At 38.8% G+C, this 71,991-nt stretch overlaps 1 protein-coding gene and 1 non-coding gene across 7 annotated transcripts; one reads left to right on the top strand and one right to left on the bottom strand.

Moving 5' to 3' along the window:
- Positions 1 to 30,777: 30,777 nt before the first annotated feature.
- Positions 30,778 to 54,428, bottom strand: cxxc5a (CXXC finger protein 5a). Of its 6 annotated transcripts, XM_046868252.1 has the most exons (4): positions 53,799 to 54,079; positions 53,436 to 53,530; positions 44,816 to 45,910; positions 30,778 to 32,215 (listed from the first exon to the last, which is right to left on the bottom strand). In XM_046868252.1, exons 3-4 carry the CDS (start codon positions 45,671 to 45,673, stop codon positions 32,171 to 32,173), a joined length of 903 nt encoding a protein of 300 aa, XP_046724208.1. In that variant the 5' UTR covers positions 45,674 to 45,910; positions 53,436 to 53,530; positions 53,799 to 54,079; the 3' UTR covers positions 30,778 to 32,170. The 6 variants fall into 6 exon arrangements, with proteins under 6 accessions (XP_046724208.1, XP_046724207.1, XP_046724205.1 ...); XM_046868251.1 differs by lacking the exons at positions 53,436 to 53,530; positions 53,799 to 54,079 and adding an exon at positions 54,102 to 54,428; XM_046868249.1 differs by lacking the exons at positions 53,436 to 53,530; positions 53,799 to 54,079 and adding an exon at positions 54,106 to 54,428.
- Positions 54,429 to 64,057: 9,629 nt separating this feature from the next.
- trnal-uaa lies at positions 64,058 to 64,140 on the top strand. Its single transcript has one exon. It is a non-coding gene; the product is annotated as a tRNA-Leu (tRNA).
- The last annotated feature ends 7,851 nt before the right edge of the window (positions 64,141 to 71,991 follow it).

Here is a 71,991-nt window from a genome sequence, read left to right as displayed (position 1 = left end):
AATGCTTTTGTACTTTTACTAAAGTGAAAGTTTAAATGGAGCACTTTTTACTGAGGTAATATTTTACATTAATTTTTAATTAATTATTATTTTAACTCAAGTACATGCTTTGTGTACTTTGTCCACCATGAAACTTTACTTACACCCTTGTGGCTGAATGAGCACAAATCTTTAAAACCACACTCTAAAATCTAGTGTAGCATCTTTCCAGAAGAGTAGAGGTTATTATAACTGTACTTTTATTATAATGTTTGCAAACAAATATTTTATTATATATTTTTATATTATATTATAGTGTATGTAAAGTAACTAAGTGGGCCAGAAAGCATGGTGGTGAAGGCCAAAAACACCTGGTGGTGCTGACACTAAAACTCCCTCCATAAATGTTAAATACCTCCTTAGACAAAAATTTACCATATTATTGTTTGTATATGCTTGTTAAAAGAACTTTGTAAATGTATTATAAAACATGTAAAGGAATGTGGCATTTGGATGTATGAATGGATATGATGCATTTCTGAGCCATGACAATACGATCAGTTTATCTCCTGCAAAATGTTTCCAGTAATGTCAGATTAATCATCTCTTCTAATGTCAAAGATATTGAGTCAGAGTTCATCATTTATTAGATTATTTTGTATACGAGTGATCAGCATGATATGTATTCTGGATTCACCGCTCGACATTTGTGCATCTCTCTGTATGTCTGTAGGTTTCGTCACCAGTCTGGCCATGTGCATGTGTATGTCTGGCTGAGTGTTTTTCAGTTGCAGAACTGGCCACTGGTCTGCCAGCCAGCTAACACGCTAGCATGTGATATGGATTTTGATAAGAGGGATTATGGAGGTGGCTGCTGCAGATATGTGGCAAACACACACACACACACACACACACACACACACACACACACACACACACACACACACACACACACACACACCCACACTACCCAGTTCATAATTATGCCACTGCAATTCCAGCATTTATTTTTTATTTTTTGCAATCTGAAATGCAACCAAAGTCTTGCAAAGTTATCTTACACTGTGTGCATTAAATTTTTTTGCAAACATTAATCAATGTTTACTTTTTAATTAGGTCCATTTTGGTTGAGTTTAGATTAATGAGGTTGTCTTAATGACGTTACATCAGATTTATTACAGCATAGTGGATTAAAAATGCCTGTAGTTTACCTTGGGGTTTCTTCAAACGTAATCCAATAATTGCTGAAAAAGCTTTAATTCCAATCATATTTACTTTAAATATTTTAAAAAAAACATTTTTTTAAGTAAGACGCTTTGGCTTGCATAATTTCGTTTAGCTGTTCATTTCATTTCTATTACTTCGAATTGATGCAAATGTGAATTAGCTTTCTGTCCCCAATATGTACAAAGTGGCATTGATATATAACTTGGGTCATGTGACTGTCATGACAGTCACTAAAAACCATCACTGTTTTGGCACTACATTTTCAGTCGATACTACAGTGTGAAATGAGGATATAAAATGATGTCTCAGTGTGGACAAAAGGCAAAAAGTGTAGTGAAATGGAAATTACTGTATATGTGTGTATATGGATTATGTGAACATAAAAAGAATGAGGTGGTATCAAAAAGTTTAGAGACAAATTTGTAACATGGCAACAAATGCCAGCACTGATCTTCAAAAGTCATTGTGCCAAAAGATATCGTCCGGTGTGCACCAGGAGCTGTGCAACTGGTGCTATTCTGACCACTTGCATTACCACGTCTGCTATTCTGACCACATGCGCACTCTGTCACCGAGCTCTGCTTACATGTGCGTTTCTCAATGGAAACAACATGATGTCACTTCCAGACCCATTCAGATTTGGCTACTGTAGACTTTGCCCTCTTCCTGTAGATGAAGTTCCAGCTAAAAGGTTCACCGTTTTGACATCACTGTGGAGATACAGCACGAATCGCAGAAAGTTCTTGACACGCTTCGAAAAGAAGACCTCCAGGGTCCACATTCCAAATGGCAGGAACACTGGGAGCAATGTTTTGCTGTGCTTAGGGACTATTTTGAAGGTGATGGTGTGTAAATGATAAATAAAGTACTTTCATGGAAAAAGAGCTTGTCTCAAAACTTTTTGATACCACCTTGTACTTACTAATCAAAAGGATGTTAGGAAGTTATATTTTTTGTCTAGAAATGAACACTGTCAGAATGCAATTTTACACAAATAAATAGATTGAGAATATAATACACTTATTCCTATTGAGCAAGCCAGTGGCGAAGAAATACCCCCTAAGATGAAAAAAGGAAGAATCCTTGCACACTTCATATGGAACCCATGCTTATCTGGGTAACACTGGATAGTGCCATTAAGTATAAGAAAGAATAAGCAAGCTAGAATGTAGAATCTAGCAAACCTAGCCTAACTGGGATTAGTAGACTGGTATAGTTGAACAATTTCTCTACCATTTCTGTCTCGCTACTATTCTACCATTCGGTTTAATTTTGCCTGGGATGTGTGTTCTACATAAAAAAAAATTATGCCACCAAGACATTTCTCATAGCATTCTGACCAGCACATTTAGCTTTTCCCTTGTATTTCTATTTTATTTTTGTTTTTGTTTGTCTAAAGGTTTTATTTTTATTTTTTTATTCTCCTTACATTCTAGCAGCTTCAATAAAATATCTGCTTAAAGGTAAAACTTCAGTTTCTGTGGCACCCCATGGTCTTTATATAGGCAAAAAAATCAAATTTGGACTTTCAACTTGCATCCAATAAAGAAAAAAGAGAGTCTTTATATACCTGTTAATCAGTTTCTTTGTGATTTCCTGGTGCTTCTTCTGCTGAAATTAATGAGCCGCATTCACAGAGCATCTTTAAAATTATCTTTAAATAAAAGAAATTTAAATTATAAACATAACAAATGAAGGGGCAATACAGTGGACTCCTGAAGCATTACAGTGTACTAAAGTTTAAATATGTATACTGGGGTATTCCTGTTATGATGTATTGTAGGCACTGATTAAGCACATCAAATGTAATACCACTGGAGAAGTGTACACCACTCTCCACTTCCAGGCCACATTAACACTGCAATTACTCTGCAAATACTATCCATGAAGATCTGTCGAACAATAAATGCTCTCGCTGTAGTGCTATTAATAATTCAGTTGTTGCTAATGATGATATTTTCATAAATTAATATGGACAGTTGATTGATTGGTCTGGAGATCTTCATGATGAACATGTAAATAAAAATGTCATTATTAGTATTGCTGTTAATGATAATAATAAAGCAATAGAAATAATTATTATTATAAACATTAATTATGCTTAGTCAGTTTGAGGTCATAGCTTTGGAGTAGAGTATGAAATCTAACCTAACCAAAATCATCTTGAAGTATTCTCTCATACATATACACACACACACACACACACACACACACACACACACACACACACACACACACACACACACACACAATTATTACTATATTGTGCTTTTTCAATCAGTGGCCTTATTCTTTCCAGGGAGCACTGGCATACCTTCATGTGTTTGTGTTGTGTCCTGATCATGTGCTGTTACTGTAACATAGCATCATGGGTCAAGAAAATTGGCAAATCATGAGCTTTTACTTTAAAAAGTTCACTGCAAAACTCTGGCCCAATTACCTGCTCTGCTACAGCAGCCCTGTCACAGACTGTACATACAGTTCGCTATAATTGGAGCAGGAGGGGAGGGGGGGTATATGCAAAGCCAATAAGAGATTGTTGTTCACAAACTAACTTCACTAACTAACATCACAGCGTACAGGCCCGGACACACACACACACACACACACACACACACACACACACACTGACACACTGATATATAGCTGTGTAGGAAATGGATTAGTATGTACATTTTCTGAGAAGTACTGCATGGAAATGGGCAGATCAGCATCCTGTCTGGGGTGTCCAATTCCGAATAATTGTTTGCATTGTCCTTCACCCCAGTGTGGAGACACCTGATGTGCGTGTATGCGTGTGCTCGTGTGTGTGTGTGTGTGTGTGTGTGTGTGTGTGTGTGTGTGTGTGTGTGTAGGTGGACAGAAGGCCATGGCGTGACCTGCCACAGCCTCTGAGAAAGCAGCCTGACATAATGAGGCCGGTAAACAAGTGGCCGTCACCTCGGCCGTGTGGCATGCACGCACACACACACTCACACACATTTCGTTCCTCACCACCCTTATCCACTCTCTCACTAGGGGAGATGTACAAGACAAGCCATGCAGGTCTGGAATTTAAAACCGTTAAGAGCAACGACATGCACAGCTGCCAGTTTAGGGCGGTGCTGCCTCTCCCCTCCCCTTTTCCAGGTGTTACACTGGTGAATGATGTGTGTGTGTGTGTGTGTGTGTGTGTGTGTGTGTGTGTGTGTGTGTGTGTGTGTGTGTGTGTGTGTGTAAGTATGAGAGACAGCTCTTGAGCTCTGTGAGTAGTTGCTTGGTCTTTCTGTCTCGAAGGGAATGCCGTCTTGTGCTGAGAGAGGGTGCAGAAGAAACAAGAGAGCCCAGCTTGAGGTCACTTCCCATGGCTTCTCTGTCAAATACAACATACCACTGCATACTAATGCGAGAAAACATACACACACTTACAGAATATATTTCCACACAAACCAAATATTATTTCGATAATATCCACCAACAATCTCTTAATAATGTCTTGCTCTAAAAACAAAGAAATAAATGGCCTTTCTTTCAATAACAGGTTAAATACAGGTCAAATACAAAAATAGAAATATCTACATGAAAGGTGCAGTTAATGATTCGAGTAAGAAAAATGTTATATTTGGGAAACCAACAATTTCTTGCTGTAAAAAGAATTGTATTTTTGCTGGTCACTACTAAGTTAAATACAGGCCAAATTGAAAAAACAGGAACATTAATGTACAGTCAGTCAGACCAATTTTATGTTTAGCCAACCAACCAACAACCTTGTGTCATGATTTCTATTAACCAATGAATATCTCTGCTGATCACTAATAGGTTGAAGATCCAAAAAAAACACAAAAATCCACATATTTCCTGTGTTTTTGGTGTTTCAAAATCCAAAGCTCCTGTCTTTTCTTTTTATCATCACCGGACACTGAAATAGAGCGGGCCTGGCTTCGCCCTCCACTCACAAACCATTGTCCACGTGCCCTCTGCCACATACATATAAATATATAAATATATATATATATATATATATATATATATATATATATATATATATATATATATATATATATATATATATATATATAACTCGGGTATCTGTCACACACTGTATAAACTGACAAATGTCCTATATCAGTCCTTTTTTTTGTTAGTCATGTTGTTTACCTGTTCAGAAGGTTTTTCTCGCTAGCATTCAGCGGTAGGAACCAAACCATGTGCTTTGGGACGGTTTTTGAAGCAGGTTTGACTCAAATCACTGATAATGTATTAAAAGGTTCATCCTTTACTTACAAAAAGCGACCAATTCATATTTAAATATGCCTGATTTTAAACATTCCACATTATAAATGTTATTCACGAAAAAAAAAAAACATTTTCATTTGCTTGGGTGGGAATACTGTATGTTAATCCTCTAAAGTACTTTGTAAAAGCCATTCAAGACACAAAAATAAAATAAATAAATCAACATTATTGTTAAACGCAAGAAGCTCTATCTGGCGATGACTTCTTTGTGAACTGATTTTGTTGACAGAGAGAAAATACACAGATTATACACCGATCAGACTAACTTTATGACCAACTGAGTAATATTGTGTTGGTCCCCCTTTTGCTTCCAAAACAGTCCTGACCCATCCAGAATTAACAGCATTAACACACTGAGCTACAGGAGCTCATCTGTTGGATCTGACCACAAGGATCAGCCTTTACTCCTCACATGCATCAAAAAGCCTTGCCAGCCCATGACCCTGTCACCGGTTCACCGCTGTTCCTTTCTTGGACCACATTTGATAGATACTGACCACTGCAGACCGGGAACATGCAAGAGCTGCAGTTTTGGAGATGCTCTAATCCAGTTGTCTAGCTATTTGAATTCAGCCATTTTCAAATCCTTTCACTTGCCCATTTTTCCTGCTTCTAACACATCAACTTGAGGTAAAAAAGTTCACTTGCTGCCTAATACTGTATATTCCACCCACTAACAGGCAGAGAAATCATGTTATTCACTTCACGGGTCATAATGTTATAATGTTGTACCTGGTCGGAGTATATACACAGTCAAATTGCTTGTGAAAAGTCAGCTACTTGACAGATAGTAGTTGTATATCATGTAATGAAGCAAGAATTGGAGTCAAAAGCAACTGTTTTAATTAAAGTGTGAAGATATGAAACAAATACCAAATCAAAACCTCAAACCTGAGCTTGCACTACACCATTATCAATATGGAAGTCAAACATGAACCAATTAACACGTGAAGGCTGAAGATATACTGTATGTACAATTGCTAATTGAGGTGAGAAGGAACAGGCGTAAGTGAACAGTTACATGACAAACAAAAATGTGCAGTGGCTGTTGGGTAATGTTTCTAGGCTTAATGCTTACATTGTACAAAGTTGTGTAAAAGTAATATCACAGTCACACTATAAAGCAGCTGATATTCAGGACAACACTTGATTAAAATGCACAGATTTTTGAGTCATTATCTTAACCATACCGTATGCAATTAGTAGTTTAAAAATAAATAAATAATATAATAAATAAAGATTTTTTATGTACAAAGAATTATTGAAGGGTACTCGAATACAGTATTTGCTTTCTATGCTGAAGTAAAATCACCTTGAAAAAATAAATAGTAGTGTACTTTAGAAAAATAAGTAACTCTAACTGTAAGTATGAAAAGGAATTCTGCCAAAATGAACTGAACGATTGAACCTATATATTTGAGGTTTCACCCGTTGAAAAGTATTTATATTATTTATGTATTATCAATCTCATAAATATTGCCTTATGATACTGTGCTATGCACAATCAAAACACTCTAACTAACACGTCACAGTTTTGTCCACAGTGATTTGTCTAAAGATGAAGCTTGTAAACTTTATATCAGTACCTCAGAGTTGAATAGATGAAACCACAGAAGTGAGAGAGAGGAGCAGAGAGATAAAGTGACCCTGATGATCTGCACCTGAACCTTCAGAATGTCCTAAAGCACTTACGTAGAAGCCTGCATGTTAATATGTTTTGTTGATTTACTTATTTAGCCAAGGTTCATACAAAACCTACAGTTTGCAAATGAGCATTACAGACAAAAAGTGGCAAAAAAAAAGGGAAGGTGCAACTAAAAATATTCACTTTTCATTGTTTTCATCAGCAGACTAGTTCTATGTTTATAATGTGTTACCATCACACATTTGTGGCAAATTTAAGGGTTCCAATTCATCTCCTGGTACGCCTTGCGGCAGTACGAGGAAACCAGAGATCTCTGAGGAAACCTATGCAAACAGTGAGAAAATGCAAAGCTCCACGCACCCTGCAGCTGCGAGGCATCAGAATTATCCACTGCACTACCATGGTGCATGGGATGTACATTTAATGGTTTGTATATATATATATATATATATATATATATATATATATATATATATATATATATATATATATATATATATATATATATATGGGTATAATCAAACTAAAAATAGGTTTTGTTTAATAGGGTTAAACCCTATTTCAGCAAAAAAATTAATAAAAACAAGGAAAAATAGATAGAAAGAGGTAAAAATACTAGCAATGTATCTGCTTTTGACTTAGAAGTTCCTCGGCCTCAACATCACTCAATTTCAAAATGTATTTTAACTACAGATATGCAGGATGGCTTATATTTGTTTGTACTTCCCTAAAACATTTTCTTATAAAATTACATGGTTCTATTTTGCAAAATTGAAACAATATAGTAGCCTAACATGTGACATTTTGTCTTGTACGCTTCAAAACTGAACCCTTGTTGCCGAATGGTTTTGACATTTTCAGTGGTTGAGCTTGTTGAAGGTCTTCCTGATCTCTCGTAATTTTCCAGTGATGTTCTTCCACTCTTGAAGTGCAAGTGGCATTCAAATCACCTCGAACGACTCGTTGCAGCATCATCGGCAAATGTATGTCATATCAAATGTCTCTGTAATGTATTTGCCCAGTTTCACACAGAATTTCATGTTTGCTCTATTTTCTCATGATGACATTGCAGACTTGGTAACACATGTGGTCAGAATAGTGCCAGTTACACCATTAGTCTCTTAACTTTTTGATACCCTCGTATATCTGTTCAGAACAATACTTAACCATCACTAGTTAGCCTACCTAGTGTTAGCTACAGTAAACTTACCAAGATTGCATTTGATTCCTAATAATTCATTCAGAAAGCTACAAAAAAGGTCACAACTGAAATGTGTTCTAGCAACTTTTGAAACTCGTAGTAAGTTCCTTCTATATACTGTTATGGAAAATAATGTTTATCTACAGCTCATCAGTTTAATCCACTACAATGCAGTAGAAATCTGGTAGTTATTTAATGTGAAATTCTAATACGGGTTTTTGGCTAGCTAGACATGTTATACCTTCATGTTAAAGTCCTGGCTGTGGGCAAGCGCTGTCCTGTAGCTAGCTTTGTTTAGCTTAGGTTTAATTTGATTCCACGTTTATCAGGGCCTCACCAGAATCAGAGAGGATGGTGGGCCTAGAGGTGAGATCAGGCTTTCCTGAATGGTCACTTACCCGAGAGAAAGAAAGAAAAAAAGGAGAGAGAGAGAGAGAGAGAGAGAGAGAGAGAGAGAGAGAGAGAGAGAGAGGTAGAAAGGCGGCTCGGTCAGGCATAATTGGCAGTATTTGTAGAGAGGGGCCCTTGATTTAATAGGCACGGCTGGTGACTGAGGCAGTGGAGTGCGAACAGTGCGGAAATGTGCTGGAGCCTGGAGCCCTCTGGCCTGTTTCCCCTCCCCCTCCCTTCCTCCATCCATCCCTCCGTCCCCCTCTTCCTCACTAATTCTCTCTGTTTCTCTCTTCTCCTTTCCACCCTCCCTACTAGTCTTAGAGGACAACGGACACGAAAGCTGCTTTTACACACAGTGTACAGCAACAGGAAGTGTGCATTGCGTTATAAAAACATATTCCTAGGTAATTCCTGCAGCGTCTCTAACACATCAAAACTTTTTCATGTCTCAATCGTCTAACATATCTAAGCATCTGTCAGTAACCTGGCAACTTGGTGACGTACGCTACCTTCAGAGCTTGACTCACATCGCTTCTTTATAGTTATCTTTGTAAGTATCAAAGTGTTGACATATGAGACATCTTACGTAAACAGCGAGGCAAAAAAAATAATAAAATGAAACCAACACTTGGTGATTCGTAGTCTGTCCCTGTGTATCATCTTGTTTTATACCACACTTTAATCCCTACTAATGACAGCAACATGTATGTATCTGGAATACGGTAGACTGCACTTTTCTCTAAGTGTCTTATGCTGTCTTGGGACATAGCATTAGTAATAGCTTGAAAAGTCTCAGACGAAGCATGTGTTTTTATATTCTATGGTTGGCAGCTGCCTTGTGATACAACAGTCATCACAGTGACCCTGGATCTTTTAAACAAAATCATAGTTTGGTAATGTTAACTTTCAAGCCTAGTTACTGTTACTAGTGACGGATCGTTCATGAATGATTAGTTCATTTTTAACGAGTCTTTAATGTGACTCAGAGGAACGATTCGTCTCAAAGGGTGATTCGTTAATTTTCTACTGGACCCTCATGAGCAAAGCATCGCAAATTCCATGGGTTATGTACAGGAAACAGAATTGAGTAGTTTACCTCTCGACTCTTCTAGTCCAAGTCGTTCGTGTTTTGTTACGCTATGCTGTGCATTACACAGGAAACAGAATTAATTAGTTCTTCTCATGAGTCCTCTGGTCAGAGTTGTTCGCCCTTTTGTCTTGTGATTCCCATAGACGCTATGAAGGTGATTAAAGGGTAAGAGATTTAAATAACAAAGTCACTAAAATAATCCGATCTTCCCATCAATAACTGATACATCTAAGCTATATGGCGGACTAGCAAGTTGCTACATCTTGGCATCACATAAATCCCAAAACCTGCCTGATTAATGCCATTAAGAGGTTTAAATCTCACAGTGCTGCTGTACTGATTATAGAACAATCCAGCTACAAAATAAACTGAACAAATTTGATGTAAAATTTCATCAGAAATAGGCCAAACTTTTACCATGAATTAAAAGCAAAGAAAATGGAAATCTTATAAAACACTTAAAGATACTCAGCTGCTTCTGTGCATGCTTGTTTATGTGAATGAGTAAGAGCATCTGTACATGTGTGTGTGTGTGTGTGTGTGTGTGTGTGTGTGTGTGTGGGTTCACATCAGCAGCATTTGTAGGGTCCTGACGAGGCTCTAAAAAGGGTGGGCCTTCAGCAGCTGGGCTGTGATTAGACCAGGCCAGGGGGGATGTGGGTATTGATTGGCATGGTGGAGACACTGGGCTGTCTTCCACGGCACTCTAATGAGAAGCCCTGACCTCCTCCAGTCAGCAAGGTCGCCAAACCCTACTGTAATTGCACTCTCTCTAATGGCGTCAGTCACGCACTCGCCCCAGCCCTAGTAATGACAATTACCATAATGTTCCTCCGCTTCGTGGGAGCCTCTCAATCACGCGGCGTTTCAGCCAGGGATCTGGACCGCTGACGTGCGAGACCAGAATACACACCACTCTGTGTGTCGGAGATCAAATCAGCCCTGTGTGGATGTGTTTATGTCGAAATTAAACTCCTTGTTCTCGGACCCAACCTGGCTGCACACCGATAAATCGATACCGCTTGAAGCCTTCCAATTAATCAATAAGCCTATCGATTTTCAGAGCACTATCTCTGTCCTTCACAGATGGCAAAACTAAACCATTGATCTGGCACCCAGGACATTTTAGTCCAAGTCTGTTATGTTCAAAACATCGGTTAGACCAAACCGCCTATCATGTCTACTCTAGGTACGCTAGTCTGCTTATTCATCTTCCAGTCACTATGTTTCAGGCGTTCCAGTTCTGTAAAACAAGCTCCACATTTAAACCATTGATCCATGGTGTCCACACCAAGCGAGTTGTGAAATCTAAGTATGTAGACGAAACCAACTCACGACGGCATGCCTGAGAAAAGTGGACTTTGTCTTCATTCGTTTATCAGGAGACAGATACTGAGCAAAACCAATGCCTTAACACCATTGAACAAAAATCTAATAAGGTCAAAGTTAGCTCGAGTTCTGTGGATCGAAAAAGCTTGTACAAAAGCCACACAATGCGATTTCTGCTCTCTTTTTCCTCTGTCTCACTTTCACACACACACACACACACACACACACACACACACACACACACACACACATGCACTTGAAGTGTGTGTAGCTGCACAGGTGAGGGGGTTTATGGCTGTGTGCCGTGCAAGCTTTATTGTGTTTGGTGAGAGAGAGGCAGAGCAGGAGAGCTGAGAGAGTGTGCTCAGCGCTACGCGTCACAGATTTACTGCTGCGTCTCTAATTTCAGCCGACCGACGTATTTAAGAGGGCTGCTCGTAAAAGACAGCAGAGGGAAGGGTAAAAAAAAAAAAAAAAAATGCAGAGAGCGGGCGAGAGCGGGGGCCCGGCCGGACGCTAGCTAAATCAGAGCAGGCACAAAGAGGCAGGCGTCTGAGAGGTATTGACCCCACATCGATCTGCAGCCTGCACGCTGCTATTGACCACACAGGGGAGAGACAGAGGGAGCCAACACATACTGTGCCTAGCCTTAGTGGAATAAAATCAACCACATACACAGCACGCACCCATTCACACACTCGCTGACCTTGTGTATGATCTGACCTCCTTGATTACAATACCACCAAGAAAAGTAAAAGATATATGCTCGAAGCTAGGGACCATCCTGCTTCAGTGTATGACTTCATGTGCATTAATTCATTGTAAAGATCAACAATTAGTATGTAGACTAAAAAAATATAGTCTCACTTTAAACACAATGAATTTAGACTGTTTAGTTTGTCTAAAGGTTGCTTGTGGACATGGTGTTAGCTGTTTGCAAGTATTTGCCAGTGCTATTAATTAGCATGGAGTAGTTGCTAACTAGCTAACTCTTAAATGGCTAGCAGTGTTCTCATGCCTATTTGTGCACATTTTTTTACATTCCGACTTAATAAACTGCTGACTACATTTAAACATTTCCATAACTAGCATTGAAAAAATATAGCAGTTTAGATTTCTTTTTGTTGAATAAAGACGTGTGTTTACGAATATGGTTGTCGAATAGAGTCGAATGGTCTAAGGAATGAAATAGCAATTTAATGAAACTAAATTGAAACATTTTTTTTTTATTTAAATGAAACCTCAAACTAAACAGCAGGTTTGTAGCTAAAATCAACAAAGATGTGGGTCATCTTGGGTGTGGTGATCTTTGATAATGTTTTTGTTTTGTTTTAAACATGGAAAACTACTTTAAAGAAAGCTGTTTTCCCCAAAGATGAATGTTTGTTTTATACTGTTTAGCATTATTTAAATGTTACATCTGATTATGTAATAGTGTACAAACATGGGACAATTAAAAAAATGTTGATTAGGTTCCTGGTCTGTGTAAGCTTTACACCGGTACCAGTGAGATGTTTGTGGAAAAAGGGTTCTTTCTCACTATCTCTTTCACTCTTGAGTGATTGGGAGCACTTCCTTCCTGCTCATCCTCCACTGATGCAGGTGACAGGAGCCCAGAGACCTGGCAGGGCACACAACACATATACACACCCCTAGTACACACACACAGGCCAGATGGTCCCAGACCCCAGTGACAGTTAAGGTGGGATGAAACCCAAGCGCCACTACCTCATCGTTTCTAGCTTTTATCTCCTTCGTTATCTCTTTTCGCCTGTCTCTTTTTTCCCCCCCTGCTCTCTCTTCCCCGCTACGCTAGACCTTCTAATCACAAATGAGTCATGCAGTTACCAGTCTCTGCGTAAATGCCAGTGAAGGCCAAACCTTAGCAGAAAAAGTCCACTCAGACGAGGCCCGTTCCAACAAGACAACCAAGTGTCATGACAAAAAAAGTCTAATAGGCACATTGCTTCCTAAAACTGGTGCTGCTTCCACGTTTTTTTGGTTTGTGCCGGCGAGGTTGTGATATTAGCTTTCACTTGGTGCTGGTGACAACAGGTGTAGCAGCTCCCAGGGGCAGCGGCATGGATTGTGGATGTGCGGCTGGTAATTGGAGAGCAGAGCGTTGCACGGATCTGCGGCAGCATGAGGTTTGGGGTGTGTGTGTGTATGTGTGCGTATGTGTGTGTGTTCGCCAACGATGGAAGGGTGGTGGTGGTGGGGTAGGCGTTCTCTGAAGACGCTTGAAAGAAGGAACGAAGGGACAAGGAAAGCGAGAGCTCGAAGAGTAGGGAAGACAGTGGGGAGGGTGGCGGAGGAGAGAAGGAGGGGGGTCATTAAACTGGAAACCAGGAACCACACGGGAGGTAGAATTTTAAATGATTCCCCCACAGCTACACCGGCCCAGCAACTCTCTCTCTCTCTCTCTCTCTCTCTCGCTCTCTCTCTCACTCTCTCTCGCACTTTCTCCTGCTCTCTCGGAGATGCAATTAATTCGGATGGATTCTGCCAAGAGCGGAGAGATAGAGGGATGAGGGGTGCTCTGTTGCAAGCGAGCACTCTCTTCCTCCATTACGGCAGTCTGCAGTCCATGTGTTTGTGGCCTTATGTCTCCTTTTAGTAATCACCACCAGAACCCTAAATTAGCCCAACTACAGATTGGCCAGGAGACAAATAATGAAAGGAACCTTCGATCAAGAAAGAAAGCGATCAATACGGCAAAGTTAGCATGTTTCACTCAATATCTTCTCGCCAGTTGTTCCGTGATTACCATCACACCTTTTTAAAGCTACGCCTAGAAAAAAACCCTGACATAGTCAACAAAACATTATCAGCCGGCATCAGACCCAGGGCTGAGTTCACTGCCAATGCACCAGTGCTGGGTTACGGCCAACCCTGACTAGCTGGGCTAGTTTTCTCATGCAGGAGACAGACCAGATGTAGTGTGGGATGACTCATAGACCCTTTCACTCCAGGGGCCATGGGCAAACAATCCCACCAGAGTTCTGACTAGGGTTAGTTCACAGATAGAGCAAAAGAGAGAGAGAGAAAGAGAGAGAGAGAAAGAGGGAGGGAGTGTCATGGTACACAAAGCACGTAGCATGTAAAGTGCAGGAGGGAGTGTTGCTCAGGGCCAGAGAGAGCGTCGATATGGGGGAAATTGATCGTAATCAACAGTGCCTGCAGAGCGAGCGGCCATGTTTGTCAAAGCTCCTTCCTCTCCTGTTCTCCTCTCCTCATCTCGTCTCATCTCTCCTCGTCTCGTCTTCTTCTTCTTTTTCTTCTTCTTCCCTGCACCTTGAATCTATCTCTCAAAACAGCCTCACCGAGCCCCTGGTGGAGCTTTCAAAGCCTATGTAAACAAGCTGAGAAGAAGCAGTAGATACGATAGCTCTGTGTGTGTATGTGTGGGTCTGTGTGCATCCTTTGAACTGGTTCATCTTGTGCTAGTTTTCTACACATTACACATAAAATCTGACTAAACTGGTAATTAGCATTATGAGCATATGCTGCAATGAGCACATGACACCTATTCTGGGTATGTAGTTAAATTAATCCCAGTCTTCTTTGACCCCAGTGCACTGTGGGTAAAACTGCAGCATTTCGTATATCGCTCGATATATAAGTGGACGCACTGAGGAAAACAGTCTACAGCCTTCTCGTCCTCTCTTTCTCCCTCTCTCACTCTCTCTCTCGTTCTCATGCGTGCGTTTTGCACGCCGTGGTATAATTTCTCATTTGAAGACGCCGGCGTACCTGGCTGTGTGGCTGTGCTGTTAAAAGCGCCGGCCCAATTATAGCATAACACCTAGCCTTACGGTTACCATGGCTGCACGATGCATCTGTCCCGCGGGACGCAGCGTGGAGGAACGAGCGTCTTATCAACCATCACCCCGGTAATAACACTCCCCCGAGCCTGAGCGCCTCAGCCAGGCCTTAACGAGAAGCAAGGGTGAAATCTCCCCCGCCTCAGCCGCAGCCATTGATTTGTGCTTAATCTGTTTCTGCGTGTGCACACGCATGTGTGCGCGTGTGTATGTGTGTGTGTCGTGGCAGATTCCGAGGGGGGGTTGAAGGGCGTTGTGAGCGTGAGCAAGCGTGAGAGGTGGCGTTTATTTAACCGTGATTTGGAGGAAGCATTTTTTTCTATTCTTTTCTTTTTTCGCTTTCCCCAAGCCGAATTTTCTTGATGCAAATTGTTAGCAAGTTGTTTTTCCTGTCGTCCTACAAAAGGCTTAATTGCAACAGTGAAATTATATTTCTATGACCTTCAAAAGCTTAATCCTTAATCGTGCCGGTAAATCTGCAACTTTCGAAGCAATCCTCGCTCTATGAGTCAGGACATTGTCAGTTACAAATCAAATTCCATCCTAACACTTTAAACTCTACAATTATGAATCATTGATTCTACATGGATAGTTTTTACTGAAGCTACATGATATGGACAAAATAAAATTTGACATTTCCAGCCATATGTGTTTCAACAAAGTTGAACGCACACAAGTGTATAACATTTCTTTGGATGTGGTAGCATTAAAATTTCTCTTAACTTGAATAGGAGACCCAAACCTGTTCCATCATGACAAGGACCATCTGCACAAAGCCAAGTCCATAAGCATATGCTTTAATTGGTGTAAACTGGAAGGTTTTGAGTGGCCTGAAATAGAGCTCTGACCTCAACCTTACTGAACACCTTTGGGATGATTTGGAACACTGAATGCATTCCACACCTCCTCACCTCACCTACATCAGTAGCTGACTTGTAGTAACACCCTTGTGGCTGAATGAGCACAAATCTCCACAAGCACACTCCAAAATCTAGAAGAACATCTTCTCTGAAAAGTGGAGGTCCAGCAAATAGGGGGACTAAATGTTAATAAACCACATACCAATCTTATGGTCAGGTGTCTACAAACTCTTCTCCATAGTGTCTGTTCACGCTCTAAGGTTTGAATAATCCAAATCTTTTTTTTTTTTGCTTACAATTTTTTTCTGTAAAAAAAGAAAAAATCATATTTTGTGTATCCAAAAGCCACATCCAGGTTCACAAACCTGCTACTGTAATTGTAACCTAAATATTATCTAAAATACAATCATCATATTACAACCAAGCATAATAAATTATCACATTTCTCTGTCTTTTTAAAACATCATTTATACAATACAACTTTCTTTGCTGAATGTAGAAAACAGTATATTAAGCACTATTTGAATCAAGTTTTTCTCAATTTTATGCGAATTATGCATGACACAGTAACATGACACATTCTGAAGTACCGGCTCTGATGGAGCCATCCCATGGTGCCTGTGAACCGCCGTTAATTGAATCGCTCACTCACAACTTTCTTCCTACCTGCAATTACTTTTGATGTACTGTCTTATGTGCACAAAAACCTAGAATTATCTTATATACTTGTATCGAGACATCATGAGGAAAAAGAAAACTCGGAAGAAATGTCGGAATTATGCCGAGAGACAAGACTACACATCCTATCAGCCACTGCACCTCAATGGTCACATCCCATGGTTGTTTGGGCATGTGTTTTGTGTTTTCTACTTAATAGTATTTGTATTTAAATCTTACCTTGAGCTGCACTCATGGTCTCTCAGTGTAGTTATTTCACAGTTCTTGTTTCTTTGTCGGGTTATTTCGCGTTTTGTTTCTTTGTATGAGTGTTTTATGTTTGCAGGCATACGTTTGCAGGTCTCATGAAATGACATAGAGATTGTCAGATTTTACAACCTTGTTAAGGATACATGTAACCTGTAATTTAAACACCAGATTATCAACCTGATTGGTGCTTTACTCAATTTATGTATTATTATCAGCTCATGTTTGATGGTATATTGATTTCCATATTAATCAACAAAACATCAGCGTTAACATCAAGTTACAAGCAATGCAACTGACTTAATTGTATGATAACCGTTTACGCAGCCAAAATGTCTAATGTTTTTATGTGAAGTTCAGGTAAATGCTTTCAGAGACTGATGTGCAAAACAAAAGGAACATGTGAACACTAGTGCATGAAGCTAATAAGCAGAGAAAATTTTGGTGGTACTACAATGGTGGGTTTGTCTCTGAAACACTGCATTGTTTGTTGATGTTTTTACGATCCATGAAAAATGTGGTCATGTAGGTCATTTGAGGGCAGAGTTTTCTTCACATAAAGATTTGTTAATAAAGCTGTTAATTTGAATGTAGCTTGAAATACACTATATAGAGTATTGGGACGCCTGACTTTTCCAGCCAAATGTAGTTCTTCACCAAACTGTTACCACAAAGTTGGAGGCATAATTGTTAAAAAAAATGTCTCTGGATGCAATTGAATAAAAAAATGTCTTCACTTGAACTAGGAGACACAAACCTGTTCCATGTCAATGCCCTCATGCACAAAGCGAGCTCCATGATGATATGGTTTACATGGGTTGGATGGAAAGCTATTGGCCTGCCAAAGAGCGCTGAACTAAGCCCTATTGAGCAACTTTGTAATGAATTATAACTCTGACTGCACCCCAGGCCTCCTCACCTCACCTACATCATTGCCTGTCTTTACTAACACCCTTGTGGCTAAATGAGCACAAATCTCCACAAGCGCACTCCAAAATGTAGTGAAACATCTTCCCAGAAGAGTGGCGGTTATTATAACAGCAAAATGGGAATTAATTGTGGAAAAAAGCACATACCAATCTATTGTTCAGGTGTCCACAAATTTTTTTTTTACAGTGTCATTATTGTCATTAATGTCATTATTGTAACAAGAAGGCATAGCTGAAAATAAATACTCTATACAAATTCTATGTGAGTTGTGCACAAACAATCTGCAAAGCACTTGCTAAACTATGTAACCTGTAAGCTCATATATAGAGATATGAAGAAAATGTTGGTTTCCACCTGAAAGGAGTGCTGAGAAAGCTCAAATAATCACTATATCCACCCATAGTGAGCAGAAAAGCATTGCATCAAACTTTAAGGCAAATAGGTTACAATGGCAGAAGATCACATCATTACTAAGGCTATATAGGCACAGGCTCACTAGGAAAAAAGCATATTTTAACATTTTTTCAATCCATAACTGTCAAGTTTGGGTGAACTTGTATTCACTGTAGCCTCACATTACACTTTTTGGCCAGCATGACTGGAACCTGTTGTTTTATGCTGTCTGCCTCAAGGTTCTACGTGTTTTACATTCTGAGATTCTTTTCTCCCCACCATAGTTGTAAAAGTGTGCTAATTTGAGTTCCCTGTCAGCTAAAACCAGTCTGGTCATTATCTTCTTATAGGTGAAAATTTGGACGCACAGTATTTTTTTTGTTTGTTTTTTGTTTTTTGCACCATTCAGTGTCAATTCTAGAGACAGTTCTCAGAGTCCTCAGCAGATCAGCATTTTTTTTAACCTGACTTTTTGCACTTTTTGCATCAGCATTTCATTCATATACAAATAAATTAAAGCCATAAAAAATGATTGGGAAAGAATAGCAAGAATGTTTCTAATGTCACAAAATTTGGCAGGTTGGCAGTTCCCAAAATAAGAAAATAAGATGCCACAGACAAGGCAGCCTTTCCAATGTATCCTGAAATTCTGGACAGCACCATGATAGTAGAAAAAAAATGGTTGATTAGATGATGAATAATAAAACAAACAAAAAAAAACAAAATGGCTGATAAAGACAATGCATAATGCCACACACTTGTACCAACATCCAAAAGAAACAGTGGAAAGGCCATGTGACATGTATCAAGGAATAAAAATTATTGAGCAGACCAAAAGCAAGTTAAAATGAAAATGAATGTTATAAGATTAATAATTTAAACATCCATTTTTACACTTTAAAAATAAAGCAAAAGTTAAGTACACCATATGGACAAAAGTATTTGGACAACTGGCTTTTTTCCCCACAAAGTTGTTAGGATCATATTCCACACTGTATCCCAATTCCCACAACTCTATAGGATGTCTTTGGATGTGGTAGAATATTATGTTGTCCCTTCATTTGAACTATGAGATGCAAACCTGTTCTCCACAAAGATGTGATTTATATGAGTTGGAATGGAAGATCATGTAACCTGCTATAGAACTCTTACCTCAACCCTATTAAACACCTTTAAGATGATTTGAAAGGATAACTGCACCCCAGGCCTCACCTTACATCATTACCTGATTTTACTAAAGCCCTTGTGTCCAAAAGAGCACAAAACAATACCCCAAATAAAAATCATTGGACATCTTCCCAGAAAAGTGGAGGATATTATAACAGCAAATAAGAACTAAAATGCAGAATTGGGCGTTTAATAAGCACATAAGAATCTTATCTTCAGGTGTCCACAAACTTTTGTCCACATAGTGTACCTTGTTGCTGTAGGTATGTTTTCAAAAGTACATCATTTGTACTGTAGTATGTATCTAATACAATTTTTGGATTATTTCTGTGCAAAGACAACTGAGGTAAAAGTCAGAGGCAGAGGACGACATAATCTCAGTGAGGTAAAATTTATTCACATAACAGGCATACACTGACATGAAAGCAGAAAGTTTTTATTTTTTATTAAATATCGCAGTGTAGACTATGTTTCAAACATCATGACTGTTTGGTGTCTCATTCACACAGAGCTTCAAAATGACTTAATGGTTTGCTAAAACTGCTTACACATACGCTAGCATGCCAAAATTAGAGGAGTACTGGCCCTTATTTTTTCCACTTTAAACCCTGAATTCCAGTTCAGTAATATTTGAAGGAACGCAGTTTAAAATCATCATATCTCATATTTCATACTTTATTCACTTGATGAGTCAGTGACCCTAGTAGCAAATTAGCACCTGGTTGGTGATTTTAGCTACTGAACGAGCCAGCTGGCAAATCATAGGCTAACACAAGCAAGTGAAATTCTTAACACAAAAACAGTGACAAAAATATAATGTTGTTTCCTATTGTAACATTAAAAGGTTGTGATATCAAAAATTCTGAATGTACTGTAGCTATGTGAAATCTCCGACCCCAGTCAATATATAAAGGCTTTCTTTAACCAGATTGGATGAGAGTATGTGTGCTGTGAGTTTGTATTTTTTTACAAAGCTTTTTCCTCAGGTTTGTTTGGATACATGGTAGACATCTTCAAGAGAGGAAATGCCCATTCTCTGTTGCAGAATTGCTTGAGTTCAGTCAAACCACGCAATGTGTGTTGAAGGACATCCCCCTTCAAGTCATTCCAAAAAGTTTTAAATTGGGTTTTTTGGGGGCTTTAATCAGGTAACTAAAGGACATTCTTCTCCGGTCCTTCAGCACTGTACGGTATGGTTGCAGAGACTCTCATGTCATTCTGAAAGGTGAATCATCTTCCCATTTTCGGTTTCCTGGCTGAGAGTTGCAGGGTCTTCACACAAAAGCACCCTGGTTTTGCACCATCCATCTTGCAGTCTATTCTGGCAAATGGGCCTTGTCCCAGGTGAAGAGAAAGAAAGCTGCACATGTGATGCTGTTAGCAATGAGCTTTATTATAGAAATGATGATCTTTGGATGATTAGATGCATTGGGATTTTGACAAACAATCCACTGTTTTTTTTTTTTGTCACTTTCCTGTACAGGCCATATTTGTGAAGAAATTCTAAATACATAAATATTTAAAAAAGGGCTAAATGATTTAAATTTAATCTTGATTGGCTTTAGTAATGTCATACATGGTATTCTGAGCTGCAATCAGGCTGTATAATCAAATAGTGAAACATTGTATTTGTATTTAAACCTCTTAAGACTTAAGACTAATTAATACTAAACTATTTAATTGATTGAGTGTTTACATCAACAAATAAAGCAAATTTAAATAAATTTTTCCATTTCAATTCCTAAAATTCATAATACAACTAAACAATTAGTACAGCATTTAGTAGCTAGCTAACTATTTTGCAAAATGTTTTACTTACAAATATGCCATTGTTTACTATAATAGATAACCTGCTCTCTGTTGTGAGGTTAAATAGCTAATTAACAACATGCAAGCTATCCTTACCAAACCATATCTGATTAAATGCTATCTGTTTATCTGGCTAGCAAAGTAAAATAAAAAGCTAACAAACATTATGCTTCTATTTTCTGCAATGATGCCAAACCACAAATAGCTTGTTTTTTTTCTTTTTTTCTTTATTTTTAATTTTTTGAGACAAGTATAAGCGACATTTTCGGTCTCAGCTTCCTATTAAGTTATTTCCCTGGCAAACCTTCCCACAGAATTCAGTCATATCAAATCGCAACAGGTGCTAAGCAGTGATTGGCCAGCTAGGAAAATAAGGGAGGTTTTAGAATAACAATATTGTATGCTTTGAAAGTTATGATTCATTATCATTCATCATATGTCATTAACATTTTTAGTGCTGGACCCATCCTTTAACAATTACTGTTTAACAATCTATGTGAAATACTACAGCAGTACATCTGTTTATCTAGCTAGCAAATTAACAAGCTAACAAAACATTATGCTTTCACTTTCTGCACTTATGACAAGACACAAATGAAATTTTTTGTAAAGTACATCTTAGACAGGTATATATTTTTTGTTTGTTTCAGCCTCCTATTTGGTTATTGCTTTTATTTACAGATACAATTCTGTATGTATCTGTCTAATGCTTGTTCTATATGCAGGATAGGACTGTTAGCACATTCAGATGAGAGCAGTCCAAATTGTGGTTCATAAGGAGTTATGCTATTTTCTGACTAATCAGATTCAGCCTGGATATAACATAACCAGATTAAATTGCTAGGAATATGTTAGTGGCTAATCATGACCTTGAGAAATACAGTTTGAATTGAGATACTCCTGTCATTTTCATGGCTAAATGTCCCAGGTGAAACTTAAAATGCTAAATATACTAATGATTAGTTGAACATTTTATTTCATCTCACAAAACTGTATCTGTGTTTATCTTACTACAGTGGACAGCAGACTTTTGTGTTTTCCATTACAAGGAGTTGCATGGGTAAGAGCCCCATAGTGACAGTGACACATCAGGCTCTTCCCGCCTGCAGCAGCTCATTGCGTTTGCCCCCTCACGCCTCAGATTCAGCCCTGTACCCTCAGGCACTGTACCTTCTGCTACTGCTGCCCATATCACTGGAGACTCACCATTCCCTATGCCATTCTACTCCTGCCTCTATGGCCTGAGGAGAGGAGCAAGGTCCTAGCCCAGTGCTGCTGGAGGTCAGGCTAGAGCTCTGTCCTTTCTACTTCTGTATGGCTCTAAAACCAGTAGTGAACATCTACCGTTGCCTATCCTTTGGAAACACCACCTTGATTGCGGGCCAAAAAGGTACGGAAGCGGGAGATCAATGGAAAGGCCCGATTGCATGTTGGGTGATGGTGTTGGGTCCTCCTCTTGATTTGCCCTGCAAGTGCCTTGTTTATTTCTGTCAGGTACCACCTTGCCTGTAACCTTTTCTCCACTTCTCTGAAACACTCTCCATTACTTTGCACTCTTGACCCCAGGTACTTTAACTCATCCACCTTTAGCACCTCTTCTTCCTGCAACCGCACCACTCCACTGCCCTTCCTCTCATTCACACACACACATACTCTATCTTACTCCTACTGACTTTCTTTCCCCTTCTCTCCAGCGCGTACCGCCACCTCTCCAGGCTCTTATTAACCTGCTCCCTACTCCCGCCACAAATCACAACATCATAGTCCGTTGAACTGTCCATCACCACTGCAAAAAGGAAAGGGCTCAGTGCCGATCCTTGATGCAGTCCCACCTCCACCTTGAACCAGTCTGCCTTTCCTACTGCACACTTCACTGCTGCCACACTGTCCTCATACATGTCCTGCACCACCCTCACATACTTCTCTGACACACCAGACTTTCTCATACAATATCACAAGTCATCTCTCCACCCTGTCATACACTTTCTCAAAATCCACAGGCACACAATGCAACTCCTTCTGACCTTCTTTATACTAATCAACATTCTTCGTGGTGCTCTTTCTCGGCATGAAACCATACTGTTGCTCACAGACGGTCACCTCTTCTCTCAGCCTGGCTTCCCCTACTCATCCCATAATTTCATGGTGTGACTGATCAACTTTATTCCCCTGTAGTTACTGCAGGTCTGTACATTTCCCTTATTTTTAAGAATTGGTACTAGCTCACTCCTTCTCCATTCCTCAGGCATCCTCCCACCTTCCAAAAGTTTTGTATAACAATCTAGTTAAAAACTCCACTGCCATTTCTCCTAAACATCTCCACGCTTCTACCGGTATGTCAACTGGTCCAACAGAATTTTCACTCTTCACTCTCTTAATAGCTGCTCTCACTTCCTTCTTACTAATACTATCCACTTCCTGCTTCACTATCTTTACATCATCCAACCTTCCATTTCTCTCATTTTTTTCATTCATCAGCTGCTTAAAATGCTTCCTCCACCTTCACAAAATGCTCTCTTCACTAGTAAACACATTTCTATCTATATCCTTTATTGCCCTAACTTGCAGCACATCCTTTCCTGCTCGGTCCCTCTGCCGAACCAATTGGTACAAATCCTTTTCTCCGTCCTTAGTGTTAAACTTCACATACAGCTCCTCATATGCCTTTTCCTTTGCTTTTGCCACATCCCTCTTTACCTGCTGCTGCATCTCCTTGTACTGCTGCCTACTTTTTTCATCTCTCTGCCGATCCCAATTCTGTTTCGCCGACCTCTTTCTCCTTATGTTTTTCTGTACTTCCTCATTCCACGACCACGTCTCTTTGTCTTCCTTTCTCTTTCCAGATGTCACACCAAGTACCTTCCTAGCAGTCTCCCTTACCACTTCTGCAGTAGTTGCCCAATCATTCAACAACTCTTCACCACCACTGAGCCCCACTCTGACCTCTTCCCTGAATCCCACAGTACAGTCTTCCTCCTTCAATTTCCACCACTGTATTCTTTTTTAGGTCCTCACTCTCTTCCTTATCTTCTTCACCTCCAAAACCATCCTACAGACCACTATCCGATGATGTCTAGCTACACTGTCCCCTGCCAACATCTTATAGTCTTCAACCCTTTTCAGGTTGTATCTCCTGCATAGAATATAATCCACCCCGGTGCACTTTCTTCCGCTCCTATACGTCACCCTATGCTCCTTCTTCTTTAAATATGTATTTACCACTTCCATTTCCACCCTTTTAGAAAATCTACCACCATCTGCCCTTTCACATTCCTCCTCTTAAGGCCATACCTACCCCTTTACCTGCTCATCACCTCTGTTCCCTTCACCAACATATCCATTAAAGTCTGCCCCAATCACCAATCTTTCATTTTTAGGTACACTCTCCAACCACATCACCTAATTCACTCCAGAATCTTTCCTTCTCCTCCAACTTACAACCCAATTGTGGAGCATATTTGCCACCTCCAATGTTCTTGGCCCTATTACCTCTCCACTTGGTCTCCTGAACACACAACATATCTACCTTTCATTGCATCAGCGAAACTCTCTCCCTTTACCAGTCATAGTGCCAACATTTAAAGTGCCAACCCTAATATCCACTCTCCTACACTTATCCTTTCTTTGCTGTCTCTGTAGACATCTTCCCCATTTCCTTCTCTTCCAACAGTAGCCCAATTTCCACCGGTACCCTGTTGGCCTACAATACCTGTGGCAGTCGTTGGTAACGCGGGACTCGACTGATCTGGTATGAATTTCTGATTTATTATTCGCATATTTGATTTGGCACATGTTTTACGCTGAATGCCCCCTTCCTAACGTAACCCTCTCAATTTATCCGGGCTTGAGACCAGCACTAAGAGTGCACTGGCTTGTGTAACCCTAATGGCTGGGTTAAACTTTTACCTCGCATATAAATTCTAATCTTTTTTTGTATGTATCTGTCAAATTCTTGTTCTGTATGCAGGATAGGACTGTTAGCACATTTGGATATGAGAAGTCATGGTTCACAAGGAGTTATGCTATTTTCTGGCTAATCAGATTTCTCCTGGATATAACCTAACCAGATTAAATTGCTAGGAATATGTTAGTGGCTAATCATGACCTTGGGAAATACAGTTTGAATTAAGATACTTCTGTCATTGTCATTTTTCATGTCCCAGTTTGAAACTTAAAATGCTAAATATACTAATGATTAGTTGCACATTTCATTTGTATCTCACAAAACTGTATCTGTGTTTAACTTACTACAGTGGACAGCAGACTTTTGTGTTTTCCATTACAAGGAGTTGCATGGGTAAGAGCCCCATAGCCCCATTGAGAATTTTTAATGCTGGACTGAATCAGTTTAACAATCTATGTGAAATCCTACAACTGAAGGTTTTGCTAGCAGAGAGAATTTAAAGTAGAACCTCTTCTGGTAGCACTGAACTATTAACTGTTAATTTTCATCGGGCACCATTCACAACAATTAGATCACAAAGATTTAGAAATGTTTCCTTCATTTATTGTAAGTTGTTCATTCCAGTTATGGTCAAATCATCGTTGGCTGCATGTTACAGTGAATGCTTTTTCTTGGCCTGGTTAAGCAGCAGCATTGGGCTGTGCTGGCTGTGGCCATGGTACTGGCTAGGGTTGGAAAAAGGAGGCGAGCGCGGGGGTGGGGGCAGGGTGCGAGTGTTGGCCGAGAGGACGAGCAGATCAGCACCGCTCCATGTCTGCGAGGTGCTGATAAGATTGCAGGATTCTCTCGCCGTGACAGTCCGCTCAGCGACTCTGACCTTCCTCTTCACTGCTAACCCCGCTAACCCTGCTTCAGCATCCAGCACAGACTCACATTTCCTTCCTGTTCACCATCACACCTATTCTCTCTTTCAATCTCTTTCCGAACCGAAGCTACTTCCTCTTCATGGAATCTACACCATGTCTAACCTTACATCTAAAGAATGGATAATTAAGACATTGAGAAATGTTAGTGAGAATTATTACCTTAATCTAAATATTCAGTAGATCATTCTAACTTATCCACACATGCACACAAGAAACACAGCTATTTCTTCTTATTACACATTTTATTTAAAGCTTTTGAATGTCATTAATCGAGATTCAGCTCAACACACAACACACTAAGTGCAACACACTTAGAGAAGAAACCAGAATTTTCTTTTAACAGTATGTGTGAAATTTGTTTAGAAGTCCAACTGAAATCCAAAACTACTATCAATTTTGATCTCCAACCTAAATTCATTAGTGCCGGCTCTGCTTTCTCAATAAGCACTGATTCCTACATAAAAAACCTTAACAAACACTTTTCCTCTTTTTTTATTATTTTCCTTATTTACATTGTCAAACTATATTTTATGTTAGCTGGATTTCATCTAATCTATAATAGCACCCCAATGATTACTCTTTCCTATCGCTTCAATTATTTCTGTCATTTGTTTACAATTATGTATATCATGCAATACATGTCTGTTCATGTTCAGATCAAACTTTGGAATAGAGAAAAAAGTTATCAGTGAACCATTGACCATCGTTGTGTTTGGTGCCAGTTGGGCCAGTATCAGTATTTCAGAAAAAGTTTATTTCTGAAATTTTCACATGCAGCATTTATTGAGTTTGGTGCAAAAAACAGTAAGTGAACAGCAGTTCTTCTGGTGGAAATAGACAGCTGACAGTTGGAGCAGATAGTAATGCTATAATAGGCTACCAAGAAAACGGTGCTGGGGGAAGTAGTAGCTCAGTGGTTAAAATGGATCTTTTAATTGGAAGGTTGTGAGTTCAAATCCCAGCACCACCAAGCTGCCACTGCTGAGCCCTTGAGCAAAGCCCTTAACCACATAACTGCTTAATTGGTGACAGTGGCAAGGAAAAGCTCCCTGAGATAACATGAGGAAGGAATCTTGAGAGGTGGCAGGGAATCCATCCTCATCTGGGTGGCACTAAATGTCCATTTATTGTTTTTCTATTGTTGAGATGTGTAGTAATAGGTGTTTAAATGCAGAACTGTTCATGTGGTCCTGAGCCATTTTAGAAGAATGGTGATGTTAATTACAGTCCAAATCCATCCACGAAGTTCTTGAGTGGTCTCCACTTGAAGAGAACTTCATCCAGCGGTAGTGCATCAGTATATACCGGGCAGATCAAGTTGTGAGTTTACACTTAAAATTCTGCATAAAAGGAGATATAAAGTACAAATTTCGGGTTTCTAGTTAACAGAAACTGCAAAAAAACAGAAACTAGCTGTGTTGTGTTTGTAGCTCTATGTTGTGCGATGTAGCTCTATGCTGTTTTATGTAGCACCAGGGTTATGGAAAAACATTGTCTCATTTTACTCTTTACTGCATCAGTATGGTTGAAATGACAATAAAAGATTCTTGACTTTTCTTGACTCTTGAAGGAAGGTGTTGTTAACACAAAATCAACACTCTTTATGACCGTGGTGAGCAGAAAAGCATGTCACAATGCAAAACATAGTGATTGCAATTGGTGGATGGGCAACAACAACAGAATGTCACATCGAGTTCCAGCCTTTTCATCCAAGAACAGGAATCTAAGGCCACAGCAGGCACAGGCTCACCAAAACTGGACAAATGGTGATATATGTCATTCTGGACACATCCTGGCCATCTCCTGTATGTCTAACTAATAAAAAAATATTTTTTTCAGAGTATTTACAATGATCTAAAGAGACAAAAAAAACAAATGTTCACACTCTTTCATGCCAGCACGTGTGCTCACAAAGACGCACTGATAGAAAACACTAATGAGCATCACTACACTCTGTCCCTGCTTCCTCTTTTAATTCTTTCTTTATCTCGCCCTGCTCTCCCTCTCTCTTTCTCTCTCTCCCTCTCTCTCTCTTCCTCTTTCACTCCCTGTGTGAAGGCAGACTGGGCAGTAGGCAGTGTGGTTGGGAGGAGCGAGGACGCCGCGGTGCACATTAATAATGCAGAGCCTCAGCTTCCTCCCAGCACCGTGGCCATGGCACCGGCCCATCGCTGTCACCAGGGGGGAGCTGGGAACGCTCCCTTACTCACTCTTGCTTTATCTTTCTCTCTCTCTCTCTCTCTGTCTCTCTCTCTCTCTCTCTCTCACAGTCACACACACACTCACATTCTCTCACACATCTGAACCCCAACAAACTGGGCCCCCACCAGAGATTTCAATTCATTACCAATCCCCCTGCGTTGGTTGCACCACAAACCTGTACTCATTACAGTATGAGGACTCAATCCAGGACAGAGCAGCACAGGCCTACACTGTCACTCTCACTATACTAACGCATGACCCCCTTTATCCCATGTTCTCCCCGCACAACCCTGTTCCTTAGCTTTTCCTTTTGGAAAAAAGTGTAATACATCTCACGTGACCAAGGTTTTTTTATGTAATGAGTAATGTGTAGGTAGCACATGGCCTTTGCAACAAGACATGTGCAAACTCAAGTAAACATGTGACATCTTGAGAATGTTTGAATGGGGAAAAAACATCCTACATGTGAAAAAACTAATCATGTGAACAAATCACATGACAGTAAACCATGTGGGGAAGAAATCATGTGATAAAATAACTGGGAGTGGTTGGAGTACATGTTAAACAAATCCTGAAAAGGAATCACATTACAATAAATTATTCATGGGGAGGATTACATGTTAAATGAATCCTGATTATAGTAAATGCATCATGTGAGGGTAATTGCTGTATGTTAAATGAATCCTGTGAAGTGTTTGCAATTACTTCTGCTAACTTTTCCTACTTATTGCTGACTGTCAGGATTGCATGCTGGCTTGACCCTTTGGCCTTACTATTCTTCTTCTTTGAACATTATCCCACTTGACATGTCATCATTCATAAACACCATGTCTTGCACCCTACAGGGATTGCAAGTAATGCTTGTGTTCATTCATAATACATAATACATATTAAAACATAATTGAAGCTGTTACTGGAATTTCCAGGCAATTACATGTTATTGCCTGAAAACCTTATTTCAACTCTGTAAGTCTGCTTGTCTTATGCAGGACTTATGCATTAATCAGAAATCAAGTGTTTTGTACATAACCAATATTTTCCAATACTTAGAATTTGGTTTTCTGTCTTGCTAGCTCCTAAAACTTAAGCTTGTCCAAGCAACTATTAGCAAATAAATCAGACTAACTAAGATAAATATAGCCAGACAATGTTAGCAAATGTAGCCAAACTTACCTCGGCGTGCTTTTCCTAATTAGTTAGTGTTTGGGAGTTCAAAGGAGCTTGATCCTTGTTTTATAATAGCCTTTGCTTACTCCAGCATGTTAAAAAGGTATTGCCAGGGTCAATCAAGCTCAACACTGTAGTCCGGTGGTCCAGTGGCATCAGTAGCATAACAAGATCACAGAATATTACACATTTGTACATTCTATTCAATACAATTTTATTTGTGTAGCGCTTTTAACAATGGACATTGTCCCAAAGCAGCTTCACAGTGCCTATAGGTTTATCCCTAATGCGAAAATCTGTGGTGACAGTGGCAAAGAAAAACTCCCTGAGATGGCACGAGGAAGAAACCTTGAGAGAAAACAAACCCAAAATTAAACCCATCCTCATCTGGGTAACACTGAATATTAATTTATTGTAGTTTTATAATAATTAAGGTGTGCTCTTCACTGATGGGTGCTTAAATGCAGAACTGTTCATGCAAATTGAAGTTCGGAGCAAACTGTTTGTCAGAGTTCTCGAGTTGTTCAGTAACTTCATGGACTGTTCGTGTGGCTGTTCATGTGTACATTTCTTGGTGAACTTGATTCAGTGCTAAACTGAATTGGATGAAGATTTGTACTTTAAACGTCTAAATAAAAAAATGTCCACATGCATGGCAAATATCCATGTTTAAAAGGTGAAGCTTTATGCAAGGACCCAAATTAGGGTTTTACCTGCTTATGTACTTTTATTTCTACCACCTTATTTGTGCAAATCAACAGCCAGCTAGGTGTTTAAAATTCTTTGTTTTTGTATTAATGGATAATAAAGATCTCTTACGTTTAATCACCATATGTATACTCCAGGGAAACAGGACAGTAGGAAAAAACAACAGTTGCTGGTGTATGAGAGCACAATATATATATATATATATATATATATATATATATATATATATATATATATATATATATATATATATATATATATATGCCATTCTCAAGAATTTCAATTGTTTCACATTTACATTAACATTTTCGAGGAATCAATATGACCATATGTAAAACTATAAAATGTGAATAATTCTCTGTTAAAGTTTCTGATAGTTTGAGCAGAATTTCTTTAATAATTACTTGTTCGAATTAGGTTTTCCGATGGTACTTGGAGTAAGAAGATGAACAGAAAAGTGGCTCTTCACTGTCTCTCCTTACGTTCTACTGAAGATCTCAAACCCTTCCAGCATGCTCTCCTAAAATCCCCTTCACAGTCCTGCTCAGAAAACCCCGGCTGTGGATCGGAGATACTGGCTCAGTATCAATTATTCATCCGTTTCTAATTGTGTTTTTTACCTGTAAATGTCAGACTGTGTCACAGAAAGAGATTTATTCGGTAATGCAGGAGCATCTCTTTGGGTCTGCTCTGCATATCTGTCCTCGGTTAACAGCACTCTGCTTTATTTAATGCGATATACGCTATACGATTTTATACGTCTAGGTCAATATGCTCTAAGCAACTATAACCTCCCGTTCCCGAAATAACATCACAGGCCTTGGTTGCATTTCAAAATGACAGTTCTTGTCGAATCGTTTTTTTATTATAATTTTTTTTTATACCTTTTTGAAAACTGAACAACCTATAAGATTTGTAAACATTTCCATACTCTTGGGGTATTTTTTTTAAGCATTTGTGATTGTTTCTTTAAAAAAACAAAAAAAAAAAAAAAAAAAAAAAAACCCATGCAAGTAGACAGAGCTGTAAATTCTTGACACAAATACATGCATTTGTTTTTATTCACAAAAAAAACAGCCCATACTTCTAATTCCATTACAAACATCGCTGTTCATTTTAAAAGATGTAGCTACTGGCAATGTCATGAAAAAAAGTAACCAAGAAACAAAACAAAACAAAAAAAAAAAAAATAAAAATAATTTTCAGTGCGTTTAATTGGGCAGAGAAAGAAGTGCTGTCTCCAAGTGCTTAGGAGGATGAATTCACACCTGCACACTGGCGACGTTGTAACAAAAAGTATGGCCACGGTCGTACAGCAAAACAGTGCAGACTTCAATGTTAGGACAGATGGATGGTTTGGCGGTCAAGGAGCTTCCATTAGTAGCAACCCCACATGTACAACAGTCATCTATCCTGACTATACACTACTGTGGGGTCTCAACATATATTTGTTCTTTCTTTCCATTTAGAAAAATGGGATATTTTTACATCTTGAAATAGTTTCTTTCTTTTTTTTTTCATAAATGACAAACATTGATCAGTTTTTCCAAACAATAAATTTCAAATCAACTTAAAAAAAAATCAATAAAATACAGAGGTTGAAGTAAGAACAACGGTGCTAAAATTACAATAGTGCTTGCCATGAGCCACTAGTTTTAAAATATAGCTGTAAAATTTACATTCTCTACACAAGTACTGTATCTTTCCACACGTGAACGACATTAACACCAAACACAGAAATTTTTGTTGATTGTCCACACTCAAGTCTGTCATTTCTGTTTGGCAATGAACTGTTCCAATGTTTTAAGCGAGAGAAAAAACCTGCTGGAAAAAGGACAAAAAGGTACCAAAATGGAAACATAGAAAAGGGAATGAAAGTTGCCATAATTTTTTTTTTCATTATGTTTAATTTTTGGTTCAAGGAATAAGTAGGTGCATCCATTATTCGATTGATTACGTTTTTAGTGTTTCTGCTTTCTTGTACTGTGTGTGTGTGTGTGTGTGTGTGTGTGTGTGTGTGTGTGTGTGTGTGTGTGTGTGTGTGTGTGTGTTCGTGTTCGTGTTTGTGTGTTTATATTAAGTTTCTGGTGGTTGTTTCCTCTTTTTTTGATGTAGTTTGTATGCTTGTTAGCCAGTGTTGGTGTTGGAATCGGTCCAAGCAAGAGTTAGCATTGCACTTGATGGCAGAGCTTTGGGTGAAGGTCAGAGTTCGCAGCCCTACTGGAACCACCGGAACGCCGCGCCTGTCGGCAGCATCACCTTCTTAGAGAAAGAAGAGACCAGAAGGGAAGAAAAAAAGACAGGAAATTACAATTAAGACATCATACTTTAAGAAGGTGCTATAGCATTTAGTCTTTTATGCGAGCAGAAAGTTGGCTTTATTTCCTGTCTGCCTGTGTTCCACTTTCCAGTTCTTTTTTTTCCTGCTGAAAACCTCTGCATCTCATATGTGCTGTCCCTCCTGTCCTTCCTCCCTTCCCCCAGCCACAGGCCATGGCCTTGGCTCCACGTGAAACCTGATATGGCACATTTATTATTTAGTCACCACGCAGTCACGTCGAGCTCTCACCCCACTACTCACACTCATGACACTCCCTCACGTTATCTGTGTCTCTTTGTCTCGCTTCTACTTTCCCCTCCGTACCCGCCTTGTTTACCAGAGCCTGCTTCTGAATCCCAGACAGACTGGGACAAGGCTGTGGTCAGCTAAATGAGTGCAGCAGCACTGTGTGTAGGTGTGTATTGAGTATAGAGGCTGTGTGAACACTAGGTGCTGTATAGTTTTTTTGTAGCCGTAGGTACGTGTTGTATTGAGCCTAGCACAGCGCATTTTGGACATTCTGTCAGCCTAAAAATTTAACAGGCAAATATCAGGAAGTACTTCAATTCCCATTTAGTCCAATATCTAGTTGAATATTTTGGTGTTCAAAAATGTATAGTATCTGTATTGACTAATCAGATATAAGGGCTTTTCATTTTCTGGACTTTTCCTTCTGGTATTAATCATGTATTCTGCTCTATCAATACTGACAAGGTCTTTAAAAAATGCCTATATCACTTCTTGTGCAAAAAAAAAATACTGTGTTTTTAAATCAAGATTAATTTATGTCCAATTATTAATTACAAATAATACTGAAAAACATTTGGTCAACATATCCTTTACCAAGTTATATATTATTATTAATCAATGCACTTTCAGCCCTCAGTTTCTTTTCAGGTCACGTGTGTGACAGAGATGGGAGTAAGGAAAATGTACGGCTCACAGTTTCTAAATGTATTCAATGAAAAAATTTAGTTGTACACTTTAGGCAAACAGAAAAAGTGTGTGTAGATGTAGACTGACTATTGTGCCTGCAGGCAAGTGCAGCATTGAATACTGGGGTTGTATGTAGGTGTAGTATTGAGTATTTTGCCTGTGCAAAATTGCAGTAGTGTAGTAACGCTGCATAAAGGCGTAATGGGGATCTGTGTGGGTGTAGTATTAAGTATTTAGGTGTAGCCTGGTGCATAGATTTAGTATGGAGTATTAAGGCTGTGTATGCCTGCAGCACTGAGTATTAAGGCTTTCTGTAAGTGCAATATTAAGTATTTATGCGGTGTGTAGGTGAGGTAATGAGTATTGAGGCTGAAAGAAGGTGAAGTGTGGTGTATTAAAGTTTTTGTAGCTGTAGTAAGCTGTATTAAGGCTGTGTGTAGATGTAGTAGGCTGTATTGAGGCTGTGTGTACATGTATTGGAATGTATGGATTCTGTGAGAAAGTGAAATGCGGCGTATTAAAGTTGTTTGCAGCTGTAATAGGCTGTTTTGAGGCGCTGAATAGATTTACTGGTGTATGGAAGCTGTGAGGAGGTAAAGTGTGGTGTATTACAGTTGTGTGCAGCTGTAGTAAGCTGTATTGTGGATGTGTGTAGATGAATTGGGATGTATGGAAGTTGTGAGAAAGTGAAGTCTGGTGTATTAAAGCTGTGTCTAAGTGTAGAAGGTTGTCCTGAAGCTAAGTAAAGGTGTATTAGGCTGTGTAAAAGTGTGTATTATTGGAGCATGTTGCATTAAAGATGTAGTATTGAGTGTTTGAGCAGAAAAAGGTGTAGTAGGCTGTACTAGGGCAGTGTAAAGTTGTAGTACTGAGTATAGAGAAAGACTGCTTGTGGGTGTACCCAGGTACATTGAGGCTGTTAATGGATGCAGTATGGAGAACTGAGGGTCTGTAATCATGTAGTACTGAGTACTAATGAGTACTCAAGTAGTAAATATTAACGCTGTGTGGAGGTGCAGTATTTGTGTGCTGAGACTGGCTATAACTGTAGTATTGAGTATTTATGCTGTGTATAGGTGTAATATTGATTATTGATGCTGTGTGTGTGTGTGTGTGCAGTATTTGTGTGCTGAGACTGGCTATAACTGTAGTATTAAGTATTTATGCTGTGTATAGGGTAATATTGATTATTAATGCTGTGTGTGCAGTATTTGTGTGCTGAGACTGGCTATAACTGTAGTATTGAGTATTTATGCTGTGTATAGGGTAATATTGATTATTGATGCTGTGTGTGCAGTATTTGTGTGCTGAGACTGGCTATAACTGTAGTATTGAGTATTTATGCTGTGTATAGGTGTAATATTGATTATTGATGCTGTGTGTGTGTGCAGTATTTGTGTGCTGAGACTGGCTATAACTGTAGTATTAAGTATTTATGCTGTGTATAGGTGTAATATTGATTATTAATGCTGTGTGTGTGCAGTATTTGTGTGCTGAGACTGGCTATAACTGTAGTATTGAGTATTTATGCTGTGTATAGGTGTAATATTGATTATTAATGCTGTGTGTGTGTGCTGTATCTGTGTGCTGAGACTGGCTATAACTGTAGTATTGAGTATTTATGCTGTGTATAGGTGTAATATTGACTATTGGTGCTGTGTGTTGGTGCATTTGAGTACTAAGACTGGCAGTAACTGTAGCATTGAGGCTGTGTGTAGGTGCCATATTAAGTATTTGTGCTGTCTGTTTACTGCAGTATTGGGTATTTATGCTTTGTGTAGATGCAGTATTGAGAAATTATGCTGTGTGTACGTGCAGTGTTGAGTACAGATTTGTATTGAGGTGTATCCATTTGAAATGTGGCTGTGTGAAGGTATACTATAGAGTATTGATGCGTGCAAAGTTGCAGTAAGTTGTATATACTAGTAATGGTAGGCTGTATTGAGATTGTGTGTAGGGTGCAGTAGGCTGAATTGAAGTTGGCACAGATGCAGTATTGAGTTTTGATGATGTATTCTTATGTTGTATTGAGTGTTAAAGCTGTTTCAATGTAGAGTATAATGTACTAAGGGTGTGTGTAGGTATACTGCGTAACGGGGCTATGCAAAGATGTTGTAAGGTGCACTGAAGCTGGTAAAAGGTGTAGTGGGGAGTATTGAGGATGTGTTTGTGTACTAGTACATACTGAGACTGTGTGGTGCATGTAGTAGACTGTATTGAGGCTACGTCTGGATGTAGTAGGCTATATCGAGGGTTTATGTAGGTGCGGTAGTTGGTATTGAGACTAGGGCAGGGCTTGTGTGTACTGAGGCATGGCTGTGGAGATGAGCTGTCGCCTCCCTCCCAAAGGCAACACTACTGCGGCAGAGAATCTCACACATTCACTAACACTGCCCCAAGCCAAGAGTAGCTCACATGTCTCCTCTTGCATACACACACACACACAGAGTCAAACACACACTAGCCCACACAATCTCACTCAGTCAGAGTAACCCACATTCACAAATAAATACACAAACAGACACAAGCACTATAAACTTTACTCATGTTAAATCTGACTACACTTTCCAGAATAATCAACAGGCAACAGAAATTTTTACACTGTTCTGATTTGACACTTTGAGAATAAAAGGAATACATCTAATTTTCAAAACAAAACAAGAACAACCTCCATGATTTATAGGAAACAATGACAAGGAACAACAGGAAATCAGAAAACACACCATTTATATCGATAGCTTACTTTGCCAAGTATGAATTTCAAAATTGTTATGTTGTGAATTATGAATTTGATATCTAAATTTGTCCATCACTATAAAGTTTTTGTCAGTTCGTTTTAATCCAGAGTTACCATTTGTTTTCTCACTTCACAACTTTTTTCCTTTTTACTACAATTCAGCATGTGATCGAAGATTCAAATTCCTCATCTCAAACCATTTTTGGAGGTGACAAATAAAGAAAAAGAAACAAGAAACATTAGAAATCATTACTAGAATGGCTGGAAAACAAGTGTCCTCGTGTAGTTCTGATCTCATTCTGATTTCATAAAACTAAAATAATGTGGAGAAAAATGTCCATCTCATGTTATGATGTCATGATGTCACGTCTGAGACATCTTAAACTGCTTGTCATCAGCATGTTACACATAAACTACTGGCGCTATGTCAATAGTGACCTACGAACCAGCGGCTGCTTAAGAAGTCAGCATAAAAATGCCTTACCCTCTCACAAGACTCACTCACTAGTGAAGACCCATGACCCATGATCTTTGACCCATGCTTTGTGTAAATAGTGGAGGCTGTCACGTGGTCTTGGAGAGGAGCAGTTGGATACTCCTAGCCCAGTGACCCTCCCACGTTTGTCCCTATTGAAATCAGATTTTGATCTCAGCTCATTGATTTTTACAATAAAAGTAGCAGCGCTCCACCTGCTGTGGGTGGTCTCCTACTCTTCATCCCGCTTGCACCTCACTATAGAGACTCTATAGAGCATGAAATAAACGGTGAATCCTCTTCATTCACACACAGACAAGAGCATGTCAGACGGTCTAAACACACTTTGGGTTGTTTTATACATGTGGCTAAGAGATTCCTTACCCTGTGGTCTTAATACAGCCTAATATTACATCAATCACCCTTTCAAATGACGCAAAGACACAAAGCAAGTTGTGTAAACAGAGCACCCGTTCCTTATTATCTACACTTGGAATGGAGTCGGGAAAGTGAGCACCCATCGTGACGTTAATGTACAGTAAATGTAAACAAACAACCCATTAAGAACACAATACACTTAAACACACAGAGGAAGTGTCTGTATAACCAAGGACTAGAAGAAATTCTGAGATCTGATCTAAGCATTAGGGTCAGCATTGGAATAAATGTAGGTGTGAATATTGGGTCAAGCATTTGGGTAAATTTGGAACCAGTGCTTTGGATAGGCATTGAATTACTTGCTGTAATACGCACTGGGTCAAGCATTAGGTCGGGAGTTAGTAAATGTAAGAAAAGCATTGGTGGTGTAAATGGTGGCGTCAATAAAGCGGAATGTGTTGGGAGTGAAGGAGTCATGGGGTAGGTGTCACATTGAGTTTTGAATCAAAGCACCAGGATAAATGGTGAAGCAAGCATTTGATTAAGCATTAGGATAAACACTGTTACACATACTGAGTAAGCAATGAGATAAAAGTGTTATGATATATATTCAGAGGAACTAAGTATTGTGGTAGGTCTTGAGATAAGTGTTGGGGTAAGCTAATATTAGAATAATATGTAAGGGCACAAGCATGACAAGTGTTGTAATTAGTTTTGATATTAGCAGTGTGATAAGTTTTAGGATAAGTGCTGGTATAATAATCAAGAAAAGCGTCGGCGTTAGCACTGGGTCAGGTGTCAGAATACATTTTGGGGTGTTTTAAAGTAGGTCCCAGAAAAGGTGTTGGGGTAAGTCAGGATTTTAAGTATTGATGGAAGTCTTGGTTTAAGGGTGTGTCAAGCCATTCTGGCCAGTTCTTATTCTCCTGTGCTTCTCCTATTGCTGTTTAAACTGAGTGATCCCAAAATAAATTCAGACACATCAGAGAGGTGTGAGGTGGCGCACTGCACACCACCCCCTCCTCTCTCTATCACTATCTCTCACTCACATGCTCTCTCTCTCTCTCTTTCTCTCTCTCTCTCTCTACTGGTTTTATACGGCCTTCACTCAGGCAACAATACACACGATGAAACCTGGAGATCCACCAACCCCACAAAGATTGCAGCAATACCCACATACTCCCTCTGTCTATTCTGTCTGTTTCTCTCCTAACCCCACCAACACCTTTACAAACACACACTCACACCCATACCTACACCTATATACGTTGCTATACACAGGCCACAAATGTCACTAGCCCACACTCTTAGATGGTTTCACAAACACAAGAATCCATATGGATCCATGCAGGTGAGGAACTATAGTGTGATTCACAAACAGGCTCCATGGTCTAACTAGAGCGCTTTCAAATATGCAGCATTTACACTGTCTGAGTCAAACCCTTGTGCAGTCCAACCCTTGGTGCGGTTCGTTCGGACAGGTGACAACACAGCAATCACACTCAGGTGGGGACTAAAACAACCGGTCCGAGACCATCTGAGCAAAGTGGTCTCAGGCCACTGTGTTTGATTGCAGTGAGAAAGCGATTTGACCCTGAATTGACCCAAGTGCAGGAAGTGAGCAAACAAGTTCTGTATTATGGGTTGCAGGACAGACTTTTTTTTACTAAAATAAGACATGAGGCACAAACAACAGAACTGCAAAACTGGAAAGATTTTTGTAAAAGTAAATGAAATGCTGGATTTAATTCACAAAATTATATAAGAAAATAAAATTTTAAAAATGTTCATTTTATTATTGTATTTATTTAGCACTGACTCCGTATTGAGGGCCTTTGAAATATTTTGCTATTTCTATCTCTTTGCTTATTTTAACACAGTGATTATATTTCTGACCCATAAATCCTGTTTTTTATTTACTTTTTTTTTTTGGTCCCCCTAACTATCTTTAGAAAACCCTCAGCAAACCAGACTGAAAACAAAACAAAGCATCAACCGATAAAGTGCCAATTTCGCTCTGATCCAACATTATACTCAAAAATGTAAACATCCATTCTGTCACATTCAAATATTTGCACATTCACATCTATACAACGTGCTATGTTTATGTGCTCACTAATTTCAGCTTCAAATGATCTTAATTAGAGTCGGCATGTATGCCAACTGTATCACTCTGGGCTTGTGCCAGGAATTAGTATTTGTTTAGAAAGAAATGGCCGTTTTGCAAGCCAACCAATTGTGCATCTTGTCAAAACACATGCTCAGTCTGTACAGTTTAATAATGGAATTACTCTAACAGGTAACACGTCTGATGAGCTGTGGGGAAAAAAACCTGGAGTCATGAGAGCGATAGAACAGACACAAAACCTTCGTAGAGACGTTGAGGAAGGCGACTGAAATGCTTCCGCCACCTGTTTTACAAAAGGCTCGTTGCGCGAGTTTAATTACTGTAATGTAAGATGGCACTTTGATCCCATTGCACACCATGACCTTGTTTGACTCCACACACACAGACAAAGTGGCCCCTAAAGCAGTGCTTCAGCTTCACGCTGTACCCAATTTTCCAGCTATTATAGCAGCTTAGGAAATGAAAGCGATATTACACTGGTAAGTCTGTATGTCTTTGGTACGTCCAGGCACCATCCTATTCTCTGTCATGTCTGAAGACTGGCGAACGACTCAAGTGCATCTAAAGTTTCTAACTTGCTTAATGGATGTCATCAACAGCAAATAAATCAAAGTTAATGAAGCTCATGCACCAAAAGTTAAAAGTAAAAAATAAATAAAAATAAAAATTGGCAGGGTGTGATAAAAAAAAAAAAAAAAGTCTTGCATGCACAAAGCATTTTCAATTCCAAACCTTTTGTTATTCACAAGGCTTTGTATCAGTGTATCAGAACATCTCCAGAGACACATTATTTTATCAGGATCCTGCAGAGCAATCCTCTCTTGACACAAGATCACGAAAGTGATGCATATTTAGAAGTTTGGTGGCAGGCAGAATTACAATGTAAAGTGCTGAGACAGCCTTATCGCCCCACGTTTGGACATCAGACGAGTCGTGCATCACTGACATAACATTTAACAAAAAAGTATGTAAAGTTAAAAGATATTTTGAACATTTTTAGCTAGTGTCCTTCACAACAAACGGTGTTTGCATGGTTCAGGTAAATAACCTGCAACGCTAATAACACCTCCCAAATCTACTTTCGCTTAAAAACCAACCAAATATTTTTTCCTGTACAGATCACACTTTACCTTGGAATGCAATCGTTACAATTTTTTAAAAATCATGAATAAATGTGCAAAGCACATCCAAGAGATATCCTTTTTAATGATTCGTCCTTTATAGCCTATGAAAAATATGAAATAATATTCAATAAAAGGTTCGAGGTAGACATTTACCCCCATAGAAATATTCAGAATATTTCACATGTGACATTTTCAACAGTTGCATCATCCAAGTATGCTGAACGTCACAGAGAGAAAAACAAGTCATTTTTCTCATACTTTCCTATGATATTGTGGTTGATTTTTACTCTTTGAAAATGTAAAACCTGTTACACAAATTATATGTTGAGTGTAAGTTAGTCATTTACACTTAATTTGAAGTAAATTATGTCAGCATGTCCTTATGCCATTACAGTGGATGATACCATTGTGTGCTAATTCTAGGCAAAAAAAAACAAACTCTAATTATTCTAGAACGCAATTTTGCAGCACCTTGGGGGAAAATCTGATGTTGTCTGAGACAGGTTAGGGCAGAAACGTTTAAATGGCTCAATGCATGCTTTATTATCTTCAATGTTGAAAGGATGATTAAATAATTAGTAAGTAATAAGTAGTTCATTGTGTTTCAAAATCCTCAATACCAAAGCTGAGTGAGAGAGGAAAGAGATAAGGCAGAGAGAAAGAAAGAGGGGAAAAGAGACAGAAAGAGATATTATAATGCTGGAAACAATGAGAATAAAGTACTTCAAAATCATAAAGAGTAATAAAGAGTCCATATGAAAATACATAAAACTCAAAGTGGACTTACTAAACTGTTCCCTAAAACAATGAAAACGACATTTGGGATATTTTACCTCTATTGATCTAAACTAATCCATTTCTCAACATATGAACTCCAGAACCAAAGGCATTATTAGTTTTCAACCAAAGATGCAAGCCTTTCCTAGACAGAGGGACGGACAGACGGACAGACGGACAGACAGCCAGTCAGCGAGACAGACAGACAGACAGACAGACAGACAGACAGACAGACAGACAGACAGACAGACAGACAGACAGATAGATAGATAGATAGATAGATAGATTCTTTATTCATCCCAATGGGAAATAAATCTATCTATCTATCTATCTATCTATCTATCTATCTATCTATCTATCTATCTATCTATCTATCTATCTATCTATCTATCTATCTATCTATCTATCTATCTATCTATCTATCTATCAAATATATAAGAATGTAAGAACTATTACATTTTTAATAATAATAATAATTGTGCAAATTGTACAAACCAGTCAAATGTAAATTATACTCTATAAACACACTGTATTTTACACAGATTACAAACGTCTAATGCACTTGTAATAATGTCATTATAAAAACGATATTAAGTCACTCTCTGACTGACACAGGGCCTTTTAATACATTTTGAAGGAGGATAATCCCAGAAGGCAAGTTAATACACCAGCATCCCATATGTATCGGCACGTAATTGTTGAAAACCATTAATTAGTGCCAAAATGATGACGCATTACATAGCTCATGTTCTGGATGAGAAGGTACGCTCGCTTTAGTGCCTTCGCGTATTCATCACCTATTTAATACTACCTCAACTTGAGTTAATTCACAGAGAGGAGGTAATGCATAATCTGCATATTAACACTCTTGAACCGGTTCCATTTGGATATCATTCATTTACACATTCAATACATTGTTATCCATTTACATGTAATTACAAAAATCTGAATTTATTGCTTTCCAACAATGGCAAAAGAAATATAATAATACTACAACACAAGTAATACTATATTAAGCATGAGATAAGAGCTATAATGTAGAAAGCCAGCATGCTAATTTAATCATTCAGCCTTTTTCCCAGTATAATTGTTTTGTTAGCTCTACAATTTAATTCTACTTTTAAATACAAATGGTTACTTATACTCCACTAAATAGCTCAATGTACTTTCATTATTACTGCAGAAGAGGACAAATCACTAAGCTCATTTTGTATCCGGGCTATAAATTTTTAATTCATACCTGCCAAATGGATAAGCATTTTCAACATATGTCGTTTCTAAAGTCCATGAAACGGTTATATTTGTATCTTTGTATTTGCACGCTTCACCTCGATACTGTAATAAAATTGTACCGACTGCACCACACACATAATGTAATGCGTGATGTGGCTGACTACATTGGACTAAGTTATAACGACATTTTTGCTTTTGCTTACGACATTCAGTCACTTTGCAATTACATTTCAGACAAGATTACATAACTGCACATGCTTTTGTTTCTCTTTGAGAACTACTATTTTATAGTCAGTTTTCAGGCAACAAAAACATGAGACTTAGCAGCATGTGTGAATATGAACTGTGGGCTAGCTAATAAATATAATTATATTTGTCCACCCTGGCTCTGAAATGCTTATCATCACACTTAACTGATGTCACTTAACATCATTCAGCGGTATTAAGTAATTGCCAGAAGGAATGAGAAAGATAGCAGTTAGCATATACAGAAGCTAGTTGGAATAATGATATTTTTTTTAACTCATACTGATGTATCTTCCCTTTAAAATGTCTTCAGAAATTGTGTTTACCGTTATGTTATTTGTGTAATGTGTGCTGCCTTAAAGGCCAGGTGCATGCTATTCAGCCTTTGAAACAGATCCTCAGATGAACAAGCTGTAAGGCATTTATTACTCATTACACACGTTCTATATGGAAAACATCTGGCCACCTGATCAGCCTGAAATAATTATGGTATTTTCTATCACTCTTAAAAGCGTTAGTGACATTAATCTTACCTGTCTATTAGTATCTCTGTCAAATGTTATTTAGCCTTTTAACCTGTCTTAGAGGGCTAAATGCATTCATTTTTAAATAAACACAAGCAGTAAAGCATGCATTATGCGAAATGGCAAATGAATCCCTGATCAGCCTAATATTGATCCCAGTTATATTTAATGAGTTTTTGGATGATGTTAATATATACATTAGGCAGAAAGCCATTCAACATTCCTCTTTTTGCTATCTTACATGCTAGCCTAAATTACCATGACCTATGAACATACAAACAAACAAAAAGGACAGACCTTTTTTCAAATACTCATCCAATGTTAAGTGGTTCACTACTAAAAGAAAAATAAACCATGCCAAGATACATGCTATTCACAGCAAGCTAATATTTAAATGTCTATTTTAGACATAGTGGCCTATAGAATACACATTATTAGCATTTAGTTAATGTTCAAATGGCTACGTTTTGCTCTTTTGAGTACCATTTTTTCTGGACAAGCATATCATATAGGATCCTAGTATTCCATTTAACCCATGACTAGCCACAAAACCAAATAGACTATCTAGCTAATAACGGTATTATTTTTAAGTTTCCAGCATGTACGAAATGTCAGTCTGTCGATCTCTATGACATTTACACTTCACTTTTATGTAGCTGAATAGAAAAAAGCCAAGAAGCACAGGTAACAAAGTCTCACAGCATGGAAAGATACATTTGTAAAATTGACGCTAATTGTCACGAATGCTTTATAAAAAATATGGGGTGTGAATTAACCTGAAAGGAGCAAAAACTTACATAAGACCACCTCAATAAGAGTGAGTATAATTCTCAAAGATACACACAATTCACAGAGTTAGCTAACTTTCTAAAAAAAATGTTTGAACAGATTTTTAAAACATTTGTAGTTTAGTGTTTTGTTTACTGCTTCAAAATAAGGTTACCTAATGGCTTGCTAAAACCAATAACACATACTATGAATGTGTGCCTTACGACTGGCTGTGCCTTTACCCAGAAATATTCTATTGTTCTTTATTTAAAGTGTTAACAGAGAATCAAACTTTATACTGATTTGTTATGATTAAAGCAAGTTCCACTTAATCAAACGAACAACTAAATGACACATGTCATAGTCTGAGAAATAAAACCATATCAACTTTAGGTGACCTTAGCAAAAAGTTTGGAGGGCAAAAGAGACTGGAGACTTAGAAACAGAGGGCATCTGTAGCACCTGGTGCTCCAGATGACAGTTTTTTGGCCAGATGGACCATGTCAAACACAACTTACAAATGTGCAATTTACTCTTCCTACTTCAAACATACATACTTACTATATATTATTATACTCATGCATAAGCACATGCTTTCCAGGAGTCCATCTCATATGCACCAGCCTTTTTTTATGACTTTACACACAAACACCTTCCAAACTTATCATTTCTATAGTCTTGAAATTGCGCTGGGCTTAATTGTATACTCAAGAAGTCTACCAAAAAGCTCTCCAGCAAGCATTGTCAGTGAGGCAGGCTGTGTGGAGAGAGACGTGAGGCACAGTGGGTGGACAGATTAGAGCAGTCCCCATGGTGCATGTCTGTCCTTCCACCCACTCCCCCAATCCTGCCACTGCCACCTGCCACCCCAAAGCCTCATCACCTGCCTCTTTAACCCCACCAATCTGGACCTCCAGGAAGGGAATAGGCTCTCTGCAAAGTTCAGTTACCTTTACCGTGTAAAGCCCTTCCTCTGAAAAAGTGGATGAGCTGTCTATTAGAACTCATTGCACCAAAAAATATTGGTATCATGCACAAGATAAAGCATTCACAAAAAAGATACACTAGCAGGATTACTTTGGCATATAGCAAATTGTTTGAAGATTTCACAGAATAGTCATTCTGTATCTGTCTTATAACAAAAATACCACTAATTTCTACTAAGAATACATTTGCCCTACTGCCCTCCAGAACAAAGCAGTGTTTTTCTTCTTACCTCCAGTGCAGCAGATGGTTTCTTCTTTAGCTCCTCACACTTGCGAAATTTGCAGATCTGGTGACCCGTCTTGCGGTTGCGGCAGCTGCTGCATTGCTCACAGTTGATCCTGCGCCGACAGGGCGCACACATGCCGCAGCGTTTACGCTTCTTTTTGCCGGCATTTATGGCCGAGGCCAGCTCACTATGTGCTGGATACTCAGCCAGGCTAGCCATGTGCAGGGCACTGTCAGCAAGGAACACACCGGCCGGCGTCATGATGAAAAGCCCGGCCGGGTTGAAAGGAAAGCCGCCACTTATGCCGTACGGGAAGTCCGTAAGGCTCCCCACAGTGTCGCCTGCTGATGCACCCTCCAGGTCACCTGAGCCTGCTTCATTGCCCACTCCACCCACTCCCGCCCCTGCACCCATGCCTCCAGGGAGCAGCATGTGCTCCATGCCTGCACGCTTAAGCAACGCTGCTGCCTGGGCAAAGTGTAGTAGGCCGTTGTGTCCTTCAAGTGCCTGTTCCAGGCTCCGGTCCGCTTTGGCAGGGACCAGAGCTGAAGCCGTGGACGATGGATGCTGCTGCTGTTGCTGTTGCTGCTGATTTTGCTGGCCAGGCTGGACCTTGGGTTTGGCCTGGCCATTATGACTCAGTCCGTTGGTGTTTTGTGGGCAAGCGGCGGTGTACTGGGAAAGAGTGCGAGACCGTTTCAGACTTTTGCTGAGCGGCTCGCTAATGATGCCGCTGCGATTGCGGCGCTCAATGACAGGGCTGTTCTCTCTGCAGCTGTTCTGCTCCCGTTCCTTGTCCTTATCTTTGTCCTTGTCCTGGGCCTCGGGTGTCCGGCTGCCCTCCGGCCGTCCGCCAGACATGGTCCAGCCCCAGGGTGTGAGTGTATGTGTGTTTGTGGGTGGGTAGGGGTAGGGTTGGGGAGGGGACAGAAGATTAGCAAAGGTGGAGCCAGATAGTACACTCAGTCCACTAGATACCCAGATGAGGGAGAAGCCTCTTCTTCGACAAAATGGCCAGCCAATGGCAGCCAGGCCCTGGCACCACTTTACAACCAGCTTTAGACCTCAGCCGTCATCTTCTTACTGGCAACTGGTAAACTACCACGAAGAAGTGAAAAAGGAGGAAAAAGAAAACATATATTAGTTTATCTACATTAAACCTCCTGAAACAAAGACAAATGTTTCCCTTTGGAAACTTTTAGAGAATCTTTTTTGCATATAAAATATTTAGCAGTTAACCAAAGGCTTTGTTAAAAAGTTTGAGAGTCCTTTAGAATCATTTGTCAGCATTTACATTAGTTTAGCCTAATAGATAGAACCTATTTGTAAGGCAATATTGAATAGGAAGATTCATAGCAATACAGCTCTTCAGTCAGATCTATTTTGCCACCTCTGAGATGAGGTATACCTTCATCATTCGAAGTTAAGCTAAACAAAGATATTGAGTACAACTGATAGAGTCAGACTTTAACAGACATGATTCAGGACCTGGGTTTTTAAAAGCAGTGTAGATCAATGCAATGTAGTGAAGCAGGTATAATTTTTTATACTTTGGCAGTGCTTTTGGGAAAGCAGACACAAAGTTTTAAGAACAAATAAGCCTTTGCTAACTACCAATGCTAACATTAGAAACAAGTTGACATAAATTTGAAGGTAACAGTAAGAGAATTTCATAATTTAGCTCAGATTTAGTCACACAGTGTATTTTAACTGACAATTAATATTTCATACTAATTATTAAATAAGTGACAGTTATTATTTAATGCAGTTTGTAACTTAAATAAAATGGAAGTTTGTCCACATTCATATTTAATATACAGTACATTTTTAAAAAATGGGTGCCGTAATTTGTTCAGGTTCTCATAAATGCACGTTCACACACATTAGAGCACACAGTCTATAAACTCTTTCCTAATAATATGCCATGTTTTCATCTCTGTAGTCACGTACTAGGACTCAGTTTCATGACTTCTCCAGAGTGAAACGTCACGTCTTGCTTGTCACATTCCTCCGTCGTGTTAGAATCTGCACCTCTAATGAGGTCTATCAGGCAGTGGATCGGTCAGTCACATTGCTGGCTAAAATACTTAACAGCTGAGCTAAGAGTTATAATATAAAACATACACAAATCTGTGCAACAAGTTATCTGCAGACATTAGCAACACCTGTGAAGTGAATGACACTGGAGACATCTTTTGCGAATTGTTTGCGAATTTAAATGCGAATTGTTTGATCGCAAACATTTTCATTAAAAAAAGAGTTGTTATTGTTTTTCATCAGTTTTACTGCCATAAACAATGACCACGGACACGCATACATGTACAATCCCGCTGAGGAAATGGCCAGGCCTGGCCTTATAAGGGAAACAAAAGAGAAGGGGAGGGAGGGCTAAGCGGGTGGATGGGGGGGGTGTCTACGCAGTGTGTGGAAATTGGAAGGCCAGAATTAGTGGGAGGTAAAGCTTCAAAGGCAGGAGCGCAGCCCCCGCATTCTCCCCAGCTCAGGGGTCTGTGGCGCCAGTGGACCACAGCCAGTCCATCTCTCGCTCGCTCTCTCTCTTTCGTTCTGTTCCTGACCAGTGGCCACGCTGAGCCAGGCAGCTTCGCCTCCCGCCTGCCAAGCCAACCCCATCACACACAGATCTCACGGGTCCATGGCACAACCCCACCGCCACATTTCTTATCCGTTCAACTCGCTCTGTGCGCCAACACTTTCATTTGGATGCTCAAAACTTCAGAAAAATCACGTCTTACCAAGACCTTGCTAGCTCATCGCTGGCAGCCTTTGAGTTCTTTTGCATTCTGATTTCTGGCGGAGAACAACAACATGGCACGTTTAAAATCCTTTCCACTCGCATAGATGTTGCATGGAGCCAACAATTGGCCACACACCATCAGTGACCAACCATCCCCCCCAAACACCATTCTTACCATCTAGAATAGGGCTCTTATCTGGGTCAGTCTTGCTATAAATTTGAAAACCTTGGTTTGTTTATAACTTCGTTAGAAAGCACATTAATCTGTTAATAGGCTATGTTTCACCTCTCCAGGCTTCGAACAACATGACAAACATATGCTCTTCTCTTTTTGGATTGATTGGTCATCAACTGTACTTATAGTTCAATCTTTTAACATCACAGGTGTAATGTAAGGTAAAGGCCAAACATGATGCTGTGCAATGTGCAATGCTGTCATTTGAAGTATTTAAAGTAATGGCATTTGGCAGATGCCCTTAATCCAAACCTCATCTGACTGAGCAGTTGAGGGCCTTGCTAAAGGGCCCAGGAGTGGCAGCTTGGTGGTGATGGGATTTGATCTCACAACTTTTCTTATCAAAAGTCCAAGAGCTTCTTCTTCCCTAATTAACTTCCCCAACTAACTTCCCAAGTACACTTAATTTTGAGGTGAAAACAAAAACCATTAGAAGACAATGAAAATGGACTAGAATGATTAGATCAATTTAAATAAAGTAATTGTTTTAAAATGTACACACAATAGTATATAAAGTGTCTGGTTGTAAAAGTTTTATTGATTATTTCTTAAACCCTGATAGCATTTTAGAGTAAAACATCAGTCAGACTAAAAAAAAACAACCTCTTTTTATATATTAATGACTACTAAGATATTCAGTATCTTAAAACTAATATGGAAGTGTTCTTATTTTAATAACAAATGGTTAAAACTAATAAATAATTGCATAGCAATTGCTGGCACCATTAAAAATTAGAAAAAAATAGACTATCTATAAACACTAGCTGTTTACTGAACCATCAGTTATAAAGAGCCACACTCAGCAGCAAGTAATTTTTGATTTCCCTCTGTCCATTAACACATCTTTTGGAACCAATTCACGCATTGAAAGAGAATATGAGACAGCAAAGTATCTCTCGATCTTCTTTCAGTATTACTTCTTTCAGTATAAATTTGTAGTATTTGAACTACAAATTTATCAGCCACTTTATTAATTACACCCAATAGACCTGTTGATTTTTCCAATTACTTGAAAGCCACACAAAGCATACACTGATGCTGATACAGTTCAATATCTCCAGCTAATATTTAAACCTCTTTGGGGAAATTGGGAAAATATGGTCTCAGTCACTTTAACTATGGTATGGTTGTTGGTTCCAGACAGACTAGTTACAAAAGTGTTAATCTTCCAAAAAGTGTCTACACAAAAGATGCCTGGCAGAAATGTTATGTTAACTCAAAGAACCACTCTTTACCAGTCTGGTGAACAGAAAAACATCTCAGAATGCACATTTGCTTTGAATCTTAAGTAGGATGGGTTTCAACATTAGCAGGCCACATCAGGTTCCACTATTCTCAGTCACCATAAGGAAATTTGATGCTACAGTAGGCACAAAGATTTAGCCAATGAATTAAGCAATGTTTTCCCAATCTTCAACTGTCCAAAAAAAATAAATAAACCCTTCCATCTCGTACACTGTTCCCCCAAATCTGTGAACCAGGCTACATCCTACACAATATCGGAGTAAGAGTACAGTACATGTGATAGTGTTAGTGCCTTTCAGAGCCTCGAGTTCCTCAGCCCACCTGTGTTCAGAAATTCAGCGTGAGCTGAATAAATGCCTTTTAGCAGTTATTAACTGTGCAGTCATGTGGACAACCATGTGACTCATAGCAAGAGGTCGAAGAAAGGTCAAAGACAAAGACAAGACTTTTGCACAGAAAAAGAATATATCAGTTTGACCTGGGAGAATATTCAGCCATACATAACCATACCAGCATATGGATTTGAGGATGAATGTATCGCTGAATAAATGAGCATAAAAGACAAAATTGTAAATAAAAATAAACTGACAAACAGGATGCCTGGATAGTGACATAGTTTCATGTGGTGTGAGTTCATTAAAGCAATAGATCTGCATATGGTGCTGTCAGAAACTAATTGAATCATTAGTATTGAAGCAGTCAGACACGAACATGATTCATTTAAATCCAAAAATTGGAATAAAATTGGTTTGTTGTTGCCATTGCGTCGCCATTGAGTATCCAGTTTCCGATAGAAAAGGGTTTTCAAAGAGATGTAATTAGCAAAAAAGACATATCCAAAAAATAAATCTGAGGGTGAGTTGAATGACAAAGGATAAGTATATCCTGTTATCAGAAGCAACATAATAAGCCAATTGCACCTCAGTTTTGTCATCATATGTTGAGGCAAAACACAATAAAAGAAAGTCTGGTTTAGTGTTGTGTTACCTCCAGCGGTGAGTTTGGGGAACTGTCCTAGCCTTGCTTCCTGTTTACAGTCTAAATTAAATCAGTCTTATGAGGATATACTGAGTTTTCAGTTGCTGAGTAAACATGCTGTTAAATTTCTTTCTTCTTCAGACAGCTGTAATTCTACGATGAATAACAGCTTTGTGACAATATGATTCACCACACCATTTGTACAGCTCCAATGATGACAGATGACAAAGCACTATGGTTTTTTCTAACCTTTGCATTACACCTTTTCCTTAATGTGTTAAACGTTTTACTTTTAAACAGCTGCTTATTGGTGTTTCTCAATTTGTTAATGTTTATACAGATATAAGATAAGCTAGTTCCTGGGCACTGGACTACAAACTCTATTATAGATTATGTGAACGTGTACAACAATGGTATAGTGTGAGTACAGCACTTTCTCATTCCCTAATTATGAGGAACTTCCTGATAGCTGTTTTACTTATAGCATTCGGTCTCACAAACACACTGAATATTACACATGACCCCAAGAGCGAATGAATAAAGGTATTTACGGCATTAGTCTACGTCTTCCTTCCTAAATACTCTGAATTATTCGGTTGAAAAGACAAGGAAAAATTACACGGTTAATACAACACTATCATCACAAAGCAATTTATAATTACACGGGTATTTCCTTGAATGTGCACTAGTTAAATCACGTCTCTTCAAATCACTATGGTTTATGCTTTTACAATACATATAAACAATCATGTGTCTTGTTGGTTAGTTCAAGGATATATGGTTCCCTTAAACAACATTAATTAACAGCAATTAAACATGAGGTTAATTGCATTAACTGAGGTCACAGCTACAAAGGAAGTATATTTACCTACTGTACTAGCACCTAAACAGCACTGTACATTTATATAAAGTAAATGAACTGAAACTGAATCATTACTAGGAAAGCCCTCAGACTTAGCATCCATTGTAATGGCCATGAAATTATCAATTTAAATGCAAAAGAATTCAGAGAAAATCCACCGATTCCTTGTTAAAGGCCATCAGGAAGCCATTGGGAATCCGGTTTTGCCATAGTTTTGCTGTAAGTTTTAAAAAAAAGACGGAAAGATTATATTTGTGAGGTTTACATTACATTATTCGTGTCGAAAGGAAACTGGGTGTAAAAGGGTTCATTAAAACCAGAAAGCTGTTATATTCTTATGTTTTACCATATAAAGTATGTAAGTATTAATCTAAGCAGGCTGGGCACATCATTACCAATATTATTTGGCTATATAAGAGTCTGGCAAAACCAGGTGAAGCGGGCTGAGGTACTCAGGTAACAGGTCATTATGCCACAAGCCCTTCAGGCCAAAACCCAATTAAGCAGTGTCCAATGAAACCTTGAAGCATAAACTGTGAAACAGACTGAAGTTTTCTAGAACTGTCTTGGGAGGAACTTTGGTAAAAGTGCTTTAGACAAAAAATGATGACAAGGCAAAAATAAGTAAATAAATAAATAAATAAAGTGCTCAACTGCAAATCAATCAAAGTTAGTTCGGTATTGATTCCATTCCAAATAAATCCTAAAGATTTTAAATACTTCCATGAAATAATGTTTGTATAGAAAGTCTTTCAAAGGTACTGGCTATGGTTTACATGGTCTATATCGTATCTTCACTGGTAGCCTGTTAAAGAGAAAAACAAACTAAACCATGATGTAATATCCCATTGTGAGAGGCAAATATCCACATTCTAAGAATTGAACCCTGACTGAAAGCTAACAAAATGTTTAGGGCTAAGCTGATTTTTAAAAGGAGTTGGATAAGTTAAGATAAGGCATAAAAATTTTTTGCCTTTTTTTAAATAAAAACTGAGCATATCAAAAAGATCTGCAGACATGTCACCAGCATCCCTGGTGTAAGCCATACTTAAAAAGTTATATGGAAGCTTCGGGAACTGTCACTGCTCTCAGTTCAATTCTTAAATAGACGTTTTGTCTTAATTAAATACTTCATTTACCTGATTAATATTCAACTAGAAAGGAAATCCTCATACTACATATATATACTTGCTGTATATATTTCTTCTAAAACATGAGCACACACACGTTGTACACATGTAATAAGCGTGTAATAACACATGTTCTAGCCTTCCACCTACGGTGTCGAGTTATTACATGCTTACAAAGTGTGTACAAGACTATAAAAAGCAGCCAGCACCCTTGCGCAGAAACATTCCCCTTGTTTACTGTAGCAGTTTTTCAGCACTACACCGATCCCGTCAGAAGAAGCTGTTCGTAACCACAGCTCGCGCTTCCTCCCTGGAGGTGTGTGTGTGTGTTTGTGTGTGTGTGTGTGTGTGTGTGTGTGTGTGTGTGTGTGTGTGTGTGTGTGTGTCGGTAATTGGTCTTCCTCTGCAGGAGAGCCAACCCATCAGAACCGGCTCCTCTGCACGCCCCATGCCGTCCACGTACACGCGCCACATTAATCCCAACATCTCCAGCTTTGAGACGGAAATCAATAACAGGATGATTTGGATTTGAGTGTGTTTTTTGTTGTTGTTGTTGTTTGTTGTTTGTGTGCTGTTTATCAATTTCTCAATTTGTAGCCTATTTATAATTAGACAGTGTGTGTTTCCAATAGTGTAAGTATTTTTAAGGAGAAAATTCAGTTCACTTGCACAATAAAATGACCCAAAACAAAAAAAAAAAAAGAGTGTTGAGACGCCCTCTTGCCTGCGAGCCTGACAGCACAAGCAGGAGGAAAAATCTACTTGAGGTTGCCTCGAGACGTCACGCAGGCAGATGCTTATTAGTCCAGGTAATGCGGAATCTAACGCATCACTCCCCTAAAGACGGGCGGTCACACACTCTCTCTCTCTCTCACACACACACACACACACACACACACACTCCTGCCCCCCTTCTCTCACTCCCTCACGCTCTCAATTTCACACACGCACACACACACACACACACACACCTCCCCAGCCACCACCACCACCACCCTCACTCCCTCACACTCTCAATTTAACACACGCACGCACACACAAGCGCGCTCACACACACACACACGCTGATGTGAAGGAGCAATTGACGCGCGTTCAGGCGTCAGCAACATCCACACTTTCAGCATCGAGTTGAAATGAAATGAAAACTTGTCCAGTTAATGACCAAAGTTGAATGAGTGATGGCGAGATGAGCGGCGATCAAGGCACACACACACACACACACGCGCGCGAGCGGGCACTCATCATATATCCTCAACTCGCTCAGCAACACGTTTCCTGTGCGCTTTAAGGCTTAGTTGCACGGCTTTCCGCGTTATTCGAGATTGATCTAGAGAAGGTCTCCATGCTGCACAGGTGCGCTGCTCTTAGAAAGTTCCGCTGCCGTACAGCGGCGCATCATCGCACACCCCGGAGCCCACCTGTCCTCCTAAACACGCAGGGTTCCTCCGCGCGCTTCCGGTGCCAAATATTTTTTCCCCCGGCACGGTGAGACGGCAATAACGCCCAGTGTCCTCTGGAAAAAACAATAATCCAACCAGGCAATTAAAACCTCGTGATAATCTTTTAGGGAGGGAGGGGGGAAAAACACCCCCACGCACAGACACACAACAACCCGGTAAATATCAAACGCAGGGTTTTAAAGCGTTCGGTACAGATCTTATACTTGAAACAGCCAAAAAAAACAGGAAGGAAACGGGTGTTTTACGCGCAGCCAGGAATGCATCAGGTACAAAAAAAGCCAGGTAGCGAAATCCGAGTGACATTCGAATATAAATATATACCTTTTGTCTGGGCTCGGCGGCGTAAAAGCGCAGTGCCGGCGGTCGGGGTACGGCGGCGTGAGCGCACGGCGGAACCATTCCTCTCTCCCTCTCAGTCTATTTCTTACTGTCTGTCCCTCTCTCCCTCTCTCCTTCACCCCAGACCAGTTGATCATCAGTAAAGATGACACGCCAACTTTTGAGACTTCACCAAACTATGATCCCCTCTACTCCCTGTCCACCCGCCCCTTCTACAAATCTGCATATTCGCATAAACGCGTCCCCTGTTTCCTTTCCTTCTTCTTTTTTTTTTATTATTCGCACCTACCGAGACGGCTTCGAGCTAATGGGGGGGAGGGCTCCGAGTGTCCGTCCGAGCGAGCGGTGCGTCTCCGATCCGATCCGATCCACCGCCGCGCCGATCCACGTCACGCACGATCCGTGCGCTCCCAGGGAAAAAAGCGCCGAGCTCCTGAGCCAGGCGAGAGCGCGCCGAAGCAGGTCGGCGAATCACGTCCAAACGCACTTTTTTTCCCCCTTTCCTGGACGCCTGAACGCGTGGGCTCTCGAACCCTCTCCGCTCTCGCAATCCCACCTCTACATCCCCGCTCACGGAGACGAGCATGCAAACACATTTCATAGATTTTTGGAGCTTCACGTAAAAACCGAACTGGAGTTTTTCCCACGCGATGCGCGAGGGCGGAAAACGGGGGGGGCAAACACACACACACACACACACACACACACACACGGAGAGAACACGAACAAACCGTGACAAAGACCCCACTATTTCTTACACGGTGTTATTTTATTTTTTTTGCGTGGGGGAAAAAACGTAACACTTTTCGCAGTGATGTTTATTTTTCTGTCGTTAGGTGCACGTGAACGCGTTGGCACGCTATTGTTCCGGCTGCGCGTGATCAGGAGCCGTTCCTCGCGCCTGGCGTTGCAGTTGCGCACAGCCTATGGACTCGAGCTGCACGGCGAGCAAAAAGTTGATATGGTCCTCATACCTCTTTAAGACCGAACTTTCTTTGAACACATTCATGTTTACAGTCAAACAATGTCAAACACACACGCACGTGGTTCCCCGGTGGCGCTATTAAAGCGCCCGGCTTTGCGGATTGCTCCGGTTTTGCGGGAAAATAAATCACCGAGCAACGTGCAATTAGAATGACGCATTTTATTATAATTATTATTAATTATTCTACCGTGGTTTTATTTATTTTTTTTATAAAAAATATGATTTACCAATATACGCAACCTGTTTGCATAATACGATAATTATGACGTAACAAAATTATGCAGATTTTAAAATATACATATGAAATATTTAAAATTAATTCTTTTTATTTTACGGTTTAATATTAGCGCTACTTGCAATAGATGATTTTCAAGAAGGTGCCCAAAGAGTTGGATAGTGTGTGTGTGTGTGTGTGTGAGGTGTTGCGTGATTGCACGAACGTGTCCACGCACACACAAGGGGTTTGGTTGATGATGTGCCGTTGTCCGTGCACTCTTTTCTCTCTCTCTCTCTCTCTCTCTGTCTCTCTCTCTCTCTCTCTCTCTGGTCTGTCTCCTCGGGTTGTCCTCTCCGCGCTGAGCTGGAGTCCACTCCGTCTCTTTGGAGTGGCCGCTCGGCTGGCAGGCGGCCAAGTCGAGTGTGGAAATGACACCGCCAGGGCGGCAGAGATTTTCCTTCATTTCTCTCCTTCCCGATCGCAGACGGGCTGACATTGGCTAGAAAGTGGAGCAGCTCGTCAGGGACAATCGATGCGAATCGATCGAGCCGCGCGGCTCGAGGCTTTCCGAGCTGGAAAATTACGAGAGAGAGAGGGAGAGAGAGAGAGAGAGAGAGAGAGAGAGAGCGAGAGAGAGAGAGGATGTTCTACCGAAAGCGGTGCATGCAACCTTTTTTTGCGCACAAACACCCGCCGCTCACAGCGCGTTTAAAGCCTGCGTTAATCTTCCATTGAATGCCTTCCGTTTCGTCTCACTGAACCGACACACACACACACACACACGCACACACTCTCGCACGCACACGCTCACACGCACACGCACAAACTTAAACGCGTCGGGATTTTTTTCTTTTGAAGAAAACATTTTGTTCCAGAAAAAAGGTTTAAGAATGCGTTAGTACTTCATATATTTCTAATAATATTTGTTCAGCTCATCAGTCCCTCTTGGTCTCTCACTCGTCCAACCTTCTATAGATAAAGTTTTGTCCTTGAGTATAGATCTCTTTCTGTAGTGTATCCTTGCTGTTTTACACACAGGTGCATTAGTGAGCACAGGTGAGGTGTAGTTTAATGTCATATGTCATAATCTCATATACATACAGTTTTGGGACACCTGCCTTTTCCTGCCATATATGGTTCTTTAAACTGTTACCACAAAGCTGGAGGCACACAATTGTATAGGATGTCTTTGGATGCTGTATAATAAAATTGTGTTCACTTTGGACCCCAAACCTGTTCCATCATGGTAATGCCCCTGTGCACAAAGCGAGCTCCATGATGATATGTTTTACATGGTTTGTAGAAGAGGATCTTGAGTGGCCTGCTATGGAGCTCTGATCTAAAACCAACTGAAAACCTGAAAAAAGAAAACATGAAAACACAAATGTCCGCAAGCACACACTAAAATCTAGTGAAAGCATTTTCCTAGAAGAGTGGGGGGAATTAGAAGAACAAGTTGGTAGTAAACGTGAAATGCGATGCTCAAAAAACACTTACTGTACTCATGACCAGGTGTCCGCAAACTTTTGGCAATATAGTGTGTGTCTCAGGTAGGCTACAGTAAGGGTTTTACAGTATCAGGTATGCTCAATCACTCAGGTGCTCTTGTATAGCACTTTGGCTTCCAGCGATGTGTTTTACGTAAAAGATTAGATTTTAGATTAGGATTAACGAAAAATATAGACAGGAGGTATAACATTAACCCTTAAAGTGTCCTTGACCTTTAATAAATAAGTTCTTTTATAATATAAAAAAAAAATGATGCTTCGTAAAACCATTTCTTTATTGAAAAATAAACTTTCAATTCAGTTTATTTTTATTTGTAGAGTGTTTTCAACAATAGACATAGTCTCAAAGCAGCTTTACAGAGATCAAGTGGTAATAAAAGAAATTTGTCCCTAATGAGTGAGCCAGTTACGACTGTGGCAAGGAAAAAGTCCCTGAGATGCATGAGAAAGGAACCTTCAGAGGCACCGGACTCAACAGGGAACACATCCTCATCTGAGTGGCACCGAATGTAAATTCATTACAGTTCCATCATTGTTAAGGTGTGCAGTGATAGATGATTCAATGCAACCTGTGTTCCTGAGCCATTGTAAATTATATATAAGAGCATAATGTAGTCTATAAAAGATTCCGTTTGGAGCTACTGGGATACTAAAAGAAAAGTTTTCTTACTTTTTTCTAGTTCTAAATGAATTTCCTTTTCGATATATTATACCATCATGCTATTATGATATAATTTTAGTTTTAAGGGATGATTATGTCTCAACAGTGGAATTATATTAATTATGTAAGTCTCTCTCTCTCTCTCTCTCTCTCTCTCTCTCTCTCTCTCTCTCTCTCTCTCTTTCACACATGCACACACATGATTAAAGACAGAAACACAGCAGCATTTATGATTTCTAATTTTTCTAATTAACTGTTTTAAACCCCTAAAGCCTAACTGGCTTCATGCTGTGTTTATTACACCCACGACTGTATTTCACATGTGCTGATGACGTTATAAGGATGTGTCAGCCAAGTGGGCTCAAATACAGAGCCAGATCCACGGGGTGTTTCACTCTGTGCGAAAAACTGACTTTGACCGAATCTACAGCTTGAGCTAGAAATAAATCAGCCTCAGCTTCTCACCTTCAAACCGTGTCTGAGGCCTACACGTTCTCACTCCCAACTCGTCACATATGGACGCGTTCATCAGGATCCCTCGGCGTCATTTATTGACGCTTTGGGTACCCTTTTGGCATCATTTTCCAACGTTCAGGGTTAGGGTTAGAGTTAGTGAGAACGGAAATCAGTGGGAGAGCTCGATAAATATGACCTCTGGGCAGTCTGCTTACCTAACACGTCAAATTTCAAAGCCTCAGAGTTCTATAGAAGTTTATGGGAATTCTTGCAGGTTTAAAAATGATGCCAAAGGGGTTAAAGTCTGTGGAAATCCCTGTAAAAGAATGACGTCGAAGGGGTACCCAGTGCGTCAAAAAGTGACGCCAAGGGATCCTGACAAACGCGTCCATGTGAAGAGTTGGAAGTGAGAACGTGTTTTATTCCACTTCCCAGGGCGGCTGCACTTAATTGAACTGGGAATAAGCTGATGTGGATGGCATAAATGAAATATGGCATATGATATCCTTCCTCTTTTTAACAACAATCGGGGGGCACTTAAATCTGTTAACCCATTTACATCAGCCTCTCTAGAAACATATTTACATTTTTTTCAAATGTTTGGTTTAAAACAGGTTTTAAAAAAGCTCAGTGTCAGCACCTCCTGTTATGTCATTGCATGTAAGAGGGATTATTTACTCTGAACCATTAATAATAAAATAACGTTTCTTTTTAGAATCATTCTACTTTTTCCCATTACCACCTAACCTAAACAAAACCTTATTTTTTTTTCTCATCAAACTCAAAGCAATACAGGTAGACCATACAGAGGCATCATTTTATATAAGTTTTATGTTTTATAAAAATAAAGTAAAAATAAAAAGAATAATAAAAAGAATAAAGTTGCATTGAGCTATGAATCATTTACATATAAGGCAGACGACCCTTGTCCAGACCAACTTAGAATTATTTAATTTATACAAACTGAGCAATTGCGGATTAGGTGCCTTGCCCAAGGGCTCACTAGTGGCAGCTTGGTGGTGCTGGGATTTGATCTTACAACCTTCCAACACATTAACCACAGAGTTACCACTTCCCGCAACCTATCTTCAAATAAATCAATCATAATGTAAGTCAAACTAAATTAAATGAAGGCATTAGGACAAGTGTGTGTGTGTGTGTGTGTGTGTGTGTGTGTGTGTGTGTGTGTGTGTGTGTGGTGGGGGTGGGGGTTAGGTCATGGGAACCAATTTGCAGACAAAGTAATATCTATGTCAATCTTCAATCTTAAAATCTAGTATTTTTAAGGTGTTATTTTAATAAATTTTCAGTTTTGATGTGTTGAGTTGAGAAAGCAAAGGTCATGAGTTTGCATTTCTTTCCAAATATTAGGCATGACAAGTGTTCACACATGGAGTAAGTGGCATTTGTTTGAATAGCATGTCACTGAAACAAACTGAAATCATTGAAACATTCTGAAATCATTTTCATGGCTGGATCAGGAAGCTGCTACAAGGTTAGGATAGACTTCCAAGGGAACATGGTGCACATCATACATGCCATTGATACCATCATTATTAACAATTTCACAAATACTGAAAGTGTGTTGCAGAGAGTGTTTTCCAGTCAGAAAAAGAAGCTGAGAAGCCTTAATCAATCACAAATCTTGACAAAAATCAGTTTAAATGATATCTAGCCATCTATGGTCCTCTGGAAGTCCTATTTGTTTTTGTTTGTATAGTACAAACTTAGTGACCTGTATCATGGACGCTCAACATAATCAAATGACAAATGGATTACAAACTTTTACTATTTAACAAAGACCAATATTCTTTTCACATAAGCTTTATTTAACAGAAGGTTAAATAACAGGCTGTCGTCTGGTGGATGTTTCATATTATGCAACTGTAAATTGTAAACTATAATACTTTGTTCTTTAATTAAATTTGTTTTCTTTTAACTTAATAATGGTAATTGTACCATTACATCTATATTAATAAAAGGAAGACTTATACTGGAAAATGTTTAGGTTTGGGCTAGTAACCATCCAGTTATCGATTATTTTCCTGTAACATTGTGTGTCATGTTTTATTCATTAAGTAAAATATACTGAAACTAAAAAAACACTGTAACCTTTCATAATTCCCAGTAGCTTTAAATTGGTTTCACTAAGGATACTTTTGGAAAGAATGATTTTGACAATAGATCTTTTATAATATGTATGTCATCCGTGCAGAACATGGCAGGATGCTAAATCCACTAAATCTCCATACAGAGAAGGTTTCTATTTACATGCGATTTCTGTATATTGTCCAATTACAATGTATGGAGAATAGGTTTTTAGGAATGATCACAGCAGATAACTTTCACATAAGATGCTTGGAAGGGAAAGAGAAAAAGGAAGGGAAGAGAATCAATGAAAAATTGGGTGCCCAAGGTTACACAAATCTATCAACGGTGAGATTTGATTATTCCTAGCAAATTAAAGGCCGCACAAATAGATACTAAAACTCTACATCATAAAGTTGACAGAGTTTGTTTCACAGCTGACGCTTTTTTTTTTGTGCTTTCTCACCAATGGAAGCTAGATGCAGCCTCTCATGAGGGGAAAACATTGGACACGCATTGCTTGCTAAAATCCCCGGAGCGTCTCCATTTCCCGGCCAGGCCTCACCGTGTCTTACATTAAGCAGACGTCCGTCTGCGCGTCCTCTTTTAGCTTTTCAAAATCACTTCCATGCCTAAGTGGCCGGCCGCTCTCTGTGCTCTCCGGGAGGGGGGGAGGGAGGCAGAAAAACAGTTGGCGTGGACTGCTGCACTGTTGACGCCATTTTTAGTCACTGTTTACCGTAGACCTGAACGGCCTGAATGGTTACCACGGCCTGCTTCAATAGAACACATCAAGTGACTCTATAAATGGTCACACTGATTGTGGATACTCGCCCTGTTTCATGACCTCAGTCGCCTTTTTGTGTCTTTCTCTTTTGTTCCCTTTACTTATCTATCTATCTATCTATCTATCTATCTATCTATCTATCTATCTATCTATCTATCTATCTATCTATCTATCTATCTATCTATCTATCTATCTATCTATGTCTGTCTGTTATACTTTTCACTCCAACAAAATACTGATGGCACAAAGCCAAGAACCGCTGACGTCAGCAGCTCAGAGAAGGAAATTACCACTTCGTAGGCAATTACGACTGAGCTCTATCGCTAATGCTAATGGGTTTAGCCTGTAAACCCCCAGGACTCACTGGTGTGTTGACACGTTATTCTCACTTTCATATCTAAACCTACCTTTTAACTTCCTTTCCAGTAGTTAGAGGATAATTCATGGTAGCAAATAAGAATATGTTCTTCTTGTACATAATCAATGTCTATGACTGGGCCTTTATCCTGTGTACAGATGCAAACTGATTTAAAAGCAGGACTATTTAGTCAGGGGAGAAAAAGTACTGAATAATACGATGAGCTGCAGTGAATCATCCTGACAATCCTGTAATAGTAATTCACAGCCAGGGGTGTCGGGTCGGAATTGGCGGGTAATCAAAAGTCATCATGGTCTAAGTTTATACATGAAAGAAGTCCATTGCTTCGTGACTGGTAGAAGCCAGCAGCCAATTAGATGTGAGAGAGGGTATGAAAGTGCAAAGAAAGCAAACTGAAGTGTGAAAGGTCAATAGTATGCTGTTAGAGCAGAAAAAAAGATTCAGAATTGATAGAGTCTAAGCATTTTTTTATCCTCAATTTGGTGGGAAGCTAAAACTTATTAATCAATAAGAAATATAAAAAATTATTGATGCTAATTACTATTTACACTGTATTTAAGCTGCCTAGCTATAGTAAGCTTTGTCTAACATTGCCAAAGATGCACCGAGCCTCAAAGAATGACCCTACATTCAAATTCCTGTCCAATGTGTTCAATAAAGAGACATTAATTTAGTGTTTTTGGCAAAGTATTCAGAATCCATGCTTAATAACAGAGGAAAGGCTTTAGCTTTTTGGTTATTTTTTAATTTTCAGAAACCCAAAAAGCATTTTTTTTTTTAATGACATGAAGTTTTTTTGTTTGTGAGGGAAAGACTGCTAATGGTATAAGTGAAACTTGTTTCATGGAAATTCAGTTCTTTAAGAAATATAAAATGCTTGCATTAGCAGGGGGAATAAAAATACTGTTAGGACTTTGGTTTGCCTCTGATTCCCATCACTCTGTCACTCACTGTTGATTGTTTTCCTAATCCCCTTATAATTCCATAATTCCACTTTATAATACTAAACCTGTCTAAAATCTTTTATTTGAGGTAATTTTATCTGTAGAATTTTATGCCAGCTATGACATGTGTCTTGTTCATAATGACAAAATTCACTAATAAAGCAGCAATAAGGAACGTGAGTCCGAGACCTTCAGGTTTAAACAACCCTTTAAATTATTTTTGACTTTACTCAGCCGCTTTACCCTTAGATTAAGGCAAGTGTTGAAGTTATAGTGGAAACATCTTATATTACATATAAGGTCTCATTAATGATCTCTGTTTAGATGAGGGAATCATTTAGAATGATTGGCTGAAAATGATTCCACCTGAAGCATAAGTCTGAGCGTGTCTAATTGTGACTCCCTCCAAAAACTTATTAGTTTTTTTTTTTTTTTTTTGCTGGTTTAAATGCTGATGACTAATCTTGAACCATTACACACTTTACCCCTATAAAAAAACATGACAAAATACTCCTGGCCCAGAGCCAAAACTGATGACATCAGCAGTTTGGAGAAGGAAATTACCACTTTCCTGGCAATTACAACTAAGCTATATCTATAATGCTAATGGAATTACTTTTTAAACTCGCAGGATTAGTGGCACAGTTACACTTTAATCTCACCTTTGTAACTCGTTTTTTCTTTTACTTATTAAAGATTTTAAAGTAGTAAATAAATAATGTGCTTTAGTAATAACAATGATAAAAAATTTTCTAACGGATATCAAATACACATACTCTTAATGGACAAAAGTTTTGGGACACATGACATTCCAGCCATATGTGATTCTTCCCTAAACTGTTACCATGAAGTTAAATACATACATTTCAAGACATTTTTGGATTACATTTCCCTTTAACTCAAAACTGGGAGAGCAAACCTGTTCCAGCATGACAATGCCCCTGTGCAAAAATCCAGCTCAATGTATATGTTTTACATATCTTTTAGAGTGAATTTTTTTTTTTGAGTGGCCTGCTTTAGAGCTCTAACCTAAACTCTATTAAACACCTTTGGGATAAATTGGAGTGCTGACTGCACCCCAGGCCCCCTCACCTCACCTACATCAGTACCTGACCTTACTAACACCCATGTGGATGAATGAGCACAAATCTCCATGCGCACACTCCAAAATCCAGTGAAACATCTTCCCAGAAGAGTGGAGGTTTTTATAACAGCAAATGGGGACTAAATATGAAATGAGAAATTCTTTTTTTTTTTTTTACATTTATTAATGAACATCTTGATGCAAATTGCATCAGAAACCCAGAGCAGAAAAGGTTCACTGCTTTCCCAAACAGGCAAATGAAACAGAATCCTAACAGAATGTCACTTTCTTACCACTAATGCATTTCATAACAAAAAATAACTTTTTATTTGCACTGGTGAAATAGGAGAGTCAATATCTTTTATGAATTGGGTATAAAATCAACACACAGCCAGAAAACATTAAATCTTCCCTTTAGTAGTTGCTTTATGTCACCCATAACCTATGCATTTGAGTTATCATAAAACATGCAATGCAAAATGCTATCTTACAGCGCACTTAGGAGATCCGATAATCAGTTATCTGATCGTAAAGAGCAAGCATGCATCGGTTTCACAATCAATATACTTATTCATCATTTTCACATTTGGCATATCTGAAGGATCCAACTCACGCCAATGTGGGTTTCAATTTGCTTTAAAGAAATGCTTCATTTGCATTTAGAATCCATGTTAATCAATATCCATAACATCAATAACTACAGCAAGTAAAAAATCTTAAGTAATAAATATGAGGTAAATAACCTTAATTTTAAACACTCGAATGGCAAACCAAATAATAGGTTATGATGATGTTTAGTGTGATATTCACTCTGTGTTATTGTATAGTGTGTATGTGCTGTTTTTACACAACTGTGTTTTCTCAATTGCCCAAGACAAATTTCTTCCTAGGGAGACAATAAAGATTAATTGAATGTAATGTTTTATTGTGAGAATTTGCAGGGGTGGAACTTCATCAGATTAGACCTATTGGGATTGGTGATTGGATATCATGACATTTTTTGATTACATCATGTTAGTTAGTTACTTTTATTTTTCACAAAAACAACACATACATAAATAAAAACAAAAGAAAAATCTACATTCACAAAATCCATTTTGTTTAGAATTCGTAAATGGAGTGTTGTCTGTCAACCAGGATGGCCGAGTGGTTAAGGCGTTGGACTTAAGATCCAATGGACATGTGTCTGCGTGGGTTCGAGCCCCACTCCTGGTAAAAGCTTTAGCTGAAGGTTATAGAAAGGTTTCTAGCAGACACCTTCAGAAATTATATAGGAGTCATTAAGATGTCTCTTTTCTAAAGTTGATCAGTCACACCATGACGTTATGGGAAAGAGTATTGGAAGCCAGGCTGAGAGAAGAGGTGACCATTTGTGAGCAGCAGTATGGTTTCATGCCAAGGAAGAGCACCACAGACGCATTATTCGCTTTGAGAATGTTGATGGAGTATAGAGAAGGTCAGAAGGAGTTGCATTGTGTGTTTGTGGATTTAGAGAAAGCGTACGACAGGGTGGAGAGAGGAGTTGTGGTATTGTATGAGGAAGTCAGGTGTGTCAGAGAAGTATGTGAGGGTTGTGCAGGACATGTATGAGGACAGTGTGACAGCAGTGAAGTGTGCAGTAGGAACGACAGACTGGTTCAAGGTAAAGGTTGGACTGCATCAAGGATCGGCTCTGAACCCTTTCCTGTTTGCATTGGTGATGGACAGGTTGACGGACGAGGACTATGATGTTTGCGAATGATATTGTGATTTGTAGTGAGAGTAGTGAGCAGGTTAATAAGAGCCTGGAGAGGTGGAGGTATGTGCTGGAGAAAAGGGGAATGAAAGTCAGTAGGAGTACATGTGTATGAATGAGAGGTACAGAGAGTATGAGAGTATTGACTAAAAGACAGGAGGTGGAGCTGGAGGTAGCAGAGCTGAAGATGTTGAGGTTTTTGTTGGGATTGACGAGGATGAACAGGATTAGAAACAAGTTTATTAGAGGAACAGCACATGTAGAAGGTGAGGAAGGTGCAATTTAGATGGTTTGGACATGTGCAGAGGAGGGACATGGCGTATATCAGTAGGAGAATGCTGAGGATGGAGCCACCAGGACGGAGGAAAAGAGGAAGGCCAAAGAAGAGGTTTATGGATGTGGTGAGGGAGGACATGCAGGTGGTTGGAGTGAAAGAGACAGATGTAGAGGGCAGGGGGTTATGGAGATGGATGACATTTGGGGTCCGCTGTGGCGACCCCAAATGGGAGAAGCCGAAAGAAGAAGAAGAAGAAGATTAAGATGCCTTCTTCTATCAAGTTAAATGTGCTCCTGAGCAAGCAGAAATCCTGTCCCCTTCTTCTTTCTGGACTTGTCCTACCTCTGGGTGGAGTTATTTTAAATTGGAGACCACTCCTGCTTCTGAAGATGGTTTCACATGAAAAGTATAAAGATCCATAATTTTTACTGAGAAGGGTTCAAATTAAGAACCACAAACATGAATTTGGACTGCAATTAATATAAAGTCTGTTACAATGGTTTAGGACTAGACTTGCCATGGACAGTTTTTGCTTTGAATTATCAGTTAATTAACATCAACAATGATGGAATTATAACAAATAGACATTATGTGTCACCCAGATTAGATTCTAAGGCTGGTTCCTCAAGCTCTTCCTCTTACCATTTTAGGGAGTTTTTCCTTGCCACAGTTACCCCTGGCTTGCTCATTGGGATAAAACTATAAGACGTTTTATATATAGACTGACATACAGTATACAGACCTATATAGATTGATTCATATATTTTAAATTTATATTTGTGATCTATTTATTTCTGTAAAACTGCTTTGGGACAATTAATTTAATTTAATTTAATTTAATTTAATTTAATTTAATTTAATTTAATTTAATTTAATTTAATCAAATCAAATCAAATCAAACTGAACTGAATAAATTTCAATTTAATTCCATTTAATTCAATTCAGTTCAATCAAATCAAATCGAATCGGATCGAATTAAATTAAACTGAATGAAATGTATTTAAACTAATTCAAGCAAACCTTCAGGGAACTTATACTTAGTGAATTCAGTGCTACTGATTATGACCAGGATTCAGTACTTACTGATGAACAATACTTATACTGTACAGTAAAATCTGCATGAATAAAGACATTGCAGGTGTGAATTTGGATGGCTTTGGTTAAGGTGTTGAGCTTGTCGTATAGTATGTAAAGTAAAGTTTGTCATAATAAAAGTACATCAAACTTGTTTTTAAACTGACAGCCTCAAAAGTTTGTCTTTGCACCTTGGGACAGAATCTTGGCTTTAGATTAACATTATATATGATATATAACTAGAATAAGGGTCACTATTAAATTATCATACAGATTGTTTGTATGTCAAAAAACACAAATTAACATTATAGTCTTTTTTATGTCAATGAATCAGTGACATTATTATAACAACCAAAAAATGACACAAAAATACATAAAAACAGTATACAAATCTATAAACATTCACATACTGTAATATGAAATTCTGTAATTATATCTTATTTTAAAGTGAACCAGCAACCCATTGCTTTATTTTTACTTACTGAGGAATAGGTATAGAACCAATATTCATTAGTACTTAATAATAGTGATGTAAAGTAAAACCACTCACTCAATCCTGCTTAGTTTTCTTACAGTTACTTATGAGTATCTTACAGTTACCCATAAAATTGCCACCTTAAGCTTTTTTAATCTATATGTTATAGGTTAATCCTAGGCTTATCTCATCCTCCATCATACCGGTGCTCTGCTGCATGTTTCTTTACAGCTAAACCTTACACTGACTATCTATATATACATTAAGTAAGTTAAGAGGAGGACCGCTTTTATTGAGAAAATATTCTCTAAATGTCATTAAAAAAAGTGTCACTGAGCTCACTGATACACAATCATTCTTTTTTTATTTGTTAATTAGTTAATCATATCTAATGTCTTTATTTCTACTTACAGCACCTTGAAAAAAACTCAGTTTCGATTGTTTTTGTATATTGTTATATTCACCTCCTTAGTTTGGATATATTTCCCACTTGCCTGACACATACACCATTTTCTTTTAGTTTTACTTTTCTCCAATGCCCAAGCCATAGTAGACGCGTGAACGCAGCGGAGTGTCATTTCTGACACCTTGGGCCTGGGATGTGTGAAATTCCACAGGTACACAACGCTACGCACATGGCGCTCAGCTGCAGGTGAAAAGTGTAAAGGTGGCAATGGATTTGACAAGCGTACTTGCAAGAAGCTACGTGGGAGACATTTAATGGAGAAGCACAAGTTTGGTTCCATAGTCAGGTGAGTTCATGCAGGCTTACAGTAGGTGCAGTGAACTCGACCATTATTATGCGGTCAAAAGGAAAATTGAGTTTTTTAGGTTGTACACCTGTATAAAATCTATAATAAAGATAAAGGTTGTTGCTTAGAACATCACAGCAAATCTCAAGTCATATATATTTGGTTTAAGGTTATTTCAGCTTTTTTCAATTGAATTACCATTTGTATTAGGGATGTACCAAGTTGATCCTCAGTATCAATATCATTGGTCTGAAACATATTCTTAGATCGGAAACTTATTATTATCAGGTTACATGTCGGTCCACCAACAGAGTTCTCTTAATGCTGTGAATAAAAATGAAGCAACACCAAAGAAACAAATTATCCTAAAGTACTTGCCACCACACCTGTGATGTTTTGCATTACTTTGCAACAGAAGCTTGTGAAGTTGCTAAAAGCTTGCTTGTTTTTGCAAAGGCATGTAGCTTTGTTAGAATCATTCTGCGTTAAGTATTTATATAGCTGAAAGAAACGTACATCTTTCAAAAATTTAAGGTTTGATATTAGAAATATAATATGTGTCACAACATCACTATGAACTTTATTATACAAGTTGACAAAATGGAACATTTGAATACATCTGAGAAAAAGAAAGAATTACAATCATAGCCACCTGAGAGCAAATAGTTGTCTTGATAGCCTGCATTTTATAAGCAAGCCAATTGCAAGCAAGCCAATTGTTTTATCCATTAAATTACAGGAAATACATGAGATGATGCATTCTTTAAATAAAAAAAATATTTAAGGTACATCATTTAGGGTTCAAATCCTAGCCACACCCTGTCTGTGCAACGTTTGTCAGAGTAATCTCTCTCAGTGCTTTAAAGGTTTTCTTACCCAGTCCAAAGACATTCATTTAAAGCTATTTGGCATTTCCAAATTATTTGTAGAACATGGTGGTAAATGCAATGGACTGGCATTCTGTCTAGGGTATCCCAATCATTGTAACCCCAAGGAATCGAGACCCTGTGTAGGATTTAGTCAAGTCAAGTCAAGTTAAGTCAAGTAGCCTTTATTGTCATTCCTAGCATATGTAGCACAATACACAGTTAAATGAAACAACGTTTCCACAGGACCAAGGTGCTACATTAGACAACATAAATGAACAAAACGAACAAAGAACTACACAGAACTACAACTAACAACAATAGGTGCACATTCGCAAAATTTCCTGCAACAAAACAAAAGCCAACATGAGGCAAGGAGACAGTAAACTCATTAACGGTCTAAACAGTAACAAAGGGACACTGGAGCACCGACCAGTATGGTACAAAAGGTTGTGCACATGGATTGCCGTATTAAGAAGTAGAAAATATATATAAAGAAGTAGAAAAAAGAAAATGTATTAAAATGGTAATGCTCCACCTTGCTTTTGGAGATAAAATGATCTGAAGTGCATATCAATGATTCCCCAAATCATGTACATATAAATGTACTTACTGTGAATACAGTTCGTTTATAAACTAGCATTTTCTTCAGTGTACCATCCATGATTTAACAACAGAAATATTGATCGTCAGTGCTGCCAGCTTTACTATTATCTGCAGGAAATTGGTGCAGTAGATAGACAGTTCATGACCACTTGATTCTTGGGAGCTGAGACTTTTCTCATATAGATACAGACACAGTCATTGGTAGCATTTATGTTATTTCTTTCAGAGCTTGGCCATGAATCAGCACTTTGCACTAATAAAAAAGGCAAACATGACTGTTTTCTTGTGTAACTGTATTATTAAAAACAACATTGGTATTAGTTTTTTTCCCCATCCTTAAAGTCTTGTATTGAAAATATTCTTTGCATCCTTAGTGTATACTTTCATGTTATTTGCTTAATAAAGAATTTCTGGAACTCTTTCTGAAAGCCAACTTCTTTGTTGCAGGACTCTTACAATCAGGACTTTGAATTTGGAAAACACAAAACTGTACATGATGAAGGATTCCCCGGAAGATGTCATAGAAGCTCCAGCAGAAAAGAACCATTAACTTAAATGATCACTATAAGAGGTCATGACTATTTCTAAACCAGAATGAATTTGGATTCTGAATATGAGGTGGTATAAAAATTTTTTGGAGATTAATGCAGTTAACTGGTGCTTTTCTGACCCTGTTATCACGTCTGCGATGTCCTCATAAACAGCAAGTAAGAACAAGGAGCGAACATGAAATTCTGCGTAAAACTGGGCAGATCTGCCACAGAGATGTTTAACATGACATCCATTTGACATACAGAGATGCTGCAATGAGTCGTTTGAGATGTTCTGAGGCACGTGCGCTTCAAGAGCTGAACAACTGGAATCACTGGAAGACGATAAGAGATCAGGAAGGTGTAGGCAGGCTTGGATAACTCAAAAAAAGCTATTTATTTTCCCATCAGTACTTACTTCACTGTCCTGTTTTTTATTTTGTGAAACAAACCCACATGGTTCCCTATTTGAATTATCCTCCTGAAATTCCCAGAACATGCGTTAGCCCAAGTTAAAGGCCCCAAGAGTGGCAGCTTGGCAATTCTGGTGCTTGAACCCCTCACCTTCTTACCAGCAGTGGTGGACAGTAACAAAGTAAATATAATTAATTACTGTAATTAATTAGTTTTTTTTGAATATCTGTACTTTACTGAATTGTTTCCATTTGGGGAGACTTTTACTTTAACTTTATATTTAACTTTAACTGCATTGTGCAAAATCAGTCATTCCTTTTTATTTATGAGTGAATAAAAACTTAACTGCTCAAGCACACAGCAAGGCACCAATCAGGGTTAATATAGTTTTAATAATAGATCGGTGTGCTAACAGTAAAATTACAGTCTTTTCACAAAAACTGAGTTGATTAAGCAAGGGTTTTGTAAGAATAATTATAATATGAACATTATAGCCATTACAAATCATAATACTTTGAATACTTAAGCACATTTAAAGGCAAATACTTTTGTACTTTTACTCTAATGAAAGTTTAAAGGGAGCAATTTTACTTTTACTGGAGTAATATTTGACCTAGTGTATCTTTACTTTAACTCAAGTACATGGTTTGTGTACTTCATCCACCACTAATAATTATATAATTAATAATAATATAAAAATAAAAGAAAATAATAATAACCAACATATTTCTGTCCACCTACAGCTCATATTAGAAGCACTAAAGGAAAATCTGTTGTTAAACTGTTGTTATATAGCAGGATGTATTTAACTAGCATTTGGCTGGTGACCTGGAAAAACCCTCATTTTCTATTATACAGATATTTTCAACAGACATTCCTGATCTTAAATACATTTTTCTGTTATTTGAATTTCATCCAAAAATAAAGTTGTGCTATTTGTAAAAAATCTGATTACCTCAAAGAATTGAAGTAGAAAATTGTATTTAAGGATTTCATTTTGATCATGGACATTTTGATTTGATTAGCCTTATGCCTGTTTCACTGTGGCATGTAGCCATTCAACTTGATCAAATCCTGACATTCACTGGGTCAGAAAAGCACACTCAGCAAGCTTTTAAACATCTTCAATCAGACCGACTGTGTTTACCTCACCTTCATTTGGTATATCCTTCTCCACTGAGAGCCAAAGAAATCGAAACAATAAATACAATACGTTCTTAAATTTAAGGTGTAAGTTATTACCATAAAAAACTTTTGTCATATATGAAGGAAGCGACAAAGAAAAAACGACAGAGGACTAAAATATTAAATGACATGAAACATAGACCTAACTTTAAACCTGAACATGAACAAAACCAACATGAAACAACAACTACCTTGGACAGACAAATCAAAAACAAAGAGTGCAATGAGCCATGAGTACACACACACACACACACACACACACACACACACACACACACACACACACACACATGCACACACAAACGCAAAGGCTAATTACCATTCATGTGGAGCATCATTTGACTTGACATTTGACAGTGCACTGGGTTGTGGGAAACATAGTATCTGTTTATAATCCTGACAGAAATACTAATTCTACTACTGCTAGCCACAGCAACATCCAACAGGTTTTCCCTGACTGTCGAACTTGTTGAACTCAGTCCTAGCTGTCCTAGCAGAATCCTTTCCTAACTGTCTGTCCACACAGACAATTAAATTGTATTACAAATCTTTTCACTTTAACACTTTCAGAGATCTAATAAAAGCATTTCTAGCCCACTTCACAAGCTAAAATACTGCAGCAGGTTGTTCAAGTTCAAGTTTATTTCTATAGCGATTTTCACAATGTACACTGTCTCAAAGCAGCTTTAAAGAACTTAAGAATTAAAGTGAATTATGTGTATTTATCCCTAATGAGCAAGCCTAAAAATGAGCAAGCCTAAAAAACAAAGTTATTAAATAAGATTACAAATATTTTTGTACTGTCCTGCTTTTCCCCAAAATAACCTTTCATTATTGACTATAAGACTATCCTTACTACTGACCTCTGATGATGAGTTTGACTTGAATACTAGCTGTGCATAAAAAATGTAATATGTGAGCTTCCTGTCCACCAGGATGGACAACTGGCTAAGCTGTTGGACCGATTGGATTCATGCCTGTGTTGGTTTGAACGAATGGCTGTAGTTAAGGCATTGGACTTAAGATCCAAGTGTGCTAAATTGTGCTAAATTATGCTAATGTCATAAAGTGCATATATACGTACATTATGAAAGTGTAGCAAACTTATTATGAAAGTGCACAGCCTCAAATGCTTGTCTATGTATCTTTTGA

This window comes from Silurus meridionalis, chromosome 15 (assembly GCF_014805685.1).
Source record: "Silurus meridionalis isolate SWU-2019-XX chromosome 15, ASM1480568v1, whole genome shotgun sequence".
Taxonomy (NCBI): Eukaryota; Metazoa; Chordata; class Actinopteri; order Siluriformes; family Siluridae; genus Silurus; species Silurus meridionalis.
The sequence above is the reverse complement of the archived record's forward strand: the minus strand, read 5'-3'. Positions and strand labels throughout refer to the sequence as shown.

Coding starts and splice junctions, on each gene's coding strand:
- cxxc5a (XM_046868251.1), bottom strand. CDS start 45,673: ATGTCTGGCGGACGGCCGGAGGGCAGCCGGACACCCGAGGCCCAGGAC. Junction 32,216..44,815: donor AACCATCTGCTGCACTGGAG/GTAAGAAGAAAA, acceptor TCTTTCTCTAAG/AAGGTGATGCTGCCGACAGG.